We start from the raw sequence: 60,948 nt of genomic DNA on the forward strand, positions 1-60,948 counted from the left end.
AGGTGTGGAAAGAAAGAGAAATTACTGTGGCCAGAAACTCAAGGAAAAGCATAATTTTTTGGCCCATTTTGCTTTGCAGAATAACCGTGGTGCTGCACAGGATATACACGAACAGATGTGCTCCAAGAACCACTGATCTACAGCCAAGTCCTGCTGTCAGATATGTACACAAGGCTCCCAGCTCAGCCCATGGGACACAACCATGTGTATCTGAGCATGGAGGTACCCTCAGGTGCACAGTGTTAAAGCACACTTGACCTTTGGAGGGTTTTTCTCTTGTGCTCTGGTGGGCTGGACCTCACCATCTGCATCTCTTGAGTCAAGCCACTTCCTCCGTTACTCACTGAGGTGCTGAGATGCTGACGCCAGTGTTTGCTTAAATGCCACTGCCTCCATTTTCTCTGAACTTCCAGCTGAACCTAGGTAGAAAGGCCACAAAATACTTAGTTCAGCTAGTTTATGTTGGAGCCCTGCACTGCAGAGAGCAGTATAACAGGAAAATGAGAGTGGGTTACCTTTGCCAAGGTTTGGGTTTGCTTATTTATTTAACCAACCCCCTGTTTAAGGGGTTAAGGTAAGGCCTATTTCTTGACACTTCTAGTGATACTGTTGTTCAGCCACACAATTTGCTATTTAACTGCAGGTGAAACTGTTCATGGAATCTAGTTGGCCTTATGAAGTGTTTGGTTTAGAATTTTCCAGAATCTGAAGTTTAGATATAAAACCAGGACATTTTGGCACTCTAAGTTAAAAAAAAACAAACAGATTTTCTTTTTAAAACCACTTTTTCTGAACCCAGTTAAAAGATCAGTCAGGGTATTTCAAAACCCTCTGTCATTTCAAAGTGACTTTTTCTCCTTAGGCACTGGTTTGGTTTTTTTTTCCCCTTCCAATTAGCTCTAGATCTTCCAGGTTGGTGTAATGTTTCCCCTCACCTCTACCAGCAGCAGCATTTCAGAGTGCAAGTTCTACCCCAGAAGCCTGGGAGTTGTCATGCAACTACAAAGGAAACAGTCTCTCTACCAAAAGCTTTACCTTACAAGAGTCCTAATAAACTTGGACTGGGTATAGCTTTTGATAAATTCCCTCCTAAGGATTGAGTAAATAAAATGGCCATGGATGGGATGACAGATAATGGTACCATACGTCAGAACCAGTCGGCTGTCAGTGTGACTGTGTGAGGGACGGTGCTCCCACCCTCAGTTCCCAGACAGTAATAATGTTATCTGATTTATGAAAGGGTTGCAGTAGTTGAGAGGTGAAGTTTGCATCTGGCATACAATTACCTAGGCTTGCCAGGTCTAGGAGGAATTTCATGAGTGATGTTAGGTAGCTGGGAAGAAAACCCTCAGATAAAACATGTAATTCATTGGGGAATGTATCCCACTGATTAATGAGGCATGCTTCAGCAATAAAAAAGAGTGTTGTATACACCAAACTCACCTCACCATTAAGGAAACAATAAAGTACAGCCACAACAAAGCCCTAAAAGATAAAAGAACCATGGTCACAGAACTGTAGTTTCAGCTTTTGAATGGGGATGAGGCATCTCAAGGGAAATCAGACAGCTTGGCTTTGCCATTGGAAGCTCTAGTCTGTTGCAGAGTTATATGTTCTACCTCCTTTTCTTACTTTAAAGAAGTAATAGCTTGTCAAATATTACCTGGAATGATCCAAGAGCCAATTCAAAAAACAGCTGAATTTCCATTGTGCCGCTGCTTGCGTCCTCAGGGAAAAAAGCAAAGATGATGTAGTGGACCCCAAAGAGAGGGATGAGGAGGAGTGTTGACTTTGCAAGTCTCCTGAGAATGAAAACAGAGGGAAAAGCTGGTGTAGAAGAGCAAGAAATGCTCAGGTGGCCTTGCATGTCTTATAAGGGGTGTAAGGGACATACTTGTATTGGTTGAAATCACTGCTCCGTTTTTCAGGGGAGCTGAGCTTCCTCATCAGGATTCTTAAAATGTTGACAAAGAGAATGAAATTAATCTGAAAAAAAACCCCAAAGTAAGAATGCAAAAGCAACCCAACAAACAACAAACCCAGTATCCACTTACATAACTGCCACGTATCAGCAGAGCCAGTTTGGGGATTCGATTACAGGGCTTGGGGCTGGCCTGCCTGTGTCCATGTTCCCATCCTAGTCTTTGTTCCTGCTTCTCCAGCCTGCTTGGCCACCCTGGGCTTGGATGCAGGCTGCTTTCCCTGCTGGTTTGCTGCAGCTTTAGTTATGGAGATGGTCAGGCCGTATTATCCAGGCAAATCACCAAAGGACAGGGAGACCAGGAGCATCGGTTTGGCCCCTTGTGGCTGTGGGGTTCTGGCAGCCTCTGCACAGTCTGGCCCCACTTTGGATGCCAGCAAAGGGGCAGCACTGGAGCTATCACTTGCTATCTGGGACTGCAAGTGCTGTGTGCTCTCTGCCGGAAACACTCAGTGTGGTTTAGGATCACGAGGCAAATTAGTTAAAAATGGGGAGAGGAGAGAGTCGACACTGGAGTTCTTCCTTTCGCATTTCCCCCATCTTGAAGGGTGGATATCAGGTAAAAATGCTGATCTGCTCAGTTTGGGTGCAGATGAGGCAATAGCTGTTTCTGCTCGTTTGACCCTCAGGGAAAGAGTGGGAGTTGCAGGGAGGCAGAGCCGCCTGAGCGTGTCTGTGTGTCTGTCCCGCGGCCAGTGCCCTGCACCCCGTGGGGAGCGACCTCGGGCTGCTCTGCCCTTGGCTTGCACAGCCGGCACATCTGCACCCCTTCTGCAACACCCTGCACCGCGGCAGGCCCTTAACCCTTCCCTGTGCCGGGAAACACCACTGCAGAGGTGCATCCTCTTCATGGTGGGTCGTCCGTGCCTGTGGGCACTGGAGCAGGGCTCTGGGGTGGTGGGTTTTCCTAAAAGAACCGGGCCTACTGGAGATGGGACAGACCGAGGAAGTCCCTGAGTTCTTTAAAGTTGCTGGATGGAAAGGGAGCAACTGTGGCTGCTGAGGGAGTCTGGAGAGGGCTGGAAGTTTGGGGAAGCTGGGGAGGGACGAGGAAAGGAATAGAGCTGGGAGGAGCTAGAGGTGGAGAGCATGAAGGAAAGAAATATTTCATGAGTGGTGGGGAGCAAAGGAGGTTCAGGTCGGGGTATTCTGGGTTTTTTAACCCATTAGGCCAGGGACGAGCCGTGTAGACTGAGCAGGACTTTTCACTGATAAAAACCACCGGGGAAGGGGGAGCGGTGCGATTCCTGCCGGGAGGCAGTGCCCGCGGGCAGCGCAGGAATGAACGTGAGCCTGGGAGCACAAAGGTGTTTATCGGCGCTGATTTTCTGCCCTTTGAACTGCTCGGGGCTGTGAGGAATACAAAGATTAGATCTGGGTTCTTAAGATCTGGCTGTTTGGCTAAGGGCTTGAGTAAAGCCTCTTTTGGGTAAAACCTGCAGAGTCAGGCAGCCGGCTTCTGTCTTCAGTGGCTAAACCAGGCAGGATCAGCATTCTGAGGACACTTGGAAGGCGATAGCGGGTGGGGACCGCCAAAAGATAAATTAAGATTGTGCTTTCTGTCTTGCAGAATGCCTGGGTCTTGTTGGCTTTTAAATATTGCTGAGTGGCTCCTAGCATGAGGGTTGTTTCATAAAGAAAAATAAGTGCCATGGCCTGGTTAAGTTGATCCCAAATCACTTGTGCTGTCTGGTGCTTGTCTTGTGGGGATGCAGGACTGCTCACTGGTCAGTGGGAGCAGAACTTTAACCCACCATCTCAGCTGCCTGGGTTTCTGAGAGTGTGCAGAAGTTGCAGTTTGTGTTTTGCAAACATAATGGTTCTTACTGGAAACATGAAAACCTCAACCAGCTCTTGGGGTCTCACTTGGAGTGTCAGCAGGTTACTTGAGAGTAACCAGCAGTTCGTGTTTCTGGGCTAGGGTTTTAGACAGGTCATTAAAGCATGGTCTGACCCAGAGCATGTTCATCGGGCAGAACAACTATCCCAAGCAGCAGCTCCAGCCCCCTGGTACCTAAGGCTCTGAAGGAGAGTATCAGCAAATGCTCAAAACACAGGTGCTGAGTATTATATCCACCGAACTGCTCTTGTCATCACTGCTGCCTTGCACAGGGTGGGTTCACACTGAGTTTCAACGCCTGTGCCTTAATTCACTGAGCAGTGCCTCAGTGCTGCCCACTAATACGTGGTGCATGCAGCTTGTGAGCTGTTTTCATTCCTGAAAACAAAAGCCAGTGGTCATGTAAGGCAAGTTGGTTTTGGCTTTGCTGAGAGAGGCACTGACCGGCAGACACAAAAGTAATTGTACTGAAATGTACAGCCACTCGTTTCTCCTCCGGAGATTTCCTTGAAACAGTCCAAAACAAGCTTCCACAAACCAGCCAAGTTCACATGAAATCAACAGGATGTGGAAACCTGATCTTCAGCCTCTTGCTTCTTGGGAGGACATTCTAGCTTTCCTTGTGAACTTAGCTTTGGGGCATTAGTTACTAAGTCCTGCTGAGCAGAAGTTGCTTAAGCAGTAACTCATGGGTCACACCAGTTCAGACACATGTCTAAGATCAGTTCATTAACACACTTCTAAAGCATGTTGAGTAGATGAGCTCTGACTTCACAGTGTTTGAAAATACAGTTTGAATCTGCTTGTCCCAGAAAAGACTTACAAAAATAGACACAACTATGGGGCCTCTAATGATCCACCAGGTATTGGCATCAGTGTTAATGTCCCAACACCTGTAAAAATAGAAGAGAAGGTGCAGTCAGTTATCAAAACATTGGTATCTTTTCAAACAGGTTTAGTCTGTTTTGTACCTTAGATAGGCCCCTATTCCCTTCTCTACGAAACTAATTTACTGTTCTTACTTAGTGGTACAACATGTCTGATGGAAAGCTGCCCACCTGCACTGGACAGAAATATGTCCTTCCCTTAAAGTATAAACACTGTTCAAAATTTTGAAAGGGAGAAGAGAAAGAAACAAAGTTTCACTATTCAGAAAGTTAAATACAGATACTGAAAACACTGTGGTCTGAATTCATACCTGAAAGCTACCTCCTACCCTTGAAAATGCTGAAATGGAATTGGAAGCTTCTTCTCATGTTGCTCATCTGTACCTCTACTCACACCCACATTAGGATGAAGGCTCCCACCACAGCAGGGTGTTGATTGATTTATCTCCTCCCAGCAATTAGAAATGAGCAGGATGCCATAGAACAGCCTGCACAGGGGCTGCATGCTTCCCCTGGCGTGCCAGCTTCCCCCCTCCATACCACTCACCCAATATTTTCATGGAGCTGCCTAGCAGTCGCCCATGCAGCCACAAACACTGTTGGGGCACCTGCAATTGGAAAAACCAGTTACTGCTTCATGAGTTCATCCCAGAGGCAGAAAAAACCCAGTTATTCTTGCTGAAGGGAGAACCAGTACCCCATCCGAGAGCGATGAACCACCAGAGGTACTTCCTTTCCGAGAAGAAAGAAATCACCAGGAGAGTGTGGAGGTACAGTCCCTCCACGAGGAGCCAGCTGTAGTTAGACATGATGCAATACTGAAAGAAGACCATGGTGAGCTTACAGCCAGCCTGAGGAAAGAGAGGGTAATTAGCTCCTGCCTGGGTTTGTGCCTACCTTCTAACAGAAAGAGCGAGCTGTAAATTAATTGGCAAATAGAGATTTTATAGCAATTAGGGGACTAAATGGGTGTCCTTGAGACAGGGGTTCACATGACAAGAAAGCAGAGCTGGCGCTCCTAAATGCATTAATCAACTGCCTCACTAGAAGAACTGAATGTGTCATGGACACATGGATTCAGGTTACTGTCTCAGGGGAATTTCACTATTACTACCTCCTTAGTACCAGTAACACTAATATCACCTTAGAGAAGCAGATGAATGTATTGTCAATCTTTTTTCCCCAAGAAAATTAGTTGATAAAGACAATGTTCTCAAAGTATTATTTTTCTGCAACAGAAATCCAGCAAAACCAGTGGGGTAAAACAAAACAAAACAAACCTATTTTTGTTACTCTCCCTAATTCTTGTCTTTTAGTTTAAAGCATTGACCATCATCTGCAGTGTTGCTCACCCCTCCTCAGCCCCAAATTTTCAAAATATTTTGCTGCCAATAAAAAGAAAAAGGCAAAAACCTTTCAAAATTTGAGAGGTCCCAAACTCTCTGAGTGCAAGCCCTTATCTTACTATCAGGTCTCACACTGCAGTGTACATCAGCAATATTTATTGTGTTCTCAGAGAAGGGGCAGAAGCATACCTCTCTTCTCCCATAACCCTTCATGATGAATATAAAGCTGGAAGGGAGAGTTCCTTCCCTGCACACTAGATCCTGCTAGGATCCTGCTGGGAAACTGAGGGGTGGAGCAAGCTGGCAGGCAAAGGGTTACCGTGTATGCCCCACAGTAATTTGTGTCTTCAGAGGAAAACAAAACAGCATCCTTGATGAAGTTGGACGAGGCTCGCAAAATGAACGATGTGAAGAGATGCATGTGGATGTAGTTCCTTGTGCAGCGAAGTCTTCTGCAAAAAAATGAGAGAGAGATCCAGTGAAGTGACATTCTTTACCAATGTAAGGAGCCTGTGGCTGTAAACAGCAGGTTTCAATCCTTAGTAGTGTTAAACTGACAAATGAAGAACAGTGTTGTTCTGTCTGTGAAAGGAAGGCTAAGGCATCTCCCAAGAGGGATATCCTAGAGAAGACCTTAAAAAGCTACAGTCACATCTGTTCCACTCAGGTACTAAAACAAGCTGAATGTTGCCAGGAAAATTGTGATTTCATGCCAATATGCTTGTTCTGGCATCCCTCCCTCCTTTCCAGAGTAACATGAACCCAAGGTGTTTATTCACACCTGGATGAATTTATTTATTCTGCCAGCACAGTGCACTTGTGCCTGCAGGGTTTTCTGTATTAAATCTCCACATAATCTGTGTCCAGAGGCCATGCAGCCTGAATATAAATTTGCAAAGTAGTTTGGTTTCCTTTTGCCCAGAGGAGCCGCCCTGACACTTACTGTAAGGGAAATTAATTTCACTGAATAAGCAGCACAGTACAAATTCCAGGTTACAGGGATGAGTGAAGATAAGCTGAATGTCACATTGCTAATAGAAACACCTTTCCAGAAGTCAATGCAGTGGCACTTAGAACAAAGTTTTAGCCACAGTCTCAAGTGGGGAAAAGAGCAGCAGAGGGAAAGACACTCTGCCTAAGGGACACTGAAATCATGGGAAGACCTCATCAGGGAGTTGGTGCAGATGCCATTTGCAACATGCATCCAGCTACAATTTGAAAAGGAGAGCACAACATAATGAGCAGTCCTGACATTTTCTGGGAGACAGGAGTCAGAGATAAATTTTGTCACTGATTTCTGTGAAGGTTTTCGGAAATACTTCAATTTTTAATTTCCCCTGAAATAAATAGAAGGATTTGTGTCAGGTGAGATGACCAGAAGTCCTGGCCAAACACAAACCAGAGATACTTCTCCTCACCTAAAGGAGGCAAGGACCACTAAGGCTATCATCAGCGTCACAAGGGAGGTGCAGTATCCGATGGTGTACATGGTCTTCAGGGTCATGAAATAGGAACGCTGCAGGGGAACATATAATCACATCTTTACCTTGTCTGTCTGGTAGAGATCAGCCCACACCAAGAAAAAGATCTCTCCTTGTATTTAATGAATAAATTTTCTTGTAAAATCAGCTACTGAAATTTCAGCCTGAGCAACCACTTCCAATCATTTGCAGGAAGCATTCATGCTGAAAACCACCAATAGCAGTAGCCCCACCTGAGTTAAATCACAACATAACCAGTCTCTCCTTAACACATTTCTCCCCAGTACCCCAGAGCAGCAGATCTGTGGTTATGGGCACTTAGACTCACTCTGGCCTCGTTGGTTGTGTCATTGACATTGTAGCCACAAGCAATGTCAGGTCTCGGGTATGGGTCTGACCAGCCCTCGCTTGTACAGTTTCGGTACACAAAACCTGTGTGGTAACAATAAAAAAGACAGAATGGGGTATGATCATTTCCAGTTGTATTTTTGTTGTTCTCAGTGTTCAATCACCATGTAGGGTTGCTCCAGGAGCCAGGAGAGTATGTTCCCCCAGGCAGTGCACTCTGCATAGCTGGAGGCAAAATGCAGCTGAGCTAATTCTGTTGATACTTGCCCAGTGTACTTGTGTGGGTCATAACATTGTTTGCCCACTCAGGGATGACTGTGATGGATGTGTTTTTATTAATTGCAACATAAATAATACTGTTCAGTACATCTGGTGTTTCTTGGCCACTATTCCAAGATCAGCAAACACACGACTTGTTCAATCACAGATTCAAACTTCATGCAAACCTGATACTCTACTGAATGCTTCCACCTCCTTACTGTGGTTTGTCACGCTCCAAATAGAACACAAAACTGTAGATGGTCACAGATTTTCAGTAGGATTTAAATGAAAACTAAAAGTCTTTTCCCCGCACTGGGCATTATTTTGCCCAGTTGATTTCCTTGCTTACTTGCAAATTAAATGTTAGGAGGAAATTTCCCTCATTTAAGCTCAGTTTCTGGAAAGCTGAGTACTTGAGTCCAACTGTGTCCCTTGTGGCTGTCTTCAGGGAAAAGTAGGCATTTGCAGAATTCAACTCATTTTTTGGACTGGTATCTGCAAAGGGCAGTTTGTCTGACCTTCTTCTGCTGGGATGTCTGACTTTTAAACTCCTAAAGCTGAGTGAGATGAATGCCCAGCAAGTTGCACGTGGCTGAATAGGATAGTTTGGAACTCGTCCATATTAATGTTTGGCACTAAAGTGGAAGTGGGAAGTCCTGCCCTACACCACTTACAATGTCTCTGGAAGAAAGTGGCCCTAGCAGGCATGTGCTGAAGGGAAACTTTTACAAAGAAGTAAAACCACTGCCCACTGTCCTAATCTCATTGATCTGTCCAGTAAGAATCATACTTTAGAAACATGAAGTGAAATCCTGGCTTTGTTGCAGTGATGGCAATGCTAGCAGGTACTTAAAGGGGACATGAAATCAGCAGTCCTTCTTAGTACAAGCCTTGCCAGAGGGCTCCATAAAATTCCATTTTTTTCCCCACATATTTAGCCATGAGGACTTCAGGCTGTCTGGCTTTTGCAAAACATCCCTGCAGTGTTGAGGGAACTGAGGGAGATGCATATGCAGCAATGTTTGGCAATGGTTTATCCTCTTTGGAGCCCTGCTGGAATTGTCAGGACAGAGTCAGGGCTCCTGCTACCTCTGGGCTAATGCTGATGACCTGACAACATGTCTGCACTTGAGTTGAACTCACCTCTGTAAACCTGCAAGGCACAGCAAACACGCTGAGAACTCTGAGTGGGAAGAGATCTGGGTGTGTCCTTATCAGACTATTATTCTGATGCTTTTTTGAACATCCTGTTCCAGTTTAGCATCTTTGAAAGGGCCAGGCTTGCTTTCTAAGCCAGGTTTTCTATGCCTTGCTGCAGTGCAGCAACAACAGGAAAGAAACAGCTCTCCAAACGGTTCTCCCCAGCCTGCCTTGGCACCCAGCAAGGGGGTGGTGTGGTGGCAGATTCTCTACTTCAGTGTCAACTACTAAGACACCCTTACTTAACTTGGAGCAAAGCACTGTACTTGTAAACGTGCCTGTGACTGTTTTGTGCCCGAGGCTGTCAAAGCAGATCAGACAAGAAGAGGTGAAGTTCTGTGTTGGTGTGCACATGCATTATATGCAAAACACAGGGGATTATGCCAGGCACATCATATGGACATGAGGAAAATTTTAGCAATGCTCCTTGGTTATGGGTGACACACACCACTGGGGAAACTGCAGCATGCCCCACTCAGAGCAGATTGGGGGTCTGCAGTCTGTCTAAGGATTGTGCTTGGTGTTTAATCATAGTTTGGAGGCTTTTGGAGTTGCCTAGGCAAGAAGGAACTCTGGCTAAAGGGATGGCTGTGGAACTGGGACCATGTGATGTGGCCTTTGCCTCTGAATCTTCACAATAGTCACACCTTTCTTCATATCTTGCCTGAGACACCATGGTCAATTCTGCTACTTGGTTCCAGATGATTTTGTTTCTTTGGTCTGCTATGTAGAAAGGGACCAGGCAGTCTGGGCAGCAAATGCAAATCTAGATGTCAGCACAGAGATCAGGGTTTGGGCAGAGTTCAGAGCCATCCGCATGGCTTAACATATGGGCCTTTGGCATTTGTGGCTGCCCATCTGCTTTGTAAGTGGTGAGGAGAGAAAACCTTTGCTTTTCTTTTGAGGCAAGCAGATCTTTGTTTTGCTTTTTCAAAATTGTTTCAAACAGGGCAATGACTGTAGCAGTAAATAAAGTCAGGAGTCAAAAGCCAACCCCAGTATTAAATCAAAGAAAAATGTGGCCATGAGAATGAGGTTAAACTATTGCTGATTTTGACCCAAAATTCCAGATGCAGAGACTGAAATAAGATGCTAGTGGTGATGGACCAGGTCTTGGGGTTCTGTTTTGAACACTGTAATGCTGATTATTGTTTATCAGCTTCTCGATAAGGAGGGCAAGTAAAGTTTAAGCTCTTGGACTATCTCCAAGATAAGGCAGTGAACATTTGAGATGTAATTATGAACTTTGAATGTACAAATTCCTGCCTCCTCCCCCGTGAGAAGGCCAGAGGCAGGGAACAATTCCCTCTAGTGGCTGTACCAGCAGGGATTTCAGTTACTGCATTTAAGGGCCGGGATCACCATGCTAAAGATGTGGATGCCAGACAGCGATCTATGCCTTTGTGTAGTTTATCCTTTACTCTAAACCAGATTAAAGGGCTCAAAGGGCAGATAATGTTCGTGTGTACAGAAAGTAGCACGGTTTTTATTTTAATCTGAGTGGCTCATGTCTGATTTCATTTAGAGAGCACTAAGTGCTTCTCCTCTGAGTTATGTAATCTTTATTAGACAATCTAATACTTTGTCTCCTGTTCCTCCCTTCATAAAATCAATCTGTCTGCTTTTCTGTAAGTACTGGACCTCATTAATCTGTGTCCTATAACTGAAGAATGCAAAAGCCTCTTCTCATTTGAATCATTAACTCCCTAAAGAGAAATGTAAACACATTTCTAAGGCATTACTGAAAAGCAGAAATGAACAGAAAGCAGGCTTACTTAATAGCTCATGATTACTGTCGCCTACTGGGAGTAAATTTCACTTCATTTCTAGTTTAGATATCTGAGAAAAAGGACAAAAAGCATTGCTTGAGCTCGCCTCTGAGTGAATTGTTTCATGAGCCATGAAACCTGAATTTCCATGAGTTTGTGCCACTTGTGTGGATTCCTGTCACAGCCAAGAGAGAAATCCCCAGTGCAGATTTCCTCTTAATGAAGGCAAAAAAGGGGATCTTTTCTGCCTGCCAAGCTGGATGTTTGCCAAAACTTGTGTGAACCTAATGCTCTGTGAAGTTTTGTCCCCATCAAGCTCATCTGGGACCAGCCACTGGCTTTAGGAGTTATCAAAAGGGGAAAGACGCAAATAAACACAGAACCTGAGTGGAGAAAACTCTTTTCCTTAAGAAACTATGCTAAAAACCTGCATTTCAGGATAGCATTTACTTCCTGCACTTTTTCCCAACTGGCTAGAAAAAATAAACACTAAAAAGATCTTGCTACTTTAATTCGAGGCTTTTTCATGTTTAGCTTAGTGCTGAAAACTTAGAGCTGCTAAGTAGCTTTCATTCTTTAAAAGAAGGAGGGAAAAAAATTCATTTCAAATTCAGACCTGAGAGTGGGGTCTTTGTAAATAAAAAATAAAATGTTTAAAAATAAGTGTTTAATAAAAAGCACCTGGGCAAGAAAAACATCATTTTAGCATTACCTTTTTTCCCAGTCAGCATCTGGAAGAATTCAGGGCAGTGAGCATTGACAATCTGTCCCACAGTGGATGAAGGCCAGCAACTCATGTTATCCCACATTCCAGCACATCTGCCTGGGGGGGCAACAAGGAAATACCATACAGCATCTCCCAGTGACATAACACCTTCCAACTTCTTCCAACAATGAAACACTGGGAGACACCTCCAAGCAGCACAACGCCATGCAACATCTCCCACCAAGGCAGCTACAGGAACAAAGATGCTCAGTGCTCTGAAAAACAAGCTGGATGAGACAGAGCAAGTCCTGCTGAGACCTGGATAGGACAGAGAAGGTCCTGATTGCTTCAAACCAGCCCCAGCAAGCTCCCAGACCTGTCCCAGTCTGGTCATTGACCCCGCTGGTCTCTACTAGACACACAAATAGCAATTAGAGTCATTCTGAACATCACATCAGGCCCTTTGCTATGTATCTTTTTGCTAGTAACTACTGAATGGCCCTGGAAAGATAAAAGAAAACAGATGGGAATTTTTTACCTTACTTTCAGTGTTTCTAAAGCTTCCACTTTGAGTCATCCTAAAGTTTTCCTTACATAATATTTTTGTAAACAGGAAAAAATGCAACTAGATGACCCTGCTTGAGCAGGGAGGTTGGACCATATGACCCACTGGTCCCTTCCAGCCTCACCCATTCTGCAATTCTGTGACTAGGAGTCTAAACAGCTTCACAATGATACTTAAACCACAGATCACTTAAATCACAGAATATTCTGAGTTGCAAGAGATCCACAAGGAGAGTACAAATCTTAAGTGAATGGCCCGTTTGGGGATCACACCCACGACCTAGGCATTATTAGCACCATGCTCTAACCAGCTGAGCTAATCTCATCATACCAGGGAAAGGATAGAGAGGAACAGTATCGATGTCTTCCTTTTATCACCATAAATACTCCTCTCTTTCACTATGCCTAGGCTGTGCTGAAGTGAAGAATGCCAACAAACAACTCACTGAATGTGGCTGCCCAGACTTACCCCATTTCCCTCAGTTATGTGCAAGGGCTGCTTATTTTAAGGATGGGCTTGTTGTGGTCCCCTCTCACAGTCAGGGAGAGAGGGAGGCTTTTCCAGCTGCACCTTCAGCTTGACTCTGTTGCCTTCTGGCAGGGCTAGTAGAGATGCCTCAGGGAGCCAATCTGGTGGTCAGTGGAGCACAGTATGATGGTGATCTCTACTTAGGCATCTTGCTTAGGTGCTGGAGGCTGGCATGGATTAATTCTGGCCTGAGGTGCAGAGTGTTATTGGAGAATACCTACATTTGATGCTCTTTGTACCACAGACAAATTGCAATCCTACCCTTACTTATTTTGCTCTTCTACAGATACAGGTTGAAATCATTCAGGTTCATTCCCTTTTGCCTCCACTCACTGGTCAATGGTTTTAGCACATCCTTCTTTGTGGTTTCTGCAACATAACAGGGGAAAAAAAGGCCACTGGGGCATGTCAGGACTGCCCTGTGCCTGGTGTACCCAAACGTGTGCTGACTGCCCTGCACGTTCCCTGAAAGCTGAGGGGAGGAAGTGCTGACCGAGCACTCTCCTCAAACACTTCATGCTTTATAAGGCCAACCACCATTAGCCTGACAAAAATATTTACATTTCTAGAAATGTATTGATTTCCTCCTGCGCAACAGTCCTAGTGCCTGAAAATACAGAGCTGTTCACAGCCAGGGCGGCACCTCAGCCCTGGTGTCCTCCCTGTGCCAATGTTTATAAGACTTGCTAAGGATTTACTTCAAAGCAAAAGTTTAAAGGCAAGCAAAACTTCACCTTGGGTGATATTTATGACTTAATGCGCTGCATTGTTTGGGTTATCGAACCTTTATGCCAACACCATGGGCATAAAACCCCCAAATCAGACTCAGTGCACAGAAAAACCTGGCAAAATTATGATGTTGGGTGGTTTCCATCCAGGAAGAGAAAACAAAAACCAGCTGAGCTATTCCTCCTGCAGGTGGGCTTCTTGCCACTCCTCATGGATGAAAGCTGGTGCCTCCCACCCCCAGTTAGATAAAGAGCCTCGGGGGGGAGACAAAGGACAGCAACACTTCTCTCACACAGCCCTGTGCTCTTTGGGCTCAAGTAGCAACCAGCATTCTCCCAGCAGCAATACATGGTGTCATCATGATCAGAGGTTCCAGGTCTCCAGTAGCTTCCCTGCCCTGCTCCTTACTCTCAAGAAAATTTTCTTGTCTTCACTCATGCACAAAAAAGACCATAACCATGACTTGGGTCACGTTAATATTACACTGCTCCCTTTCCCAAATGAATGTTATCACAAGGGCAGAGTCCCTTTTTTCTTTTACTGCAGGAGGATAAGAAACATTCACTGCTCAGGTACTTTGTGCCTGATTCTCCAGAAATGAATTCCTTTATTTGTGCCATCTTCACAGAGATGTGAGCACTGTGGCAGAGATGGCATGGTGGGAGCTTGTCCCCTGCTTTGTCGTTTTCCCTGCCCATGCCAGTCAAAGCTTCTGGGGCAGGTGCAGGAAGGATGGGGTATGGAAGGTTCCCCACACCCTCCAAAGCCACCTTTCTTTCTCCCTGCATGACCCACCAAGGGTAAGCACTAAATTCCTCAGCTTTGTTTCTCTCTTCTTCAAACTGAAATCCCTGTATAGGATTTTCTCCACATGGACTTCAGGGATGCAGATACCTTAAAAGCTGGAGGTATTTTCAGGTGTGTTATTTCCCAGAATAGAAGCATTACTCCCTAATTTACCAAGGTAACAAATCCCTCTTAGAGCTTGGTAGAATTTTAGGTAGAATTATCCCGTTTAAAAATTCCAATAACAAAAGGCCTTGGGGGAATTTTAAGATGTGGATCCAGTTTAAAATTGGATTAAATCTCTGCTGAGAAGCTACTATTTGACTGAGATAAAACAAGACTGTCTGTACAATGGTACTGCTTGCTAATGCTAGAGTGGGTCCACACCTGCACAGTCCTGTGGAGTTCTACTTGTCTGCATCTGTGGAGCTCTGGTGCAAAGCAAATACAGAGCTGAACATTAGAGCCATATCACAGGATCTAAGCAGAAAAATAAATAGGTTTCCTGTTTGCTGAAGTAAACAAGCAATACTGATTTATTCATATCATCAAACTTCTTATACGCAATGAGACAGGTCTGTCTTGTGGAGTATCTGGAAGTCTGCCATAAGGTATCCTGTCACTGCTACATGGCTGTAATGTCCTGAAGCTGTGCTCACACCCATCAGTCTGCAAGGGACAGGGATAAAACAGTGACAGGGAAAAATGCTAGGCATCCTAAGAAACAAGGCAATAGATCTTGTCTCTGAGTTCTGCCCTTGGGCCAGGTCATAGTGAGACTGTTCTGTGTCTCCAACACTCTCTGTTAGAGAGGAAGGCTTTGAAACTAAGAAAACACCTTAGCTCTGCATGGTAGCCTGTCTGTGGCCCAGATAGCCTGCACACAGCACATCTCATGGGAGCTCCTTCCTTTCTCATGCAGGTGAGGACTTTGCCCATGTCACAGTTCACAAAAGCCACCCAGAATCAGTTCAGTCTGCGAGATGCTGTGAGTCACACAACCCCATCCTTGGTGGCGATGGCTGGTCACACACCAAAAATAGTCACATATGTTGCCTACACCCAGTGCTCTCTCTGAGATGCTGACCCAGCAGCTGCCTGGGGGAACTAACACACAGTTCAGAGGAAAGGTTTAATAATCTCTTGCACATGACCCCAGTTGCTCAGCTGTGAAAGCAAAGCTGTCTACATGATGAGGACTCAGTACCACAACTTTCCCAGGCCAAAAAACTCCTTTATATGATGATAAATCCTCGCTGAATTTCAAGAACTCTGTTAGGTGACAGTAACTTAGAGCAAGGAGGAAGTAATGAGGACTTTGAAGCCACATGATTTAAATGTTGGCTGCTGGTCTTCATTGATTTTTAAGGCAAATATAGTTAAGTAAATTTACACTTGCCAGGGTGACTTTTTAAATTATCCTTGTCCACAAAGAGATTATTGCAATTTGCAATACTTTGTTGCTGGTGTGTTCCCTAGTTGTGAGGACTGCAGTCAAGCAACTGGGTTAGAAGGCTCCCACAACTCTTCCTGTCACAGTAAGGTCAAATCCCGCTCTCAAAACCTTGTAACAGATCTTACCTGTTTTTCTGCTCCTAAAGGAGACATAGTATACTAAGTGCATGCCTCTTATGGGAAGGGATGTAGGGGTATTTGAGTTTGAGGCACCCAGTTCATGTGAGAGCAGCTTTTATCATGTGCATTTGTTCAGCCTTTACCTGAGCTCAGGAGCAGATCATTTTCAGTTGTTCTGTTCCTTGCCTCCAGGGAAAGAGTCTCCAAACACTTTTCTTCCTCCCTTTTCAGGACACTCAGGAGGTCACAGACAGGTGGAACAGATTTGATCTACAAATTTTAAAAGCAGTGGAATCATTTTTCCTCTCAAAACTTATAAAATCTCGACAGAATTTACCCTTTTTATGCTCACATTCCCCATGCAAATCTATCACTTGACTATGGGCAATATTTCCTTTAAATACAGACAATTTTCCCAATTAAATCTGCATTTTTATCGTAGCAGCAGGCAAGCACAGACTGAGTTTATGTCTTCTCCCTTTTGCTGACATTACTGACATTGAGAAAAATGTGTTATTCTGCTAAATTAAGTACATGAGCAGGATGCTCTTCTAAAAGACTGCAGAAACATCCAGGACACTGCTGGAGTCTCCTAGAGTAACAGAGAATTAATCACTCACCCATGGCAGTGTTAAACCATACACCTGGCAGGTCATTTTCCTGGGCACAAGTGATCTAAATACACCTACTGGTTGCAGACCACCCAAGCCTTTTTCACTGCTACCATCTGGTAGCTGCAGGAGCCCACCTGAAAGCAAAATCTCACCCAGATTTTTGTGAGAACCTAGATGGTAATTTGTCCTAAGGTTATTTTCTCATCTTCCCATCCTCCTTTCTCATAAAACCATGTGGAAATGTTAGTGTTCACTCAATCCTGATGTAGCCATTAAATGTGTGTTTATGTTTTATGCAGCTGGACCAAAGTGAGTGAAAAAACCAAACAGCTACAGACCATTAAAATGACAAATATTGAAAATCATTGCAAAATTATTTGCAGAACAAGGTCTTAACAGTTACACCATTCAGAAAAAAAGTATTTTTATCCTTTCTGTTATTTTACCAGTGTCTATTCTTTTTGACACAAGAAACCTGAATTTAAGTGGACTCTCATTATAATGAACTAGAAAATTTCTCTCTCATGGATAAACCCAAAATCTCTATAAATTCTCACTATGGAACTTTTATGTACATTTATATAAAAATGCATATGTATGTATACACATAATTAGGAGATTAAAAGCCAATCATCAGGATCTATTAGTTGAAAAGTATCAGATAGAATTTGTTTATGTTCTTTGTTCAAGAAAGTTAACCTAGCAGCATCACATTACTGCTCAACCTAATAAATCCTGTAGCATTGCTGATCACTTTCAGATTAGATTAGGGAGAAAGAACAATCCCTGAAAACCTTGTAATGAGAACTATTCCTTTTCTACAATTAAATTTTAGCATACCAGACATTAAAGACCATATTCCCACTATTTTGGCTGGAAATTTTTTGAGTATTGTATTTCTGAACAAAGTTTGATGTTTTCAGCAGTGTATCATACCTCATCTAATTGGTGTGGTGTGTTTAACTTCATTCTATTTCTCCCTTGTCTTTGTGTGTAATGAAATAAATAAACTAGAAACCACCTGGTTTTGCACAATGTAATGAATTTTCTGGAATCACACATTCCAAGACCTTGTATGAAAGAAACTGTCTTCTGATGCCAGGATTTGAATGCTGAGCATTTGAAGTGGCCAACATAACCAGTCTGGTTTGTGTGTGGGTTGTTAGGATGATACTGAACATATGTAAAAATAAATGCAAGGAATCATGTTAACAATGATCTCAGGAATAGGGGAGTACTTCATCTTAAATAAGCCTCTATATTGTGTGGGCACTGTTTTCTTTTAAGAAATGTGGGTCCTAAGAAAGTTTTTGGTTTAGAAAGATTTAAATTCTGTGTTATTTCTTTATGGCTAGAATGAGGCCACATGCTTTTAGCACACCCAGTTGTGAAGACCACCCTGATGATCTGATACAGCATTACTTTCTTACATTAAATGTATTGTTCAAGCAGGATTACAACATAGGTAGTGCCTTACAATTACTGTTTTACTCCACAAAGTGATGTTCACCCTATATTTCTAATCAGCTGGATACCACTTCCTGGTAATAGATATGCAGCTAACAGGATTTTAATCCCTGTTTCATTTTAAAGCAGAGAGCTTCCAGGTGCTGGTTTAAAGACCTTGTTTTCCACAAACAAGTCCCTGAGCCAGTCTTTGCCAGCGCTGGCAGTCTGACGGGGCAGGCTGGGTGCGAGCACGTGGATGTTTGCGGAGTGATGCGAAGTCCGCTTCCCATGCCACGGCCAGATAACCCCACTCTGCTACCAGCTGTGCTCAGTCTCACTCGTGTTTACCATCCACAAGTGGGAGCAAACAGCCTGTCCTGCTGCTTGAGAACGAGCAGGGAAAGGGGCTCGCTCCTCTACGTGCGGTTTCTATATCTCTTCCTAAACAGTTCCCTGAAACAGTTTTGATCTCCTTAACGCTTCACCAGCTACTAGAAGGACAATTAACTCTATCCCAACTGAAACCAGGACAGAGAGCAAGACATCCTCATATTTTGTTTAAAGATACCAAACCCATTCCAGAGATAGCTGTGATAAATAGATCTCCAGAACGGGCAAAAAGCTGCAGTTTGTAATATTGATAGGAGCAGCCAACACAGTTTTTAAAGTGTGAAATGAATGGATATAAACACTTCAAATTCACAGAATTCACAGCCATTTAATTTTAAAATAACTGGGTTTAGTTTAATGATAGGATTTAAAAAACAAAAGATGCCTGGCAAAATCAAAATAGGTATTTTGAAAGACTAGAAAAAGAACCAATAGAAGGAGGTGCTCTTGGGGATACCCTGAGCAATGACATCTATTTACAGAGTCCTTTCTTTAGGTAGCACTAAGAATAAGAAACTAAAATTACAAGAAAACCATCACAGTCACTATTTCTATTGCTGAAGATGATTAAAAGGCAAAAGGTTTGAAGATTGCATTCACTCTGCAATTAAAAAGTCTAGGCAGAGCTCAGGTTTTCTCATAGTTGGAACCAAATCCCCTGCTAGGACAAATAAATTGATTTTTCCATTAGTTGCAATGAAACAGTGATTTGATCATTTCCTAACTTCTCACACCCAAGCTGGACATATTTCACCCCTTGTTTTATATGCATTCAAAATCTGCATAACCTGAGCAGCACCTGGAGATCACAGCCCAGGTTCCACTCTCCTTTCTGACTGATCCAATGCCTGGAGCTCAGCAGTGACAATCTGCCACATAAATCTCAGTAAAGTGATAAAACTAAAAAAAAAGAAAACAAACTTTGTGGTTTAAACATTGCTGCAGGTTCCTTCAATCTGAGTCCAGGGAGGCAATGCTAGACACGGGCATTGCCCCTTAAGGGATTAAGGTGGTGTAAGTCAGTAAAGCTTCTCTGAAAGGTGTCAAATCTTTTCTCCTTCATCACAGAACCTGCTATGTTTGTCAAAGTGGATTAGTAACACTGCTGTCTTTATAAAGGTGGGGAAACTGAGGCATCCAGCATCTAGTCACCTGGCCACTGTCAACTAGTGCAGCAAGCAGCAGAAGCGAGGATAAAATTTAAAAATCCCAGGTTCTACACAGATTTTTTTAAACAGAGACACCGCAACTTAATGGAATAGAGGTGTGCAGAATTACTCAGATAACATGTGATTCCATGCAAACGGGAATAAGTAGATCTGAGCACCTACCGGGACAGCTGAAATCCAGAAGATTACCCAGATGGTCCACATAGTGAATCACAGTCTGTTTTCTTCATCCCTCATGCATCGGAGGTTGCCAGGCTGTTTGTATACTCTCCAGCGTGGCCCCTAGCTCTTTTCACTTCATCCTTTCCCCTCCTTGCTTTTTTTCCTTCCCAGCTTCGACCATCCTTAGCCAATGTTTGTCTCCAGCTGCTGAGCTCTAGAGAGCATCAACAGTGACAGGACGCCCCCCTCCCGTCCACCCTGCAAGCTCTCCTCCTCCTCCTCTGCAGAAGTGCCCTGTCCCAAGAATTACAGCACTTCTCTTGAGCATGTTCCTACTGTTGTCTGCCTCCCTTCCTGGCTATTATTCACTGTTATCGACGGGTGTCGCTGGGGAATGATCATTCCTCATGCTCCCACAATAAGGGACCAAGCAAGACTCCCCTGTAAGATGTCAGCCCCACAATGGCAGGGGCAATCAATCAAGGGGAAGTACAGCCCGGAATAAGTGCTCTGCTGAGAAGCCGAGTTGGAGGAATGTGATTCAGGCTGCCTGCATTGCTTCTGCTCTCGACATCTCTGCACATGCTTCCCACAGGGAGCACACATCCCTGAGAAATCAGGAAGCTGGCAGACCCTGCTGCAGGTGAGCCAGCTGCCTGCATGTCCCACCAAGCCCAGGTGAGCACAGCTGCCAGAGCCAAAGACAACTTCGAGTCTGGGATAAACAGGGGATCTGCTCTTCCCTCCCCTTCCAAAGAGGACTCCAAATATTCCCTAGACTTCATCCTCTTATCCAGTATCTGAAGAAACAGCCAGTCTGCATTTCATCCCACTGCTATAGGCTGCAAGGTATCATTGCATTTGGATCCCATTGGTACCTCGTTGTTGGGATATAGATTCCAGGCATCCGGGGTTCCCCAAAGATGGTTCCTTGGCACTCCCCTCGCCTATCAGCAGAGCACGCTTTGTTATTCCCAGTTTTGTTTCTGTGGCAAAACTATTGTAAAGGGGCTGTGTGCTTACCTGGCTGTGAGCTCCCAGCTGCCAAGGCAGGCACTCCAAACCCTTGCTTGTCACATTCACTTGTAGCACAATACTGAATATGGCTTCAAAAAAGAGCCAAAGTTTGCATTGTGTACCAGTGCTCTTTCTCAGAGCACGACAGTCCTCAGCTTGTCTCAAAACATCTTTTACCACCTCTTCCAATTTATCACCACCAGACAGGTCAAATTTAATGAAGGGGTGCCCAGAACACAGATGTGCTCCAGGTTTACCAGTAAAGTCAATGACTAGAAAAAATATAGCTAATTGCCTGTGCACTGAAAATCTAGCCATTGGATTAAACAAGTCATGCGCCAAGCAGCACAATGAAGGAATTTGGGTTTCCTAGCAAGTGCTGTCCTTTCTATGCCCACTCTGACTCCAGCTCCTCTCTATATGTGCTCAGGAAGATCGCTGAGTTGCAATGCTCCCTGTTTCCCTACACACCACCCTCATCTCTCCCCACAGTCCCAGAGCAGCAGTCAGGCGAGCAGCAGCATTTGCTTAACCCCACACTAGCTCTGTCCTGCTCATCCACCACATTCACACAGCATCCTTTCCCCCCAAAATGACAAATGCTTCAGTCTTCCTTGCCCTAGTCCACACTAAATTTGTAGTGACTTTCATTTCTTGAAGACATGTGTTTTCCCACAGAGTTTGGTTGAAAATATCAAAGGGTTGAACAAACTGTTGAAAGGGGGTCTGAGAGGCAGCCAGACAATGTCACTGTAGTAGTCTGAAGAAACCACACTGACAATGCTGCATCATCTCAGTGGGGTGCCAAGTCCTTCTCTCTCTTCCTTTGGCTGAAGGAATATTTTATTATTCCATTCATATTGCAGCATCTTTGCCTGAAACCCAGCACTCTTTCTTGTATTTATGTAATGGAGAGAGCTTTGCTTCTGAATGTACTTTGGAGTGTGGGGCTTTTTCCAAAATAGGCCTAGGAGTTTGGAGAGTGAATGCTGGATTTAAGCACCAATGGTGTGAATGAATATTTTGTGACCCTCCCATTTTATTCATGGTCAGGGTGAGCATTTGAAAGAAGATGGATGCAAAATAAAACCTGGGAAATTCTTACCTGTGCAAACCATCGCTTAAACTGCAGCAGATGTCAGTGCAGTGGGACAGACAGTGAGAGCTGGGAAACCTAACAGCAGCAGCAGACTACAGAGAATTATTATCAAGAATTCACAGAGCCCCAAATTAGAATTTTGTTTAATTAAACAATGTCTGTGTGCATTTGCTTTTATACCTACTAAGTATACCCCTTGTAAATTTATCACAGATGGAATTTCTTTCAAGTCCCATGTCTAAACCAGGAAAAAAGCATCTGAATTTGTTCACACAATTTTGAAGGACTTTTCACTTTAACTTTAGGAGTAAATAAAAGAAATTACTTTGCTTTGTACTACTCTGATTGTAGGATTGTTTACTTATCAAACACTAACCAACTTTGATTGTAAGTATTTATTTATTAATACTTAAAAATTCCATTAGTGCTGGAAATAACTAATTTTTCTCCTTCCTTTGCTAAATAATTAAATTGTTTGCAATGCCTCTACTACAGCTTGACAATCAGGCCACACATTTTTCATCTGACGTCTAGAATATAGAGACGAAACTGAGGCAAGAATCACCTATTTAAATCCTGGTTAACAATCTTTATTTTTATCAGCCTTCCCAAGGAAATATGAAGGTTTGTTGGCTGATAATCCCCTCTTTTCACCTACGTTTTCTACTCATTTGCTGCTTTCCAGGAAACTTTACAAAGTGCTTCTCCAGAGATGCATCATGTTTAAACCCTCTGATGCGAAAGCAGACATGGTTTTTGGTTTACACTCAACTATCATTGTCCAAACAGACTGATGTACATGTGAATTGTGAGGAGAAATATGTTCTATTTTACCTCTATGTTAGAAAAACTGAAAGTGAACAATTTTATTCTACAAATATGTTAGGAAGAAAAACATTCTGGGAATATTTCTGGCTTTCTATATTAAGCCTATATTTAAGACATCATGTCAAGGTTGTAGGCATAATTTTTCCTAACCAAGAGCAGTTACATCTTACTAAGTATGGGAACTATGTCCTGGGATCTGAATTTTATGATCTGAAGCTTTTCTTCCTTATTTTTTTATCCAAAATGCATGCTGCACTACTTTTGGACACATTTTACCTCTGTGTTAGAAAAACTGAAAGTGAATCATTTTATTCTTGGTCCAGATCGCCTGTCTGAAGGGGAAAAAAAAAAAGAAAAAAAAAAAGGAAGAAAATTTTGCCTCCCCTTCTCCCCTGTACCCATTTAGGTTAAAAAGCCCTCATAATTTATGGGTGGTATGAAAAATACACTGAAGAAAGGTTTTCAGGATTACTTTCCAAGGGATGGCTCTTTAATGCTGAAAGCGAGAACATATAGGAAGCGGGGGGGGGGAAAGGTGGGGGGGGAAGAAGGTTTTGGGGGTTTTTTTAAACTCTAATAAAACATTCAAAATATGTTTTAAACCAAGTTTTTAAAGGGAAAGAAGTGCCTCTGCTCTGTCTGCGACCACACTGGGAATCCTGAAAACGACGCTTACTAGGGGGGAGAAGAAAAAAAAAAAAAGAAGAGAGAAGTTGTTTTTCCTGTTTTTTGTACTTTCTCCATGAGAGGAGCTGGAGTGCCGCTGTGGGGATCCCGCCCAGCCGCGACTGGTGCGGCCCAGCGCGGCTGCCTCGTTGCCGAGCGACCGCCGCGGGGCCGCCGTGAGGGCCGGGCCGGGCCGGGCCGGGCCGTGGGGCTCCGGGAGCGCTGGGAGGGGGAACCGGGCTCTGCCGGGGCTCCGGGAGCGCTGAGAGGGGGAACCGGGCTCTGCCGGGGCTCCGGGAGCGCTGAGAGGGGGAACCGGGCTCTGCCAGGGAACCGGGCTCTGCCGGGGCTCCGGGAGCGCTGAGAGGGGGAACCGGGCTTTGCCGGGGCTCCGGGAGCGCTGGGCGGCTGTGGCAGCAGGAGGTACGTGCTGTGTGTACAGCGATGCCTTTTCCAGCCTCACGCAGTTGTAATGGCTTTGCACCGCATCCTTTGGTGGGGTGAGGAGTGCGAGGAGCTCCGAGGCACGAGAAGGGATTAGAAAGCCCGAACGCTGACAAGGAGAAGGGCGATAACCGGGTCTGAGGGCGTTTGGGGTGAGTTTTGCCGTGGGCTCTCAGGATTTCACAGCTCTGTTGGCTTCACACACACACGCACACACAAAAAGTCGATAGACACAGCTGTCCTGGAAAATGTAAGAATATCAGGTATTCAGACATTCCAGGACCTTAAGGATTTGTTCTGTATTAGCCCTTTGAGCAACACGCAGTGTTATTGAAGTTGGTGAGCCGTGATGGCATCATCACTGTAAATTATGGAAAAGGTTACACCAGGAATCCTTTGAGGAGACTTTTGTCTGCCTACACCTTTTCCAACCTTGCGTTCCCGATGCGGAATGCTGACCAGGAGAAGGAGGGTGGCAGTGGTACAAATTAAAGTTGAAGAGCACAAGTGGAAAAAATGTAAGCCTTTTCCTTATGTTTAGAATTTTTTTGGCAGTGTTTTTGTCTGAGTGTGGTTGGTCTTGCTACCTCAGAAGAAATTTACTGCAGTGCACAATAATGCAGCTCCTCTTACAGGTTTTCTGTTGTGAGTGGAAAATTTGTGCTTGGAGTTATTGAGTGGAAAATACTATGAAGGCCAGGGTCCTGGTGGCACATTATTTTGAGCTTCTTGCTTATTTATTATTTAATACTGCACAGAGCCATAAGTCAAACCAGCATTTTATGAGCTTGCAGCACCTCTCAAGTTGTGCCTGAAAGATCGAAAGCAGACTGGAAAACCAGACAAATACCAGAGATGAGACCATAAAATGTAATGGGGGAGGTGGAGTAATGCAGCTTTGAAACTGTTGAGTGGTGCCTGCTTGAGGACTGAAAATCCCAGCATGGCTTTTGAATTCAGTACTTGTTCCAAAAGTATCGTGTCTTTTTCTCCATGCAGTTCTCCAGTTCATACAAGAGTCAAGGGCTCTGTGTGCTATATTTACAAAGATAATTTCTGGTGGATGGATCGTGTCTGGTGTCTTTATTATGTAAAATTTGCACTCGTCATTAGAGAAGTTTATGTTCTGATAACTGCATACTTAACACAGGATCTGTAATGCCCATGGCTTTCAGCGTTTACAGTTATCTTCACTGAACTAATAACCGAGATGGTGCTATCCAAACAAAAGATTCAAATGCCAGTTTTCTTATCCCTCATATTAATATTTAAAAATTAAAAATTAATCTGCAAGTTAACAACTCAAACACCCAGGAGACATTGGAAGAACATCTCTGCAGAAATTAGTTCAGATGGTGGAATTGACAGAACCTCCTCTCTTCCTCTCTGCTGGGGGATAAGGAAGAGAGAGGTGTTTTACACAGACCTGAAAGGCAGATGTCCCCAACAAGCCTTAGAACAGATGCCCAAAGTGCTAGGCCTTGCAGTGGGAGCCAGGTTTCCTGGAATCATTCTCTCCTTGTACTTAGCACACACACAGAGTAATCTACTTCAGCAGGGAAAAAGTAGCTCCCTCTCCTAAATGTTTCAAGGCAGTTTTAGGCAGCAGATGTTTCCAGTGCAAGAGAAGACATTTTGATCATTATGTTGTTTTTGTTTGACCCCAGGCACTGAGGAATTTTAGTGCCATTGAGATCCTGTTTCTGTCCTAACATGGATCTGGTTCCATCGGCCTCCACAGACATTACTGTCTCTAGGGGGTCCTTGAAGAAAGTACCCAGTGTCCTGAGCCACCTCGTGGAGGAACCTGAAAAAAGACAAGCTGTCCCCCATCACCTGCTGGAATCAAGTAAGTTCCTGCTCTCTGACTGTTCCCAGCCTCGTGGCAATTCTGGGAGACACTTGGCTGTTATTTTTTTTGCAATTGACTGAGAAAACTCCCATCCTGTTGCTTAAATTGCAGCTTCCTGCGAGCCCAAATAATGGGAGGGGTAGTCAGGAAGTAAATAGTGGCTGTGCTGATCCTGGCTGACCCTAAAGTTTCGGGGTGGCTTGTTGAAGCCATGATGCCAAGAGATGAACTAGTGGCAAGATCATGGATCTGCTGGGGTAGCGGATGCTGCCATAACTTTCCATTTATAAACTCATGCCCACTTAAAAGGAGAAATAATATCTTTTTCTTTCAGTAATACATCAGTATAGCATAACTAGACTACATCAATGTAAGTACCACTCATCATGTGTGTTTCTGGTCTCTTTTTCTCTCTATTTTTTGATATATAGAGATTTATTCAGAACTTCAGAGGAGCAGGTTTGTACAGGCTGAGCCTGCTGTGTTACACTATGGAGGGTATGAAGTTGGAAAACATCACCAACAGATGCTGGTAAGTTTTGGAGTGGGGATCCCCTTGGGGCTCATAAAAGGACAGCAGAATCTGAGTCGACTGCTTGTGGTCATGAGGCCTTTGCTCTGTGGAGCGCTCTAAAAAGCAGCACTTAAATTCAGTGGCCCTGCGGTTACAAAAGAGACGAGTACCAGGCTGTGAGCATCACCCTCCTTTATACTCCCTGTTTCCCATGTCTGCATCAGTGTTAGTGATATGTGGTTTGCACATCATGAGTGAAGGATTTGGGCTTTAACTCCACAGGAGACTTGTTTTTTCAAAATGTCCTTGGACTGTCACTGTGTCTGCAAACATGTTCACTGGTGGGAAAGTTTTGAAAGCACCTCTGGTCTTTTGCCAAGAACAATTTATTCTGAGAAAGGAAATTGTATGCATAGGTTTGATTATCTTTCCTTGTGAATGGTTTGGGTATTTCCTTTTCTACTCTCTGCTCTGCCTTTGTCTGCCTTTTTTATTCATGTTTTAAGTGTGTTGAGACAGAGGTTGGGTGGTTATGGTGGCCTAGGTTCTCCAAATATAATGAAAGTAAACAAATTCAGGAGGCTTTTATAGGCTTGGCTGAACTGCCACCATCCAAAGGTTTGTTGCTAGAAAACCAAGACAGAACCACAGAGTATTATACAATTCCTGTTGTTTCAGATGTTCCTAGAAGTGGTCAATAAATTGTTTCATTATTTGTTCCTTTTGCATGTAAGAAAAACAGCACCAGAATTTGATTCAATAGTAGCATCTTTCTAGCAAGACTAACTTATTCCTTGGTTAAGAATTGTGACTTGTTTCCAAAGAGTAAAGACATGGGATATACGTTTTGCATCATTTTCTTTTGAATTCAGAGCATATTTAGTATTATTTCTACTAAAGTAAAACTGGTTATGTCTTTGCTATGGAAGGTTTTACAAAAAGTACCGTTGGCATTCTTAATTGACCTCTTATATTGTAAAGTGTTTTATGGTCTTTGTGTTCTTTTGTTCTGCAGAAGCTGATAAATATTTCTACCAATGCACTAAACCTTCACATAATACCACCCCAGACAATGTATTTTCAGATAAAATACAGCAAAACAGTAAGTGTCAGAAAATCTTCACGCTGCTCTTTGCATGCAGCACAGGTTTTGTGTCATATAAGCAGCTCTTACACACCTTTTATCTTGTTTTGGGTCATTTTCCAGCACCGGCTTGTCCCTGGTTTGTCCCTTGTGGTTACTGTTGATTTTTGTCCTGATGAGTGGCGATACTACTATGACTGCATTCGAATTCACTGTGAGGTGAGGATTCATTGCAAAGTATAGCTAGAGTTGTAATGGGATGAGGAGTCGGATGAAACAACTATTAGAGCATGATGATAATGATAAAACTTAATCTTTTAGAGACACATGGATTTATTCCCAGTAAGTCTTGACTGGAGTATTTAACTTTAAACATTAAAATTTTTTCTCTGTAAACATCCCAGAGCTGTAGGTAAGGTTATATAACTTATTCTGCTATTCTTTGCCAGTAGATCAGTCTTTGTGCCACACTGATGTAATTTCTTAGCTGAGCAGGCTCAGAGGAGCTCTAGAGATTTGCATAAAGTATGGAAAGACTGATACTGAAAGCAGGTAGAATAGTAACATTCTGAGGTACAACACAGTGATAATCCTGAAGATGTTCTATGCCCAAAGTCTTACTGGTCAAATACTAGAGAAACTTTTTACTTCCATAGCAGACTGAGAAAGTTGGGACTGTTGAGCCTGGGGAAGAGAAAGTTGCATGGAGACCTCATAGCAACCTTCAAGTATCTGAAAGGGGCTACAGGGAAGCTGGAGAAAGACAGTTCATGAGGAATGTAGTGATAGGACAAGGGGTAATGGGTACAAATTGAAATACAGGAAATTTAGGTTAGATATTAGAAAGAAGTTCTTTGCTGTGAAGGTGGTGAGACACTGGAACAGCTGCCTAGGGGAAACTGTGGGTGCCCCAACCCTGGCAGTGTTCAAGGCCAGGTTGGATAAGGCCTTGGTCAGCCTGGTCTAGTGGGAGTGTCCCTGCCCATGGCAGTGGGAATTGGGACTGGATGATCTTTAAGGTCCCTTCCAAGCCTTAACATTCTATGATTCTATGACTTACTAATTGTAAGAGATAAATATTTGCACCTGTTTGTTTGTTTGTTTGCAGGGAGATGATACCTTAGTTGTTCCCATGCATGCTTACCCTGCTATGAATATTGTAGGATTTCCATCATTTATAAATCTGTCTGATGTATCAGTTGGTCAGAGGTGAGTTAAGGACAGACATTTGTCCACATTTTGTGAGACATGCCCAAAAACTGAAAAATTTCATTTTTCTCTATTTGTACAACTTGATGTCTTGAAAGCCTTAAGAAACTCAGCTACCATCTGGACTGAAAAATAATTCTGTATATAAACTGTTTCAGGTGCCATTCACCATAAAGTAAATGCTGTGCAGGCTAAACATATGTAGAGATGGAGCTGGGTTTTTTTGCTTCTTGTATTTAAAAGTATTTAATGACTTAGACTTCATTTTACTCTGTCTATTGCATGGCTGTAACACTGACTGTTCTCATGAAGTAATCAGTAATAGTTGTTAATAGGAACTGGGAAGAGGAAAAGGAGAAGGCAGGTTCTGTTTATTAGGGTCTAGTTCTGCAGTGTATTGGCTATATTAGTTAAAATTATGGTGATTTTTATGAGTGTAAAGATTTGAGTGAATTCTAGGAAGTGAAAGTCTTAGCAGGTGGTTTCGTCATAGTCTGTGAGTTGAAAGTAACTCATGAATTTTACTGAAGCACGGAAATATAAATAGGTAAAGCATATATAAGAAACATGCAAAATTCTGCAGTAGAAATGAGTCCAGCATTGCAGAATAACATTTGTGTCTTTTTGTTTGTTTGTTTTTCTAATCCCCTTTAGTCTGTTAAACTTCAGTGAATTGTAACATTGCAGCTTTCTCACAGGACTGAACATAACTCCTGACTTTCTGGGGGCCTCTAGGCATGATGTGATTCTGGTATTTGCTTCCTGTTAGTACTGAAGTATACAGAACTTTCATATTCTCAGAATACAGAGAAGATATTAGAAAGAGAACAAAATATAATTTTAAATAATGAGAATTTTTTTCAGCACAGCAGGGATGCTTGAAGATACTCCTGAGGAAATTTGGAAGAATTCCTGAAGAGAAAACTTGTGGTTTCAAACCTTAATTTTTACCAGTATTTTTCAGCATTAAACTACTAAAAACTTTCTAAAAGAGGAAAGCTCTCTGAGATAGTTGGTACTTTACAGAACCCAGTGGAATCTGGGCTCAGTCCATAGCCCATGAAGTTAATGGAAAAACTGCCTTTTACTTCCATAAATGTAGGATAAAATCTGTATTTTACCACCCACCATTCCCCTTAGGTACAGAAGGTCCATCAGGCAACAGGTGGCATATTTGGCTTGTTTTTGAGGCACTTTGGCTACTGTTCAAGCTGCACTATACCCTAAAACAAATTGCCTGCCCAGTCTGCCATTGCATCTTCTTTGTGAACAGGCCATAGTAAGGCAGAGATAAAAGAACTTGGCTATTATTGCTTATTTCTTTAGGCATTTTAAAATGTGCTTTCCAGAGGAACACTGTGTGTAGCATGCATTCTTTGCTGATCAGCAGGGTAGGATTTCAGTCAGACAGTTGATAAAAACCAGAAATAAGCCTGTGTAAATGGATCTTGATGTGCAGGGTGATGAATGGTGGTGCACCAAAGCTTTTGTGTTTCAGTTTGGTCTGTGAAAACAGTTGCATACAAAGGCAAGACAGGTTGAAAAGATGTGTACTAATAGTCCTCACACAACGTGCATGAGACATAAAGGGCTATTACGAAAATTAGGCCCCAGCATCGTAATTTCTACAGTGGTTGAAGTCCAGTCATTCTGTGTTGGAGTTTTCAATACTTTCTTTTCTCATCATCTTTCACAAGGAGGGCCATGGGCAAAGGCTGATTTCTGGTTCTGTACTCATTGCTCCAGTTTGCATTGTTTGTACTTGCTAGATATTACAGTCTGTAAGAATTTGAGGATGGACATAAATAACTTCCAAAAAGCAGATTTTTAAAATTTTTCTGTAATCAAATTCTGTATGGGTAGGAGAAAGTAATGTCCAGCATTCAAGTCAAGATTCAGCTCTTATTTCCTGGGGGAAGGAAAGATCTGAAATATTTTGCTATTTTGGAACAGTGAGGAATTATGATTTTCACATTAATAAGTAACCCACCCCTCTGAATGCAGGTAATTTAGTGCATGGTGTGTATAATACAATTTCCCAACTTGTAATTGATGAACAACTGTAGTTTGATTAATTTAATTCTTCTTTTATCTCTTTTCAGTAAGGAGTATGTTATCCCGTTGCAGTGCAGCTGTCCCATAGATTTTGAATTCCACATTGATATTATTCAGCCTCACAGAGCCTTCACTGTCCAGCCAACATTTGGTAGACTGACTTCTTTAAAATTCTAAATGTTAAATCTGTATGTATGAAGTGTAGTTACTTGTGACAGTCTATTCAGTGCTGTACAGAAAAAACCTTTGCCTCTGGTAAAGTTTTTGCAGGTAAATGCAGCCAGTCATTTGCAGCCTCATGGCAAATAGCCAACTTGGCTGTAAGTTCCTTTAGGCAATGTCCAGCTATGACAAAATGCGAGCTCTGACAAAATATGGGATGTTCCAAACAGTCTGTGTGGCCTTTGTCTTCCCAGAAGAGTATCTCTGAAAAAAAGGGTCATCCCAGTAAAACTTAAGTCAGAAATTTTGGTAGCCTGAAAATATGGCTGAAGGCCATCTTTAAAGCACTAAAAAGTTTCAGCTCCTACTTAAAGCCATTGTGCTCAGAGTAATCATAGAGTCATTTAGGTTGGGAATGTTTAGGGATATCAATGGTGGTTAAAGTGGTTGAGAAAATAATGGAATAGGTAGTAAGGAAATAAGGTCAAGCAGAGACAGGTAATGCATCAAATCCGTATGAGTCCCCTAGCTTGGAAAAGCACAGAGGAATATGTTTATAATGCTTTGTCCATGAAAGCAGAAAGTGCCAAAGACTTAAGTCTAGCAGATGCAAGTGAAGAATTTCTACATATAAACAGGCAGTCATTTTCACAGCAGTATGAAATATTATAGGTCTACAGTCAAACCTCTCAGCTATTGTAAAATATCTTCTATTATCTGGCAATGGACATAGTTTTTGAAAGATGCTTTGAGACCTGAAATATTTTCCATGCCTCCTGCCATCCTCTCAAACATTAAGTTGTTTAAAAAAAAGTAGCCCAGAATCAATTCCAGCATACTTAAGTGGGTTCATGTTATATGGACTCTCACTGTTTTTCTCCTCTAATCACAGGAATCATTCCAGGCAATGGAAAAGTCAAAGTAACTGTGAAGTATTCCCCATTTGAGTATGGAACAGCACAAATGGCCATGCAGTTACGGATTTTAGAGTTTCACTCAAAACCCTATGTGTGTGTATTCACAGGAACATCAACACCACATCTGGCTCTGATGTATGTGTGGCTGACTGGTCTTTGAGTATTTTTGCCCTGTTCTAAAAAATACTCATGTAATAGGATTTTATACCATTTTGCTATGATCATTTTAAGCATTGGTATCTTCGGAGACTTACAGTGCACTGATGTAATTCTACTTTTGATACATATACCTGCTTTTTTACACTCTTTGCTCAGAACATCCTTAATCTATATGAAGTGAAACAAGCAAAATAAATATAATGAGAAGTTACATATCCTTAAAGAAGTATTGAGCATCCTCAGCTTCTATCATTCCCACTCATTATTATTCTTATTGCTGAGGCCTTGCAAGATGCAGGGGGTTTTGAGCCTTTTGGGCTGTACTTAATTTTTTTGGGAAAAAATTGGACTTATTGCCATTTGGAGAGTACTTATGAAAGCAATATGTGTCCTTCTGACATCTAGAAAAGAACATTTTGATGAACAACAATGTCATCCAGAGAAAAAAGCTGTGTCTGGAAAATCCATAGTGTGGAGAAGAGACCGGTTCAGCCAACTACAGTCAAAGCCTATTGCAAAACTAAAGGTGTGAAAAGATAATAATTACAAGTACTTTTCTGGGCAGGAAATCTTCCATGTTTCTATTTCTTCCTATTAATTTATATCTTATAGGAAATTGAATACCAGAACCTCAGATTCCCCACCGACTTGTCAAATCCATATGCTGTGGCTAGTGTTTTGATTCAGGAACCAGGAAAATTGAAGATAAAGGACATAAAAGAAGGTAATTAAGCAGCATAAACTTGGTCTTAGCATTATTTGTAGGTCTGATGAGGAACTTGGCTCCAGAATTGCTGAGGTGATGTAACTGTTGTTTCTGTGAGAAATCTCAGCTTTATGTATTAATGGGTACAGTTATCTTAATGGAGGGATTTCACAATTAAAAACCCAATCTAGACTGAGGTGTATATGGCTTTCTGATGTTCCTGCAGCCCTGTCCCAAGGCAAAGAAGGGATAAAAACCAGGCAGATGAAGGACACTATATTTCAATTGAAAGTCAAACAAAATGTTCAGGAAGAGGAAGCAAATCATCTAAAGCGGTAATTATTAGTTAACCATGTCAGTTAACCATGTTAATTAACCATGTTAACAAGACTGGGATTTGCTTAACCAAGGCCTCTATGAATGATGTATGAAATATCCGCTAGTGCAGAATGGTGCCATTTCGTGTCCCAATAGGTTTGTTTTAAGCCTAAGTTACTGTTGTTTTATTTAATTTTTTTTCTCTCCTGCTAAGAGCAGACTCAGTAGTAATCCATAGTAGTACCCAATGAGGTCTTTGATTGCCTTATGGTTCCATTCAAAAAGAAACCTGCTCAAAATCTTGTTTGCCTAACCTTGTTCTCAGACATCTCATCTTGTGCCCCTTAAGGGCAAAAGAAGATTTTGTCATGGTTGTCAATATATTCAGGTTAAAATGAATAATGAAGTGAGAGCAGAATTACACTTGAAAGCATTCAAAAAATATGTAGATGTAGTGCTGATATGTCCCACTGATAGATGTGGACATAGTTTAGTGGAGTGTTAGGCAGTGTTAGGTTAATGGCTGGACTTAATGATTTTAGACATTTGTCCAACCTTACTTATTTTATGATTCTGTTGTACATCAAATGGTGCAAAGCAGAACGTAGTTGGGTCTGTAAGCACATCATGGTTTTATTTGAAATCCACAGATCATCTCATGCACTGAATGTCATGGACACCTAGGCACCTCAGGAAGAGGAGAGTAAGTCTGTTAGCCTTTGAATAAAGCAAACTGTGCATTAAGTAAAGCATTTTTCTTGTCTCCACTGCAAATGCAGGCAAGTTCATAAGGGAAGTGATCCAATCTCTGTGGAGTTTAAAAAAGAGATTATTGAAAGCCGACAAAGGGAAGAAGAGCAATACAAGGTTAATCTTTGATGTTTTTTCTGTAAATTTGAAATCAAACTTATACTTTCAGATTATGCAGTGCACTAGTGAATTGTATCAAGCTCTCTACATGTTCAGTTTTTCTTTGTTAATCAATGCAAACCTGTGCTAGTTGTGCTTTTTACTGCAGTCATATCTTTATTGTGCCTGGGCATCACTGTTTCAGGGATGGTTTTATTTCTAAGGTAGACAGAGAGAAGGGTAAGGTATTACCAGAAATATAACAATATTTGCCCAACCTAGCAGATTTGCACCCAGCCACCCAGTCTCATCAGAATGCCACATTCCAGCATAATCCTGTCAGCACCAAGACCACATCCAAACCTCTGTTTGTGTTGTACCTCTGAGGAGCTGCTGTTCTGAATGGCTCACATTCAAAGAGCTAGATCCAGTCAGTACTCCCACACAGAGCCGTGGGGAGATAATATCAGGTTGTACTTCTGCATCTTCACCCTCTCTCTCTTTGGTTTCTTCCAGTCACTACAGACTGCAGGTCCTCTTCCACAGAGGTGATAACAGCAATAAGCACTACTTGGTGGCAGGAAATATCTTTCTTTGTGTGGCACAGCTCTCAGGGACAGGTGGAGCCTGTCCCTCTTATCCTGCCTCCTGTCTATTCAAGTAGCTTCTGACATCCCACTGACTTCCAACTGGTTGTGGGAGTGAAATTATTTATACATAGGATAAAGGCTTGATTTATACACTGAATTAGGCAATGTAAAACATTATATTTAATACTAAAAAGGAAATTAGTAAAAAAGGGATCTAAATTGTGAGATTGGTGTATCACTGAATTAGATGTATGTTAACTTTGTTTAGAAGCATCTATTTTCTTACCTGCTGATTCTGGCTATGCAAGGAAAACCATGTTGCATTAGGACAGAGATTTGATTGAAACTCAGATCTGAAAATACTTTTTTTTACTTGGTTTGACTTGCTTAAGGGTTGCAATAATCCCTCCCTAGAAGAGAATGAAGTCTGTGTTTTGTGAAGCACCTCCATAATGTTACATTGTGAGTTTCACTAATTGTAATGGAGGAAAGAATTCCCTGGGTGCTTTGTGCTAATGTGCTTCTTCTTCAAATTAGATCCAAAGAGGAGAACCTGTCATAGAACAGGAGTTCCAAAGGGATGAAATAGAAGTCTCCTTTAGACGTGTTACCCGGCATGTTGAGCAGGTTTGTTCATATGTTTTTATAGCCTGCTATGTGCATGCTCTATTATCACCTCCCAAGCTAACAAACAGCCATAGATGTTTGACATTGAATACTTTTCCTCCTGATATTCCTACTTCTGTATCAGTGCCTTATTTCCCATTTTACTTTTAGCTAGGGCAAGCACTATGCTACATGCACAACTCATCTTCTAATGTTCTGATCTAGTATGAGAGTCAAGTGGAGATCTGCAGGCCTAACCTGAGACTTATATTGCTTGTTTCTGAAAGATCTCTCAGGGGAAGCTTTGTCATGCCTCATTGTAAGGTTAAGCATATCACAAAGTTTGCAGCCTCTGCCTGCAGGTTAGATTGACAGGAACCTTTCTGGTACTTAGGTTTTTTTTGCCCTTCTCTGGGGCGTCTTTCACCCTTCCTTGGGTATGTGCTATTATTGGAGAAAGGTTTTGCTGAGCACCTGGTTTGAGTCCTTACAGCTATTCCAACTTCATGTCTGTGCAAGATGAAGTATGCATTTGGTAGAGCCCCTGTCCATTCTGTCTGCTGTCCAACTGCCCATAGAGTGCACTTAAGTTGTAGTCTGTGTTGGTCATTTGTGTGGATGCAGACCATGCCATCTTATCTCTGCATTCCCCATACTACATCTGCTAGTACTTGGTGATTACCTCCCATTAAGCCCTGCAGTGAAGACTTCTGGTTAAATGCCAATGCTGCAAATATTTTCACTGGACTTAATTTCAGTATTTAGAAGTAACATATGGATTCAAGCCAAGGAATGGCTTGGGATGGAGAAAAGTTCTCCCTTATCTAGTTGTAAAAAGGGTTGTCCTTTTTCTTTTCTGTTTCCTTTCTTAAAAATGCATCATGCAGCAACCAAGTGCCCATCCCACATTCGACTTGCTCCATAATGACCCTTGGGACAGCAGAAAGAGGATGCTCAGGAAATTCCAACAAGCAGCATACAAGGTAAAGCAAACAACCAGAGTACAGTGTGATGGCATGACACCTGGGAAACAGCACAAAAGAATGTGCAACCAGCACATAAGGAGTGTTCACAGCCTGCTAGGGATTTGGTAGTTTGGTAAATATGCCCCTACCTCACCAGGAAATAAGGATCTGGAGTAAGTTTTGTATTCAGCTGGTCTTTCATATTGGAATTGATACTAAACAAATGCAGATAAATTCAGATTTTTTTTTTAAACTAAAGAATACTTTTGTACAAAAAAGAAGATTTGAAAATGCATATAAAATATTGCACCAGTACAAGAAAGACTTTAATAAACTGGAGTGAGTTTATTTAAGTGAGTAGAGCCACCAAGGGCTTAGAGCACTCACTCTGTAAGGAGACACTTAATCTGGAGAGGGAAAGTAGAGGGAGAGGGCAGCACCTTCACACTCCTCTGACGTTACTGATGATGGAGGATCTTTGCAATGGTACATGATGGAAACATGGGAAACAACAGGTATAAATTTAAATAAGGGAGGTATAGACCTGGAAGAAAAAGACTAATCAGTAAAATCACTTATTTCTTTTGGTTTAAATATTATCTTGCATGTCCACTGCTCTTTCCCCAATAAATCTTAATGTAGTAAGCAAGATGGAAATGTCCTGTTCTTCTAGTGTCCAGTTTGGATGTTCTTCAATCTATTCACAATATTGAGATCTTGAAAATAAATGCTCTTTTCTGTATTGCACAAATAAGGAAGTAACTAAATGGCCCCATGTGGTATTAAAACCTTGTATTCTTCATTATTACCCTGTGGGGTTTGGGCAAAACACAGTGCAGGTTGCTGTTTACTCTCCTCATTCTCAGAGCCACAAATATTCATATGGCCCTGGTTAACTGACTGTTCACCCTCTGTTTAATCTGTATATGCCAGTAAACACAGCTGAAGGATTAGGACCTAGCCAAGAAGTCTGATTAATGTGTAAGACTAAATTAAGGTTTTAACTGTATTTATTGTGTAATGTCATTATAGTATTGAGATCCTTTCTACATCTTTCCTTCTCATTTTCTCCTGAACAGAAAACTATATTAAAAATTCTTAAATAGAGATTTCTGAGTGAGCTCTGGAGAATAAATACAGATGTAACACATACACTGTATTTCTATGGCTGTAAATCTTAGGGTGTTCAACATAAATTTAAAAATCATTCTCTCAGATTTTGGTTCAGATTCGTCTAAATCGTTTATTGCTTCTGTTCCGTGGACTGACCAGGGAGGCTGGAGGTCTGGAGGAGGGCTCTGTGTCTGGTAAGGATTAGAAGAACAAGTTGGTATTTTGGCCATGGGCTATGATAATTCAGGTTCTGCTGCAGTGTCAGGTTCATTACATATAAACTTAAAGACAGAGTCCTTATAAAGGAGTCTTCCAGAAAAAATAGAAGTGTGACAAGGTAGAATTATAGAGTGATTCGGATTGAACGGCCTTTAAAAGGCCATCCAGTCCAACCTCCTTGCAATGAGCAGAGACCTAGATCTTCACCTAGATCAGGTTGCTCAGAGCCTTGTCCAACCTGTCCTTGAATGTTTTCAGGAATGGGGCATTCCCTACCTCCTTGGGCAACTTGTTCCAGTGTTTTACCATCCTTGTTGCAAAAAAATTTCTTCTTTACATCTACTCTGAAACTACCTTCTTTTAGTTCAAAACCATTACCCCGTGTCCTATGGCAACAGGCCCTGCTAAAAGGTGGAAATGGCTGTAGTCAAAATACATCTATTTTTCATACACAGTATTTACCAGATTTTAAAATTCCTATTCTTAGGAGCCATGCAGCTTATCTACATAATAACAGGGCAGAAGCTGTGGATTCATCATTGGAACTGTTCAAGGCAAGGTTGGATGGGACTTTGGGCAACCTGATGTAGTGATGGATATCCCTGCCCCTGGCAGAAGGGTTGGACTAGGTGGTCTTTAAAGGTCCCTTCTAACCCAGCCGTTCTGTGATTGTACATATAGGCCTGAGGAACAATGAAAGGGCAGATGGGACTGCATGAGAAACAGGGAGATGAACAGATCAGGGGGAGCCCAAGAGGCGAGAGACACAGGATGAGAAGAGCTTATTGCAGGGGGGATGGAAGGGGGAAAGACACCTGAACGTGGTGAAGTCTGAACTCAGTGAAATGATACAGTAGGAACCATGAGACACATTGCCAGGTTGCCAGTACTGGGTTGAGTTTTTGTCCTCATTGTTTTCTCATAGAAGTGCTTTTAATCAATCACTTTTTTATCACACTGAAATGAAAGTGCTGGTCTGGAAAAGTGACTTGTTATTTAAGATCATAGAAGAAAACTGGCTTTGGATGGGAGTCACAGTTGGATATATGGGAGACAGAGAAGAATTTGGATCTCTTATTTCCCAGTCCCTTGTAGACACACAGTTTGACAGCTCCTGAGACACACTTGTCGGTGGTTGAATCCTGGACCCAGACCGCCAGGGAATCTGAATCGTTTATTCGAAGGAATGAGCTGGTTTTGTACTCTTTTCTAAGGCACAGTATTTCCTTGTATGGCAATCTTCACTATGTGACCTATCCCGTGCTGCCACTCAGCAACACTTTCTCAATGTCCTTTTGTGGGGTGCTCGCTGCTGTTCACTCCTCTGTCAGCTCCCGGCAGGCTCCTCTCCGTAGGGCTCTGCCGTGTGACACCTCCTCCCCCAGGCTCCGGTGGAGACGAGCCTCTGTGTGCTGCCATGTGCTCCTTTGTGCTGCCATGTGCCTCTGCAGGCAGGTGTAACAGCTCACAACCCAGTTCTACCTTACAATTCCCCATAACACTGTTCCATCTCCGGCCTTCAGATAGGTACTTTTAATTCCCAGGATGCAGAAGATGCAGGAATGCTACAAATAGAAGGTGTAATGACATTAAGTGTAAGAAAGGCCTCTGACTTCTTTCAGCCTTGATGAGAACTGTGCTGGATGGAGTGGGTTGTAATGTCTTTTTAGGAAAGGGGAAATTAAATCTGTCTGCTATTCAAGGTGTTGTGCTCATGTCTTGTAGATGAGACATTTAAAGTCTTTAGGAAGTATTAACTTACTTTTTATATTAAAATTACTAGACATCCCGGTTTAGGAAAATGTTAAATATGTTTTGTGACTTGATTCCATTTCTGAAACAGTGCATTAAGATATATTACAAAATCTTAATATTTGCTTTCCAATCATGACAGAAAGAAGGAGTTTCAGCAAACCAGAAAAGAGTGAAGAACATAAGGGCTTTTCTTCCAGCATATCTGAAGATCGTATATTGCCTTTTGAATTCCCCTTTTACGGTTCACATGAACTACACAGTTATTTGGTAGGTATAGTAACTAAAATGTTAGTCAGCAGTCTAGATAGAATTTTGTTGAAGACATTGGCTCCAGGGTTGGTAGTCCCTTTATTAAAATTTCACGATGTGGCTGGTGTTCTGGGGTTCTGACAAATTAATTCAGGACTTCAGATTTACTGAGGGTTCTGTTGAAAACAGTAAAAAAATCTTTTCATTCTCCTAATTGTATCCGAAAATTGTGAGCAATACATTAATGTTCAGAGCTGATTAACATCCATTCTTCAGAAAAAAAGAAAGAAAGAAAAAAACTGAAATGCCAAAATCTAAGAAGGAACAGCAGAAATATCAAGCTATGTAAAATAAATATTTGCATAATTATTTCCGTATGTTTTCAATTAGCTGTACTCATGGATTGCTGCCAATACAAAACAAAATGCCATCCATATTACTGGTTTTAAATACTGTTCTGTTTCAGGCACCTGATGCTCTTGGCCTAGTTCCTATTGAATCTGTAGACGTGAAAGTCAGACACATTCTTCCTTTTTACGACTTGAAGGTGAGTCAGTACAGCTCCCTCATGTTTCTCTTACCTGTCCAGTTAAGCGTTTTCAGCCTGATTCAGTGGCCTCTGTGCAGCCCAGTAAAAATGTTACCTTAATGAGGCTGTATGATTAGCATGCTTTTATTAAAACCAAATCTCACCAGTTCCTATAAGTAACCAGCTTACAGCCAGCAATAGTCCCCTCTCTCCGGACAGAGATGAATCACCTCAGCTGGAATTATTGTATCTCAAACATCAAAGTCCTAGTGAACTATGGCTTCTCAGAGTTTTGGTTTTCTACTGTGTTCTGCAGTAGTGTTCCAAGTGTCTTTTACCATGGAGATGTGATGTGTCCATGATAAAGCCAAACATTCCATTCCATTTATGAGTTAACAGAAAGTGATTATTGTCATTTCCTGCTGCACATCTTTTTTCTTTGAATTTAGGTTCCTCAGCATTGCAACATTATGAAGTATCAGCCATTTTGTACACACTATGCAGCTACAAGTTACAAACCTGTAAAACTTTCTCGACCACTGAGGCAGGGAGCCCAGGTAACAAAGTCACTCCTAATGCTACATTTCTACAATTATTTGATTAATTTTACCTCAGCATTTTATACTGAAAGATTTACTACACTCTGAAAACCTTTGATGTCTGTGTTTTTCAAGGATGAATTGATTCAAGTAGTTCCTGCTCCTGAGAAGCAGCTCTCTCAGAGGACAGATTTTCACAAAAAAGCAGCAGAAGGGGATATCAGCCTCTTAAACTTGGTTCCTCCCCAAGCTTTAGTCCACCCAACAGAGAGCAACCCACTTCGCATTTTTGTAAGTACGAGTTGACTTCCATGAAGAACCTAAGGAAGGAGCAGAAGTGTGCTTGTTTCATCAGAAGCCTGATGTGGAATTTATGGGCAGTTTTCTTACTCAGATTGGTTATAAAACTATCCAGAGTGAGAGTAATCCTTCATGGTGCAAGTTCTGGTGGATAGGAGTCACAGAGCTCAATCCCACTGAGAGGGGCACCATTTCAGTTTAGGGTGTATTTTGATCAGTTTAGGGGAGGGATGATAAGACAAAATTCCAGTGAAAGCAGAGAACTGGAGACCCTTTCAGTCTGACACTCCACAAATGATCAGTGATCACAGGATTTCTGGGAACACCGTGGAACCCCTCCCTGCTTCTCCATTTGTTTCCCTATTTGGATGTTAGAGGAAAAGCCATGATCCTGGCATCTCAGTCCTTCTGTAACCTCACACTCTTGCCCAGGTCGGTAGGACAGATGCAGTCTTTCCCTGCTGTTCCGCTGGGGGACTACAGTTCTGCCTAATCCTTGGGTGAACAGAGAAAAGTGAAGTCAAACTCTGCTCGCATTGCATCCTGCTGCCTTACAGTTTCTAAGAGTTCTCAGAGCATCCCAAACCACATTTCCAAGTTATTAGGCCCAGAGATTCAAGAAATCACCACCACTTGCATGGGAGGGTTTTCTGTTACTGTTGTCATGTAGACTGTGCTACTTGGCACCAGCTGCAAGAGATAATTCCCACACAGTGCAGCACAGCCCAGAGGTCCCCGAGGTGCCTCTGATCAGGCAGAGACAGCTGTAGGGCTCAGAGCAGTGCTGTGCATGGGCACAGGCAGATCTCCCAGCCAGCATGGCACTGGGCCTGGCTTGGGTGGCTCTGGCTCCCAGCACTTCTTAGCTACAAGGGGCCAGAGCCCACTGTGCTAGTCTGGTGATCTTGGCATAATATCTGTGATGTAGACTTGTCACCCCTGCACGCAGCCAGGACTCCAGTGGACTTGCTGATGAGATCCTCTGTGCACCTCTTTCATCCCTCTGTCATATCAGTGTAAAAGCCAGGCACAGCTTGATCCACACTACCCAGCTTTGGGTTTTATCCAGAAACAGATGCTAGTGCAGGGAAATTGATGGCAAAATGTTCACTAGCTTCCACCACAGCGAGCCCAGCTTCCTTTCTTGGATTCTGAACTGTTCAGAGAATCAGCAATGGATTTCAGAGTAATTAGGCAATAGTTTTTTCTTCCAGACTTGGAGACAACAGCTAAATTGCTGTATTTTAGACAGTAGGGATCACATATAAATCAGACGAGATTGTAGGATGAGGGGAAGAGACAGAAAATGAAGGATCACACCAAACAGAACAGTCACAGTGAGACAAAGCTGTTCATCTGGGGAGACTACCTTAATTGTAAGAACTGAATTTTCACTAATATTATTTGTTACGATGCTCAGAACAATTTATTAAAATTATCTCTTCATTGTTTTTAGAACCCCACTCCAGGATTAGTTCCATTTTTACTTCCTTTGGCCTATTGTGAATCAAATATTGAATATCATCTTTGTCCTCATCCAAAATATACCCCTACCAAGGAATGCCCCAAAGGATCCAGTATTCCAGTCACACAAAAGAAATTTCTGGATCACAAGGTAGGGCCTTTTGGGTTTGTTGTATGAGTACCTGCCTTGGGTATGTTCTTGCTGAGAACTTGCTCTAAGGAATCAAAATGAAAGGTGGAGACGTTCTAGATAGAAGATACTTTCAAATATAAATTATGCCTGCACCTAAATAGTCAGTACACGGGTCAGAATAACTAGTTCTACTTAGGCTTTATCCACGTCTCTTATTTATGCCTGAGTGGTTTTTTGCTCTTTCCATATGTTCAGTGTTGTATTTTCACTTCCTTACAGTGATGGAAGGATCTGAAATATTCAGCTCCCCAAATTCAATTCTCAGACAAGATGCTCTGTCCTGCAAACCTCTCTCCCCACTGCATTATGTATTAGAGGTCTGATTGTTGTAGCACTTGTCATTTCAGGAAGTGATTTGTGGAGTAATGGAATGGAGAAAATTCTCACCGTTGGAATATTCCACTTTTTCTAACATTCCCACATTGACAAATACAATACCTAGGTAAGAATTTGAATATACAATGCCTCTACCCTGCACTAGTTTCAGCTGCCTGTAACTATATTGATCCGTCACTAGTCCCACACATGAAAGTGGCCCTACAGGTGGAATTAATTGCTGCTCAGAAATCCAAAACCAGCAGAAAAAACTCCTACTGGACTCCTAGAAGGGTAGATTAAGAGCAGTATCATTAGAAGAAATGGGTAGCCCAAGGAAGGAGAATTCCAGTCTGGGCTTTCGATAACATCTCGCCTGAAAGCTTGTTGACTCAGTCCTAGAAGACCCCAGGAGGTGCAAACTCTGTCTGTAAAACCTTTAACTTACAGGCACTTGCACCCAGTGGTAGCCAACATCTCTCAGGCTCACATTCCCTCATATCACAGCAGTTTCTGGTGCACCCAAATTTTCTGCGAATATTTAAAAGTACCTCATCTTCATTGTAACTGCAACTGCTGTGGAGCTTCAAAATACAAAAATACCATTAGTATTAATACATTAAACTGGTACCATTTCCATCACAGGGATCCTTACAGTTTAGATATGCTTCCAAGAGATGTACCACCAGTGCTGTCTGACTTACCTGAGAGAGACAAGGAGAACATAATTGACCAGTAAGTTTCTCCTCTATTCTGTATATGGTGTGATTGACTGTGTCTAAACCAGTCCCAAGATGTATGGATGTGTCAAAACCTGTCCCAAGAGATCCTCAAAGGCAAAAGCACAAAGTCCCTCTTACATAAAACATACTTTTGTTATTGTTGGCTAAAAAAAATACTTTCAAAAGGACAAAAACAAGCTGTTCATCATCTTACTAATTTTTAGTGAGACAGACGAAGCTGAGTTCAACATGATTCTTACTTCAGAGATGGTGAGAGCTGAATTTCCACAGATTGGGGAGGCACTCTCAGAAGAAGATGAAGAAGAATCAGCAAAAAAAGCAAGGTAGGTATAATTTGAAATTAGAAGACAGGAATGGAAAGGAATCTGAAGTCAGCATTGTTGTGATAAGACGCAATGAAGAGTCCTCAGGCAGGTGCAAAAGGGAGCTCATTTATTGCAAAAACCAGGCCTTTTTAAGCAATTAGGCTTTTATCAGCTGCATACTTTTAAAATACAACAAACATAATTTAACCAACTACCATAAACCACGACGTAAACACATGATGGTTATGTAACTTGTTTTCTACAGTTACGTAACTTGTTTTCCACCTCTCTTCCAGCTGAGTCATTACCCAGAATCCTTTTCTGCTTAGCCAAAGTAACAGGACTAGGCAATGATTTTACAAAGGCAACAAGGCCTTCATTTTATAGGGTTTTACCTATGCACAACAAAGCATCCCTTTCAGAATTGCATAGAAAGTCATACTGAGATCCTCTAGGGGCTCTATCACAAGTGGGATGCAGATCTAGTACTTTGAGCAAATTTGCACTGCAAATTCAGTCTCTGCATTTTACTTCAGAAAGCATCTGTGAACATGACACATTGGCTTTGGTTATATCAGTATGATCTAACACTTGGGGCAGTTGCTTGCTTTCTCAAGAGATATTCAACATTCTTGGACCAGTGACTTTTGCTTTTCAGTGACCTTTTTGGTTAGGTGTTTATTAAAGCTTGCAGAGGAAAGGGCCCTTAGAATTTCCCCCTGGCATGGTGCTTTTTTCTCCGGCTTTTCCTGGGAGTGTTTCACATTTGCTCTGTCGAGCTTCACCCTCCCCGAGCACACATTGCAGCCGGCAGTGTGGGTGATGAGTGACTGCAGAGCAGCACAGGTGAAAGTCCTGAGTTCTAACCTTCTGTTTTCACAGTCCTTGTGGGACTTGGAGCAAGTGAATTCATTTCTGTCCAACAGTTGTCCTCTCTTTAAAGTGGTCATGATGTGGCTTAGATACCAGGATGTGCAAGATAACCTGAAACTTTCAGAGCTGTCAAGAGATTTGAATGTCTGCTTTACTTTTAGAGGGGAATAATTTGATTGGCATTGAAATCCCATTCAGCCTTTAAAACAGTATTGTGAGGTCTCTGACAAAACACTGATTGCTGTCTTGTGAATACTACAGCACTGATTGAAAAGAATTTGCTGTAAAAATGTAGATGTGTCACACTCAGTGCTGTTTTTTACATTTTATGACACTGCTTGTCAGAACATGGGGATTTGGGTCAGCTTGTGTAACTAAAGAGTGACCTTCCTCCTCCACAGCAATACAGTGCGGGATGGTGCCTTTCTTGGGTGAGTGGTTTTATAACCATAAGTGTCTTTCTTTTTTAAATCTTAGATATCTGTTTCAGAAAAAAAAGGAAAATAGTTTTCAACGTTAGACAACTCTGGGTATTGATATTTACTTGTTGAAATCTTCCCTATTATTTTGGGTTTGTAAAGAGGGAAGCAAAAATTTATTAGCAAACACTGAAGTCCCAGTCCTTTATGTTGTCACTGAAAGGTTCTTTGTTGTTGTTGAGGGGGTGGTATTTCACTAGATGACAGAGAACGTACTGCTCCTCTACAGAAGTTTCAGCGTTTTTAAGGCAAACCAGGTTTTCATGTGGTTACTCTTGTTCTGGCAATCACATCCTGTGTTCCTACAGGGATAAAATGTAAAACTCGGTCAGTCTGTGTTTACCTGTGTCAGATGGTTAACTTTCCTAACTGGCCAAGCCAACAGTTAAGTGTTCTTTCTGCAGTTTCACTACTTTTCCAGTTCTGCATAAGTAATGGAATACCGTCTGTGTTCATTATGAAAAAAGAAATCATGAGTGCCTCTTTGGATTTTGTCAGCATTCCCAAGTAGTTTCCCTGTTTATTATAAATACAAATGATGCTTTAAATTTCTTGCAGAGACACATGCAATGGTCCAGGTGGACATTTTCGACCCCAAAACAATGAGCTTGGAGAGAAAGTTCGAAAACATCTGGAGACATTGAAGCTGAAAGCACTTAATAAAAGCCTTATTCTGGGATAAGAGTAATTTTACAAAGTCCATGGCCTGGCCCTGCTTATCCTGTTAGTGTATGAGGCCTTCTCTGTCCCAGCTGCATTTACTTTTGTTCACTGAGGTCAGCAACTTCTTACCCAATAAGAAGAGAACCACCAGTAATGCCGCCTACCAGTAATGCCGGCTCTGTCAAGGACTCTCACTGTGCCCACTACCCGAAACACAATAATTACTCCAGTCAGAAACCTCAGCCTTGCACCTGCTTATTTTGTTGTGGTGTGAAGGACCAGAAAACCTCAGTACTACCATGTAATTGGTAATTAATTTACAGCCCACTGTTGTCAAATAAAATGTGAAAAGACCTTATGACCGAATTCTTCTGATTTTGGTTTTTTTAGTTACGACCTGTCCTTGAATTTTTGCAGGTAAGTTGCTAAATCTCAGACTTGACGATAAACCATATATTTGATATTTTTAAGGAAAAGGAAGACTTGAACACCATTACTGTCCACAAAGACAACGTCCAAACAAGTCTCATTAGCTGTTCAGGGATTCAATTCAGTGCACGGATCTTGGCAAAAGGGTGCATGGGTTGAGTGAATGAACTGCAGATCCTCATGAGAAATCTGTAATGGTCAGGGTGTATTCCCTAGGAAAGGAGATTTCTCAGCATATCATCTTGCAGCTGAGGTGTCTTCTAGTTTCTTATCAGACTTCAGACAAAATTAGTTTTATTCATAGTGAGTTGATTGCTCATTTTAAAGAGTGCTCCAGGCTGTTTGTGCTGAAAAGCACAAATCTTCTGTACTCAGAAGCATGGAAATCACAGCAATACACACTACATTCCTAGGATCCATACTTCTTTCCAGGCATACTTAAAACCCCTAAGAAAAGAAGTTTATTTCAGAGAGTGATCAGTGTAGAAAAGCTGTAAAAAGCCCAGGGAGATAGAAAATGGGAAAGTAGGGTGAAAAAGCTGCAGAATAGCCTGTATTATACTAGCTACAAGCTATCTCTGCTCCCTTTAAAGAAATAAAAAGCTGTTAAGTTTCTGCTAAATGTCTAATTGACAAGGGATTGTTCAGAATGCAGGTCTGGATATCTGCAGATTTCTCTGACTACAAACAACTGCTTGAATTTGTACACATTGCTTTTTTTCTTCTGCAAGTCCTGAGGGAAGCAGTTGATCTTTTAAGAGATAAGCTAAGAGTTTAGCATGTTTCTTAACATGACCATGACAAAAACATTTTTACAGTTTACACTGAAAGCATTCACAGTTCATAATGCACAGTTTAGGTAAATCAAGCATAGATAATTCTTTGGAACTGTTACCTATCAGCTAAATGTCTAGTCTAGTAATGATGGAAAAAGTGTCCAGAAACAACAGTGATTAAACGAAGTTAATCTCTTTTTCGTACATCAGTATCACCTTCCCTCCCTTCTCCAGAACTGTTTCCTGGTCATCTCAATGGAAATTAATCATGCTTCTCCATTCTCCAGCAGTAGACATCAGCCTCCAAGGAAATGAACCGCCTTTCTGTAGAAGTGATCCTCCTTTCTGTGTTCTAAGGCTTTTAGGGGTCAGGTTTCAGTGTGCAGAGAAGGTAAGAAAATGCTATTACCTTGCACTAAAATCTTCCTAAAATTCAAAGGGATTGATGGTAGTGTGCAGATGTCTCTGCATTATATCCCTCCAGGATACGCAGGTGATGAGCTATCAAAGCCGATCCCACTGTCTCTAAGAACATGAAATTTGGCTAAATAATCTGAAGTCTTAGGTTTTCATGAGACCTCTTAAGTCAACCCCTGGATGACTACTGAGCACTTTCAGAAGTGGGACATAAACCTTAAGAATTATAACCTGCAGTTAGTGGCTTTCCACACTTCTATGTTCAGTGTTTGATGAATAGGACTGAAATGTTACAGAAAATTAATTGGAAGAAAAAGGAGTGATATAATGGAAAATGTGCCTTATTTTGGGAATCTAAGGGCTGCATTTTTACTGATGGAGGTGGGAAAGTCAAAATGTGTAAATTGATGTGCAGAATGTGCAGACAAGTTTATTTCCATTCACCGCAAGTAAAATTGCTACTGCTTCCCTTGTTTGGAAAGGATTAATTGGCTAAATAACAGTGCAACTGTTTTACTAATTAAGATATATCCATTTTTCCTGAAAGAGCCTGTCCTATTAGCAAGGTTAATAAACACTGACTCACTCTTTAGCTTTTCTGCCTCTTATTACATAAATTAGCACTAATCTCTAAATCAAATAAAAGGTGTATTTTAAAAATTAAGAAAATGTTACTGTGCAAATGATCCATGATCTTAAGTACTCAGTAACAGGGTTATTAATCTCACTTACTGTTCCATGATGAGAGAAAACCCATCAAGGTCTTTAAAATGTAAATTAATTATATTTTATAAGAAGGCTGGGAGAAAAACAGCAGTGTGTGTCTGATGTAAAGAAATGGGTGAAATTATATTTTCAGCTCATATTTCATGAACTAAAGAAACCTTGTTACCTTTGAATTTGTAATGCAAGGTTTGGTTATTCCAAGATCCAGTTGAAGGGCTTTTTGTCATCTGGTCTTTTTCCTGCACAGGTTTTCTTCTGTCTGTGCTCATACTGCATCCTTTGCTTTATGGGAACACCTCAAATGCTTCTCTCCAGCTATTTAACCATGGAGAATTTTAGCTCTTGCTGGGCCCTGTCCTGCTCTTTCAGTTTATTTGGAAACAGCCAGCAGGTTTCTAATTTATTGGGTGATACGCAAATGGTGTCATTTCCTTAGGAAGCTGGATAAAGGTAGAGAATAAGGACTTCTCTGTGTACAAGTGTGGGTAAATTTCTTTGCAAATGTAATTGTGAAGTGCTGCTCTGCAATCTGTGAGTGCATAATTTTTACAGTTCCTTTAGAGACACCAAACAGTTCTTATGAGGGCTTCTATGTCCTTTGAAAACTACAGCTGTTGCTGATGTAACTAGGTTTTGCATAGAATTTTAAGGCGGAATTGGTTTAAAAATTGTTTTTTCCTCCCCTGTTTTCTGCTTCTCCTGCTGTTTGTGTGTGCACTAGCTAGCAGCACTGGTTGCTTGGAATAAGTCCTTTTCTTCAAGCAGATGCAGCTTGATAAGACAGCCTTCTCAAAATATTTTTTTGTTTTGGGGTTTTTTTCCTGAAATGTAAAAAGCCTTCAGAGAGGAATTCTAAGCAGTGACCAGTGTCTGCAAGTGTTTGGTCTGGTATGGAATCAGCTCTTCCAGCCTGAGCAACCTCTTTGGCATCCTTCAGCTCTGCCTGCTGCCAAAGGGTGGTGTGTGGTAGTTGCTTTGATGTAGGGCCTGGAGAACCATCAGGAGGTCAGTGCTATGGTCACACAATTCTCTGGGCCTTGTGATTTGGGATATTGTCAGTAGCAGGGTCTCTTGAGCTGCTCAGAAGGACCTCATGTCCCATTCTTACCACTCCCACAGACTGAAGGACTTGGTCAAAATTGTCTTGTGATTCTTCGTTTTTATGGACATCTCAAATAGTGTGTCATTTCTCCAAAGCTGGAATTCATTGGAAGTCTCCCATAAATATTGCTGTACTCAGCCATCCTGTCATTGGCTGTGTTCCTCTGTGTCCTCTAAGCAAGCTGAATTTGGCCAAAAAAGAAGCCAGACACATCTGAGGGTGCTATCTTTACCACTTAACACCTGCAGAAGGTAATTGGTCGTGAGGGGCCTACCAGATTATGTCTATATGGCCACAGCAGGGACTTGAAAATTAAATCAAGCAGCTCCTGAAAATCTCCAGGTGATTTCAGAACACCTGCAGGAAGTATTTTTCCAAAGCACTGGTACATCAGAAAACATCTTCTGATGAGCTTCTCACTTGTGCCAAACACTGTTTAGTTCCAGCACGTTCATCTTTTACCATCCAAAGGGTAAACTCTCTTTAAGTGAGTGAGAGCTCTCCGAGGTGAAGAGCAATAGCATGTCCTTCTGCCTTTAAAGAAACAAAATTTCCAGTTCAGGACCCAATCCTATTGTTAGCTGAGCACATTTTTAAATGGTTACAATTTTTCCTTATGTTTCTAAATCTTTCAGTCAGTTTCTATGAGTTTTTAATTGCACAAGAGACCGAGTTAACAGTGCATTATTTTTAATCATTTTATCTGGTATCAGAATTCTGAACCAAATTATCACCATCACCAACTAATTACTGGTTTATAATAATTTCACAGTGTGGAGTCTCCAGTAATCCAATATGCACTGCCTACAAAACAACAATGCACTGTGTCACCTCAGGGATTTTGGGTGTATGTGTTACTGGCTGAGTTTCAGAGCACCAGATGAAGAAACCAAGGCTTATTTCCCATGAGCTTGGATTTGCATGATTAGTTCTCTGTATGTTACCCTGAAAATGGACATGAAGTATCAAGAGAGAATTGCTTTCAAACAATTCTCTTTTTCCTTCCCTGCCTCTGAAGTACCTTTCCCTGCAGGCAGCATCACATTTCAACCTCCTTCCTACTTCTGGTGACACAGCAGGCACAGATGTCCCTGTGCAGGTACTGTCAGCACTCACAGATAGTTGTTTTCCATATTGGTACAGGAAAGCTCAGGATGCTGCCACCACCAGAACTAGTGACTGAAAAGCTTCTGGTTCCTTGTGTGGATACAGACCCGAGAATCTCATATTTCTGAAACTTGGTTCTTCCTGCTAATAACCTCTCCATGTCAATGTGAGGAGTATTCCCATCCCCCTGTGGGAGCACAGCATAATTTGCAGTAGCTGTTTAGTAACACTGTAGAACAGCTGAAAGGGAACAAAGCAGCTGTGTCTGCTAAGACAGCAAAACCCAACTTGGTCACTCATTTATCCCTTCTGCAAGCACCTGTCCAGCTGCTTGGATGAACCCTTCCTCTGTGGATCCTTCCTGGAACACACTGAAGATCCTACAGATGAGTTGTCTTTCAAACCTGCCCTGTAGTGCTGAGGTCCTAATCCAGCACGGTTTTCCTGTCTGCAGCCTTCCCTTTTAATCTGCGCCACTGGAAGTACTGGTTTATGGAACCAGGGCAATTTCAGTGCTATTCCCAGTGCATCATCCATCATTTTACTGTCACTCAAATTAGTATAGTCACATTCCTGCCTTGCTAAAAGCAGGTAATACAGAGGCTGTGAGCTTCTATTCATGGTACTGAGAGATCCAAGCTGACTGAACTGTTCCAATCCTGGTAGTAAAAAAGACAGGCTTCAGTGCAGACTGGTCAGTCTTCAGCATCCAGGAAGGCTCCTGGTGCTCCCATTTAAATCAACCTTGGTTGAAACTAGCATGGACAGCTTTTTTGTGCTGCAGTCAGACCTCCCACCTTAGAAGAGACATGCTTGAAGACTCCTGCAACTCTGGTCCTTCAGAATTGAAAGTTAACAGTGAATAATAACATACATAATGGGTGATCCTGATTACTCAATTAACCAGCCGGAAAAAAGAGAGATCTGAAAGAGCACCCCTGGGTATCACCACGAAGCTTCAGCTGATGCAAACTGATCCAGCCCTCTTGAGAACACACAGATTTTCAGTGTGTTGTTTGTAGTTCACATTTAGGAAGTGAAGCATGAAGAGGTTCGCGTGATTTCAGCACTAGGAATGAATGTCAAAAGGCAAAACTGCTGTCCAGATCTTAGCCAATGTGCTCAGTAATGCCAGACACAGACATTTAAAGCTCAAGACAGATATCCAGAATGTTGTAATTATTTTTTACCAATCTGTACTTCTTTTTCTTTTACTTGTGGTTTCTGAGCTGCAGGTTCTGCTCCCAGTATATCTTAATATATCTTTTGAAACTGTGAAAGCTATAACCTTGATTTAATTTATATTAAAAGATGTATTGCTCAATCATCTGCAAAACAGTTATTTATAACAGCACCAGACACCATTACTGTTACTGCTGATGTCCTAAAACTGGTATTTCTCCTCTAATATCAATAAAGATGAAGCTTCAGCCAAGGACTGGTTTAGGATCAGATCCCATTTTTATGGGAATAAATGAGCCTCTGAAGAATCACAATGTTCACATATATAGATTCGTTCTGTCTGTCAGTGTTGTTTGAGAATACTGGCTGTCGTCCTTGGTGCTTGCTGGTCCAAAGAAGGTGCAGTAAGGAAGTAGCAGCCCTCAAGGAAAATTCAGCAGAACACCTCTATAAAAATTAAACTGTAAACAGCATGAGCTCTATTAATATTAACACTACTTTTCTGCCATTTCCTGTGGAGACTCAAACACTGTGTTGATCACAAGCTCCTGGTCACATCTTGATAATTGTGGCTATTTCTAGTCATTATTGGATTCCTTATCCTGATGTATTATTTAGAAGACTGTTTGTACCAATAGACAGATAAAAGGAAAGTTAGCTTTGCAAAAGCCACGTATAAGTGTCTTCAGAAGTTCTGAGTTTTGGTTCTCATGTGCCTTGGCTGAAAACAAAAGGCATTGTGTCACTGGCATCAGTGCCATTAGCATTAGCCCTTTCAGACTTGGATGTTTCTCACTACATTAAACATTTGCCATTGACATAGTCCTATACTTAAGGTGAGAGATTGGAACTTGGTTCCTGAGAGACCACTTCATCCTGCTAGGCTGGAATTACACAGGAGGGGCCTGACAATAGCCTGCTTTCCTCAGAAAGCCTTTACTTTATTCTGATGTTAAATGCTGCTAAATATTCTCTGTTAAATCTCGTGTGTTTATGATGGCATCATATGCTGCTTCAAATCACTGAGGGAGCAGATGGCAAAGAATCCAAGTACCTATCTCCTTCTGATGCCTCTGGCAATGAAGCATCCAAGTATCTTCATAGATCTGAGTGTAAGAGCTGTGCCAGAATGCAAACAAAGGATCTTTTATCTCAGACATTACAGCAGCTTGCTGACTGGGGACAGTTCTTTCAGTCTCTCAGACCCCACAGGTTGTTTGGGCTTACTGCTCTGGAGTGTTGTAGACTCCCAAAGGGACAGAGCAACATTACTAATTTATACTAATCCCTCTAAAAATAACCAAAAAGCTGTGGAAAAATATTGAGGAGGAGACAGTGGAAAAGCACAACTATCCTATCTGCTTTTCCAACCCTGAAAACATAGCACATCACAGTGAAAATCTCCTTTTTAGTAAAAGATGGTGACAGAACTTTGTAAGTACCCTGAAAGATGACAAAATTCCCCTCCCTGTGTACTGCTGACATCTCACACAGGAGAAGTAAAACTATTCTTGTACTCTTAGGAAAGAAGTAATAAATTACTGCTGTGTTTATTATTATTATTTAAGTGAATGTCTGTTGCAGGAGTTGGAGATTGAAGTACAATTGAGTATCACTGCTGAGATGGAGTTTATGTATTAGATTAAAACAAATATTCAAGGTAGGGGGGATAGATAGTGGAAGAAACTGCTTCCCAAAAGGATAAACTGGAAAGAAAGACCATGAGAATGGCCCAATTGAAAAATGTTTTCCTAAAGGGTCTCTTCATCAGCTCAGAACAATCCAAGTCTGATAAAATGTTCGTAAAGAAAACCAGAAGGGGGCATCTGTGATGGAAAAAGGTGCCTGATCGTTGGATTTTTGACTCTATGCAGATGTTACTGGATGAGACTGAACACATTGACCATGCAAGGGGTTGTGACAGTCTCTTATCCTTAAGACAAGGGAATATATACAAGTCTGTTAAAGTATGCAAATGTGAGGAGGTGATGTTTGCAATCTGATTTCAGGCCTCTGAAAGTAAAGAAATCCAGACACAATGACACAGAGACAAAAATAACTATTTACGTGAGCTGTTATTTGTTTAACCTGCAGGCACAACTCAGATCAGTTTAAAGTCACTTATACATAGCTTAGCACTGGAAAGTCTTACATATATCCAGATTCTTGTTGTTTTTGTAATTTCTACATTTGCCTACCTCTTATCTTGTTCCCTTTGGGTATTTGTTGCACTTGCAATGTGTAACAGAAACAGTGTCCATAAATACCTCACAGAAGTCTTAACAATACAAAGCTTCCCACTGATAGCAATGGAGTTACACCTCCTTGGCATGGAGCACTCTTGGAAGGCCTATTTACAGATAATATACCTGAGGTAAATTCTTACACTACCAACAGCAGGACAATCTTGGAGTTTCATAGAGAAGACCCTAACAATACTTTAATTTTATCACTCAATGTGATATTGGAATTACTGGTCCTTTGGTTTCACCCATGGTAGTCAGATCTCAAAAAGCTTCTTGGGCTGTCCTTCAGCTAGAAAGATTCCTGATCACTTGTAACACTTGCACCCCTGAATAGTTTAAGGAGTGCTGCCTTTTACAAATATCCCCCAGAAGAGTCTTTTTCAAATGCATTCTTCCCGTGACTGACATGTAACATGCTGCATTTTCTTGTGTTATACTACACACTGCCAGGAAGATAATTGTATTTTTATAAAATCTCTCTCTTTTATCTTTGTTTAAAAAGATGATTATACTTCTGGTTTTCTTCTGTATGGAAAGCCTGACTGTTTCTCAGACCCATGCCTTCAAGATAACATACTTCCAACTGTTTATTTGGGGTTTTAACTGTTTGTTTGAGGAATTCTTAAGTGTGTTTTCTTTGATGAAATTAGCAGCAGCAGCAGCTCATCTCTAAACACATCCATAGTAATTACTAATGAAAGCACCTATATCATCACCTTATTCACATCTCCAGGTAAGACTTTAATTCACATTACAGGAAACAGACACTAATAAATGTAAAATCTGCAGCTGTCAACTTGAACAGATGCCTCACTGGCTGTTAGCAATCTCAGATTGGAGTTGTTCTGATTTATATCCTGATTCTGATTTTAAAAGGCTCTAAATGTTTTGTGTGACCACTATCAAATACTACGAGAGGTCTATGAACTTACAGACTCCATGGGTTGTAAAGTGTCTCCAGCCAGGCCCTGAGAATTTCTAGTCTATTATAATATTAGGCTTGATTGATTTCATTAAAGGGCAGCAATTACACCAGTAAACTACTTGAAATACAGCTGACTGTCTCTGAGCTATGTTTCTAATGCATTTTTAAATCTTTTAACTTAATGTATTTTAGTTTGTCTGCAGCTACTTGAGTAATGTAAGAGGGAACAGCTTGTTTCCTTCAGAATGGAGATACTATTTGTGAAATAGCCTTTGCAGGAGTGAGTCACTGGTGAAAGAAGGAAGTTCATTTAATATGCTTCCATGAAAACTGCAAAAAGAGAACTGCGTTTTCAGTTTGTCTGAAAGGAAACGGAGGGTTCATAAAGTCAGGCATCATTAAATATGGGGTCTTCAGCTGCCACATGAAATAAACTCTTTCCTTTTGTTATGATTTTGAAGGCATTCAGAAATGATATCTGGAGTGTCAAAAGTTTAACATCTCAAATTGCTGAGCCAAACTCAGTCCTTGCTGGAAACAAGTACTGCATGAAGTACTTGGTGCAGTCACACGTAATTAACTCTGAGGCAGAGCCCCCTCCGTGGTGGTAGGGGACCTGGCAGTGAAGAGTGCACAGATTGCAAGTCCAGAGAGTGGACATCAGGTGCCCACCCAGAGCAGTTCATTCCTGACTATGCACAGGGGCTGGCCTGGCTGTGAGCATCAGGTGGAGGCAGACACCGCTTCTGCCTGTGCACATCCCATGTACCTCTGGATTGCATGCACAGCATGGAAAGGACCTCGCAGGAAGCACCTTTCACCCCAGAGAGCTCAGATCACAAGTCCTGCTGGAGGGTGGTGCTGCTGTGGGAACACAGGGAGCCTATGAGCCAAGTTCAGGCCTGGAATTCAGCTCCACTGATTGCAGTTGGTGTCTGATCAGCACCACGTAGACCAGTCCTGCTGGGATTTGCTGACTTCAACTAATAATTGTCATGTTAGGTTTGTTTTCATTTTAGTCACTGTCAGAGGCTTCATCTAGGGCCCTTCTTTTTAGACATGAACTCTTACTGGAGCCTTTGTTTTACAGGCTATATAGTCATGAATCCATTCAGAAAAAAAGACCGTCTCTTAGTTCTTCACTGTCCTGATTGACTCATGACAGCTTTCATTCAGCAAAATGTAACTTTGGTATCTTTCCTTCTAGGCCTTTTCAGCACATTCTGACAGATTCAGGCCTGCCCTCCAGTGGATGTATTTTCTGCACTTTGGTTTGACTTGATTCCCTGTAAGAAAAAACTGCTGAAAAAAGCCAACCAAAATCACACAGTACTACTGGAAAAGCTTAACAGTTTTGAAGGTGATAATTTAAGTCTAGTGGGCCTTTGCTCTGCTCCTCTGAACAAATGATTTTGTGGTAATAAACACATTAGAAACAAATGTAGGAATTGGGAAGAAAAGGTTTTCCAGCTATAAGCTAATTTCCAGGAAGAAGAAAAGATGCAGAAAAACTTGGACAAAGAGAATGAAGAGTGCTACTGTTGTGTTTCCAGTTTGAAATCAATCATGACTTTATTTGGTTGTATTTATAATATATGAAACCCAAATTTCATAGGAATTCTCTTGAGCTGAAGAGGAGGGGGTTTTATTATCATTATTTTTTAACAAAATAATTAACCTTTCTCTTTTCTGTATCAACAGGTTTTTCCATAGGCAGCTACTGGAGTCAAGCCCATAAGAGAATGGAAACTGATTGGAAGGTAAGTGAAAGAACCTGGAGCTATGACACCTCTCAAAGATAAAGATTTAAGTGAAAGACCACCAAACTCCCACAGAGAAACAAAGAGGAAAATGTCAGTTTATAATGATAACTTTATATTCTTCTAGCTGCAGCGAATTTATACTCTCTAGAAAAGCAAAAGGCTAGAAAAGCTGAGTTTTCACTAAGGGAGAACACCAGCAAAGCAGCCCTATTTTTCTGATGTTCAAAAAACAGCAGACATATGCTTTCTGCATTTTTTTTTTTCTGGCAAGCTCTCTCAGCTGAAGTGCTGAGTAACCAGAATGATATTTTCCATATCTTTGAGAGCACTTCTGTTCACACCTTTACCATAAAGATGCTGTTCTTGGAAAAGTAGATCACTCCCAGCCATGCACACTCCCAGTCTGTCTTCTTTTGGCCTATTCCTTCAACACCACATAAAGCTGGAGGCTTAACAGATGATTCAGTTTCAAATCCAAAGGCAGCAGTCACATCCAAAGTTTGTCTTCAGTGATTTTGATTAGCACCCACCAAGATTATTTTTGCCATAAATATTTCAAGTCTAAAACAAGCAGCTATAGTGGAACAGTGATCTCCAGTGAGGATTTTCTGCTGATGATTAATACAGTGCTGGTGATGTTGTCACCAATAAAATATCTATGTAAATCTTAGCTGGATTCAGAACTGCTGACACTTAAACAGATGCCAGGATCTCAGTCCTGGCCAGCAGAGGACACTAAGAGATTGTAGGAAGAGCTGTACAAGACCCTGGAGGCCTTACAGTTCAGCATGCTCACTGCTGAAGGATTAGTATCTGGGATGTGGACCAGGATTTTCGCAGAAAGAAGGAAATTTTGGGAGGTTTTTCAAACTTTCCAAGATTTTTTAAATAACCTTTGGATGAATATTGCTTTTGCTGCTGGTCTGCTCTCTGTGTGGGCTGGTACTTGCTGACAATGAGCTGGAGCAGGTGCAGAGGGAAAAACTCTTTATAAAAGAAGTCCAAGATATTCTTTTACTTGTGCCCAGTGCTGTGGAGGACTTTGTGACTACACTGTGCAGTTTGGTACAGTCAGCTGAAGCCACACTCTCAGCTTGCATGTGTCAGGGTTTAATGGTCAAGCTGAGATATCACCTATCATCCCCTTTGGATGGACAGTAGTAAAAGTTCAGCTGTAGCCCATGGGGAGCAGTTGTCTGTGTCACAGAGATGCAGTGAAATGGCTGAGGTTGGCTTTGAATCCGCTGAGTTTACTGTAATCTCACAGTCCTGCTGATGGGGATTTTGTGTCTGTTAGCAGCAGCATTGTCTTATTCCCAAGCTGTCTTCTTCCTTCAAGGTTTTTTCAGTCCCTTTGGCTTTATAAACCTCACCTAATATCATCATATCTTTCCACAGTCAAAGAAGTTCATAATTTTGTGCCTAACCTCATTCAGTTCTAGTGTACACACTGCTGTAAAGGAAGAAGCATTGGGTAAAGGAAGCCAGTTCTGGCTTAGCAACCTACTTCCACAGTACTGTGCAATTCTTTATGTCTTGAGCTTGCTTGTGTGCTGCAAATGCTCATGATAAACTAAGAAAAGTAATCTGAAAATTCACTCAGTACATGTCTTCAAGTGCAAAACTCTGGCACAGAGCAATTCAGCCTGCTTGAAGAGGTTTCAGACACTACTGAATTCACCAGTGGTCCTGCTGTGAACAGGCTTTCCACTGACCTTTCTGGAGCTTTGAAGGCAGCACTTACCCAAATTCAGGTCTTTATTTTAGAGCACCAGCTCTGTGCTGAAATCTCACCCTGAAAACAGGTGGTAGAGGTCTTCAGAGGAAGGTCCATAGTAGGCTGTGTGTATTTCCCTATCCTCAAAGAAAAGGCTAAACTCACTAAGCAGAAACTCACCCGGAGCTGAGAGGTGCAGCCTCACAGAGAGGCAAGATGCTGTCATTGCTCTTCTGCAATAAGTTGGCTCAAAGACAGAGGCTTTTGAGTGGATTCCCAGCCCTGTGCCAGCCTGGTGTGCCATTGCAAACTGTGCCTGTGCTGTCCTTGGCAGCCCACACTCCAAGTGGGAGATGGCAGGCAGGTGTTCCTGTGTCAGGATGCATTACGCTGAAGGGATGTTGAGCAGGCAAAACTAGGAGCAGCATTCCCCACAGTTTCATGTGCACTGCCCCCATTGTTACTCTGTAGGTCTGAATGGGATCTGTATCCCTTGCTGTGTCAAGCACAGACCACAGACATGGAGAGTCCTCTGGCAAATCTGAACTTTCAACGCACTTTCAAGGTGCTGTTATGTCTGAATCATGCAGAAGAAAGAGAGGAGCAGAAAGTGTCAGGTTTTACCTCTCTCCTTTCGGTCTGGATAGAGAAAATAGATAATGTATCCATTACTTCTTCAAAGCCTGAGTGTAAAAAACAGTAGCAGAAGAGGGATAGCGTTATTAGGTAAAGCATAGAATCATAGAATCATTTAGATTGGAAAAGACCCCTAGGGTCATCAGTCAAATCAACCCAATGCTGCTGAGACCACCAGCAGCCATGTCCTGAACTGCCACATCTACACATCTTTTAACCTCCTCCAGGGATGGTGACTCAGCCACTTCCCTGGGCAGCCTATTCCAGTGCTTGACAACCCTTTCAAGTGAAGAAAGTTGTCCTAAAATACGATTTGAAGCTCCCCTGGCACAACTTGCCCTTTCCTCTCATCCTGTGACTTATTTTAAGAGACAAATGCCCACTTTGCAGATACAGGCCTCCAAGAAATGTAACCAAGGAAGTTTCTCCTTCCTGGTTTCACCATTGATGAGGAGGTGCCAGCTGGGACAGCAGTTCTGTAACTCATGTGTTATCTTTCTCCACTGCTTGACACTTTCAATGTGTTTCATGAAGCCTGAGCACTCAAATTTCTTTAAGATATTACTGTGAGCTCAGTCAAGTCCTTTAAGCACTTGAAACACAGCAAGATGTAAATTGTACAGATTAGAGACTAAGCTGTAGATAATTAATAAGATTGCTCTGGAAATTCATCATGCACTTGAAAGGCAATTTTTATAGCATAATGTCTGTCAGTAACCTGTACCAGCCAGCTTTCGCTCAGCAGAATCAAGAAGGATGTAAAAGGATGGGAAGACAATTTTTTTTCCTAGAGTTTTCTTGCTTGCCATTCACTAACTGAGATAACAAAATCTATGAAATATTTTATCCTCCAAGAAATGTGTTGTGCTAATTTTAGACTAAAGAAATTGTATCTTGTGCTCACAAATTCTGTTGCCAAAACAATTGTTCAAACAGAAAAATGGAATAAATTCGTGTTATAACAATGGCAAAATTTAAACCAAACAGATTTAACAGGCTTTGTTTCTGAGATTGAAATGTATAGTACAATAATAGAAGTTGTACTTGGCAAAGACTTTAAAAAATAAACTGAAGTTTCTCTGGTTCATTGCAGCTCTCTGCTGATTCCATTATGTGTAAAATATAGTCTAATTTCAGCAAGATTTATCTTTTCAGATGGGAATTTATTTTTCCTCAATCCTGATTATAAATGTTATAATGTTCAGCAGGTGGCACCAGCTGCCCACGGCCAGTGCTGGCTCCAAGATGACACCAAGGTGTGCTCATGTGCCTTGTGTGAAAATCTGAGTGGTACCCAGAGCCAGGGAAGTGACAGCTCCAGCTCACAGGCCGCCTCCAGCAGCACTGGAGAATGCCCTCCTCACTGTAAGGGAAGTTTATTTCTTTCCTCTCTCTGATGCCATCATATCTTGTGCCTTTCACGTATCTTGTATTCTTTTACATTCTTGTGCCTTACCTCTGCAGTTACATAATTTGTGTATATACAAGACACAGCTTTTCTCAGTGTTTTGCTAACCCTGCTGTCCAGTGCCAGAGCAGTGTGGGGTTTGCTGGCAGGAGGGGCAAGGCTAGGCAAGGGGCAGTGGGCCACACCACATTCTTACCTGCTGTGGGCATCCTCCTGCACTGCCCTCACATTAATGACTCTACAGTAAAAGAGCAAGTGGATGTGTGAAATAGATTGCTGTTACTGGTTTTGTTATCTTGCCAGAAGTCCCAGCTCTTCAGTGGCTCTCTACTGCCCGCTGTACAAAAGCAGTGAGGAGCTATCAGCCAGGCAGACACGAGGAGGCACAGCATGGGGAGTGAGCACAGTGGAGCAGAGCCCTAAAGCAAGGGTCATGTACTCCCAGACTGGCTTTGCACATATTCCCAATGAAGGCCCAGACTTGCAGCCTTCTGCATATGATTATCTTTCAGAGGAGAAGAAATCCATTGGCTTTACTAGTCCAGACCAGATTTATAGATAATACCAGTTAGTCCTAGATTGGTAATTTTTTTATGTCGAAGGGATGACTCCCAAAACAGGACATACACACATAATTATTTTCATGACCAAATTACAAATGTCCGGCCAGAATAATATCCCTGGCTGAACAATGTAACCCAGACTCTTTTGAGTTGCCCAATTCATATTTAATTTCTGGACAGAACTAGACAGAATGAAGGAACCACAGCTTTCCCTGGAGAAATGCGCTCCAGATTTGCTTGAGCACAGACAGCAGGAGTAGATACAAGGCTTTTGCCCTATGATAGGGAGGGTGTGGATTCAGCTTTGCTTGATGGGGTGAACAGGATGGAGAGTATGAAACCAGAGGAAGCTAAACAATAATGCTTTGTCAAGTGACTAGGAGTGC

The 60,948-nt window shown here is 41.9% G+C and overlaps 2 protein-coding genes across 9 annotated transcripts in view; one reads left to right on the forward strand and one right to left on the reverse strand.

Moving 5' to 3' along the window:
• The window catches only part of SCTR (secretin receptor), a 22,550-nt gene extending 1,771 nt beyond the window's left edge, over positions 1-20,779 (reverse strand). The window contains exons 1-13 of one of the 2 annotated variants that reach the window (XM_010407106.4): positions 19,787-20,779; positions 16,146-16,272; positions 11,826-11,936; positions 7,864-7,967; positions 7,473-7,570; positions 6,374-6,506; positions 5,406-5,559; positions 5,256-5,316; positions 4,645-4,714; positions 1,895-1,986; positions 1,664-1,802; positions 1,444-1,485; positions 1-419 (exon numbers count right to left, since the gene is read on the reverse strand). The exon at positions 1-419 is cut by the window's left edge and continues 1,771 nt beyond it. In XM_010407106.4, coding sequence (XP_010405408.3) covers positions 243-419; positions 1,444-1,485; positions 1,664-1,802; positions 1,895-1,986; positions 4,645-4,714; positions 5,256-5,316; positions 5,406-5,559; positions 6,374-6,506; positions 7,473-7,570; positions 7,864-7,967; positions 11,826-11,936; positions 16,146-16,272; positions 19,787-19,828 — 1,350 coding nt within the window. In that variant the 5' untranslated portion in view covers positions 19,829-20,779 and the 3' untranslated portion in view covers positions 1-242. The remainder of the gene's footprint in view (positions 420-1,443; positions 1,486-1,663; positions 1,803-1,894; positions 1,987-4,644; positions 4,715-5,255; positions 5,317-5,405; positions 5,560-6,373; positions 6,507-7,472; positions 7,571-7,863; positions 7,968-11,825; positions 11,937-16,145; positions 16,273-19,786) is intronic. The other variant, XM_039555535.1, reaches the window with a different exon arrangement.
• A 2,821-nt stretch (positions 20,780-23,600) lies between these two features.
• CFAP221 (cilia and flagella associated protein 221) lies at positions 23,601-59,953 on the forward strand. Of its 7 annotated transcripts, none has more exons than XR_002047174.2 (26): positions 23,601-23,992; positions 25,508-25,689; positions 26,124-26,224; positions 27,222-27,308; positions 27,414-27,509; positions 28,399-28,499; positions 30,602-30,705; positions 31,609-31,768; positions 32,198-32,318; positions 32,405-32,516; positions 32,725-32,833; positions 33,596-33,683; positions 34,793-34,882; positions 35,749-35,844; positions 37,043-37,133; positions 39,053-39,180; positions 39,629-39,709; positions 40,141-40,248; positions 40,366-40,521; positions 41,987-42,145; positions 42,535-42,629; positions 43,148-43,237; positions 43,449-43,568; positions 55,683-55,835; positions 56,177-56,235; positions 59,797-59,953. XR_002047174.2 is itself a non-coding variant. In XM_010407097.4 (25 exons), the coding sequence occupies exons 2-25, from the start codon at positions 25,554-25,556 to the stop codon at positions 45,582-45,584; spliced, it is 2,583 nt and encodes an 860-aa protein (XP_010405399.1). In that variant the 5' UTR covers positions 23,601-23,992; positions 25,508-25,553; the 3' UTR covers positions 45,585-45,923. The 7 variants fall into 7 exon arrangements, 5 of the variants coding, with proteins under 5 accessions (XP_010405399.1, XP_039411532.1, XP_010405400.1 ...); XR_002047175.2 differs by having other exon boundaries at positions 59,800-59,953; XM_010407097.4 differs by lacking the exons at positions 55,683-55,835; positions 56,177-56,235; positions 59,797-59,953 and adding exons at positions 44,825-44,854; positions 45,461-45,923.
• The last annotated feature ends 995 nt before the right edge of the window (positions 59,954-60,948 follow it).

The sequence above is a fragment of the Corvus cornix genome, chromosome 7, assembly GCF_000738735.6.
Source record: "Corvus cornix cornix isolate S_Up_H32 chromosome 7, ASM73873v5, whole genome shotgun sequence".
Classification (NCBI taxonomy): Eukaryota; Metazoa; Chordata; class Aves; order Passeriformes; family Corvidae; genus Corvus; species Corvus cornix.

Bases quoted from the DNA above. Each gene is read 5' to 3' on its own strand.
- CFAP221 (XM_010407097.4), top strand. From the start codon at position 25,554: ATGGATCTGGTTCCATCGGCCTCCACAGACATTACTGTCTCTAGGGGG. The intron at 27,309-27,413 runs GTAAGTGTCAGA...GTCATTTTCCAG, and splicing joins AGATAAAATACAGCAAAACA to CACCGGCTTGTCCCTGGTTT. The intron at 33,684-34,792 runs GTTAATCTTTGA...TCTTCAAATTAG, and splicing joins GGGAAGAAGAGCAATACAAG to ATCCAAAGAGGAGAACCTGT.